Source organism: Arachis ipaensis, chromosome B10, assembly GCF_059453495.1.
Source record: "Arachis ipaensis isolate K30076 ecotype BB chromosome B10, ASM5945349v1, whole genome shotgun sequence".
Lineage (NCBI taxonomy): Eukaryota > Viridiplantae > Streptophyta > Magnoliopsida > Fabales > Fabaceae > Arachis > Arachis ipaensis.
The window spans coordinates 114,662,647-114,734,735 of NC_142435.1; the positions used below are offsets into that span (position 1 = coordinate 114,662,647).

Sequence of the window (72,089 nt, forward strand, 5' to 3'; positions counted from 1 at the left end):
AATAAGCAAAAACACAAAAGAGAAATTGACCACTACCCAGCTCAGCTCGGAGAAGAGAGGGATTTCCTAGGAATTTCTTTGTATCAAGATAGGGATGCTGCCCCTAGTTTTCTTCCAACACAATCACAAAGGCTTGCTCAGCCTCATCTAACATCTCCCACGTATATTTAGACACCATTACATTCTTTTGCCATTCTAAAGGAAAGGCAGGTTCGTCATTTTCATCCAGAAAAAAGGGCCGAGCTCCCTCAACAGCTCGGACCCTGAAAAAGTAATTCTTAAAGTCACGAAAAGATTCATCAAACATGGAAAAAACCTTCTTCCCCTGGGAAGCTCAGAAAGAAACCTAGGCGGCTTTCTTCTTAACCACCCCAGGCTTTGTCAAAACAAAGAGATAAAAGAAGAGGGACTGTGAAGCAGGGATACCTAGTTCGTGACACAGCAATTGAAAGATTTTTATAAAATCCCAGGAGTTGGGGTGAAGCTGAGATGGAGCTACGTTAGAAGACCACAGTAGGTTGGTCTCAAAGGGGGTAAAAGGAAGAGTAATATTCATTTGACTAAAAAAGAAGTCGTATGCATAGAAAAAGTGACGTTCTCCAACAACTCGGGTAGAAAAACAAACCCTTTCTTCAGAGTTAGGGGATACAAGCTCATAATTCTTTTCATCACTACCATTACTACAAATCCTATAAAATTGCGTAAGCTGCTGACAAAACTCGGAGTCAACCAAAGAAACACACAGAAGAACCATAGAATCCACCCAATCGGCCATGCCCTCAGGGACTTGGGAAGATGTCTCAACAATATTTTTGCGAGAAGACATGAGGTCAACTAGTCCTACAGTAAGAAAGAAGAAAATAGTTTACCAACCAAAAACATCTCGGGCAAAAGTCAAAATCAACTCATAAGCAGAGCATGACTCAAGCATACAAACAAGTAAAAGGAAAATCCCAAGACATGGTCCAGGAACATCCTTTGGAGGCAGTGACAGAGTAAGGACTCAGAAAAAATCTACGAGACTAACATTCCAACAAAACTCTCAGCAAAGAAAAGCCCTTTTTCAATCAAAAAGTAAACAACAAATACCAAACAGGAGGACATCGAAGACGCAACCTTTTTCAAAAGAATCAAACGAAGCCATTATTCCGGAAAGCTACAAAATCAAATAAAAAGGCAGCAAAACATGCAAAGCCCTAAAAAACCTAAATCATCAGGAGAAATGCTAGAAACACGCATCACAGCAACAATCGGGCATAACGACGCGAAAAGGTTCAAACTTTCCAGCATGCGTTCAAAACGAAAAATCAAAGCTTTACCAAAGAACCGAAGGCAAAGCGACGAAAGAAGTAAAGAAGCAGAAAGTAAAACCAACCTGGAAAAAGGAGAGAGCTTCAAAGAAGTTGAAGATGGAAGATAGAATCTGGAATCGCCTTTAAAAGAGAGCACTAACAATCGCTAAGCAACATCGCTGGAAGAAACGTGAAAATGCAAAAACAGAAAGTGAGAAAGAAAAGGGGGAAGTTACAAGTAAAACAGAGAAGAGAAACCGTTTTCTGTGTGTAAAGTTCAAAATAAAAGAGCTAAGGGAAACGGGGCATTAAAAATCAATTAATGAAGGTATTAAACCCTCGCACATTCCCAAGACCAGAGCGCTAATGCAAAAGTGCGCGCTTAAGAAAACGTTCCGCATTAAAAAAAAGATTCTACAGAGAGGAAGTCGACAGATGCTCGAGTTCGGCTTCACCAGAGAAGGATCGAAGTCCCAAAACTAAGACTCGACCTCAAAAGAAAAACCGAGCTCGAGCAAGGGCACTGTTCAAACCCTGGGACGAACTATCCGATTCGGGATGTTTAGTGGTATGCGAAATTGTTACTCTGAGGTTGTAAAATTTGTTGTTCGTTCTCTCCCTGGTAATGGCGCCAACAAATTGGTGCACAATACCATGGTCCAAGCAGAACTTCACAACTTCGCACAACTAACCAGCAAGTGCACTGGGTCGTCCAAGTAATAAAACCTTACGTGAGTAAGGGTCGATCCCACGGAGATTGTCAGCTTGAAGCAAGCTATGGTCACCTTGTAAATCTCAATCAAGCAGATATCAAATAGTTATGGAGTTTTTGAATATTAATAATAAATAAACAGAAAATAAAGATAGAAATACTTATGTAATTCATTGGTGGGAGTTTCAGATAAGCATATAGAGGTGCGTTCGTTCCTCTGAACCTCTGCTTTCCTGCTGTCTTCATCCAATCAATCCTACTCCTTTCCATGGCTGGCTTTATGTAAGGGCATCACCGTTGTCAATGGCTACTTTTCATCCTCTCTGTGAAAATGGTCCGATGCGCTGTCATTGCATGGCTAATCATCTGGAGGCATCACCGTTGTCAATGGCTGCATCCCATCCTCTCTATGAAAATGGTTCAATGCGCTGTCACTGCATGGCTAATCATCTAGAGGTTCTCGATCATACTGGAATAGGATTTACTATCCTTTTGCGTCTGTCACTACGCCCAGCACTCGCGAGTTTGAAGCTCGTCACAGTCATTCAATCCCTGAGTCCTACTCGGAATACCACAGACAAGGTTTAGACTTTCCGGACTCTTATGAATGCCGCCATCAATCTAGCTTATACCACGAAGATTCTGAATAAGAGATCCAAGAGATACTCATCCAATCTAAGGTGGAACGGAAGTGGTTGTCAGGCACGCGTTCGTGGGGGAATGATGATGATTGTCACGTTCATCACATTCATATTGAAGTGCGAATGAATATCTTAGAAGCGGAATAAGTTGAATTGAATAGAAAAACAGTAGTACTTTGCATTAATTCATGAGGAACAGCAGAGCTCCACACCTTAATCTATGGAGTGTAGAAACTCTACCGTTGAAAATACATAAGTGATGAAGGTTCAGGCATGGCCAAATGACCAGCCCCCAAACGTGATCAATATGATCCTAAGATGAACTAAAAATCATAAGATGATCCGAAGATGTCTAATACAATAGTAAAAAGTCCTATTTATACTAAACTAGTTACTAGGGTTTACAGAAGTAAGTAATTGATGCATAAATCCACTTCTGGGGCCCACTTGGTGTGTGCTTGGGCTGAGCTTGAAGTTTACACGTGGAGAGGTCATTCTTGGAGTTGAACGCCAGTTTGTAACGTGTTTCTGGCATTCAACTTTGGCTTGTGACGTGTTTCTGGTGTTTAACTCCAGACTGCAGCGTAGAACTGGCGTTCAACGCCCTTTTGCGTCGTCTAAACTCAGCCAAAGTATGAACTATTATATATTGCTAGAAAGCCCTGGATGTCTACTTTCTAACACAATTGGAAGCGCGCCATTTTGAGTTTTGTAGCTTCAGAAAATCCACTTTGAGTGCAGGGAGGTCAGAATCCAACAGCATCAGCAGTCCTTCTTCTACCTCTGAATCTGATTTTTGCTCAAGTCCCTCAATTTCAGCCAGAAAATACCTGAAATCACAGAAAAACACCCAAACTCATAGTGAAGTCCAGAAATGTGAATTTAACATAAAAACTAATAAAAACATCCCTAAAAGTAACTAGATCCTACTAAAAACATACTAAAAACAATGCCAAAAAGCGTATAAATTATCCGCTCATCACAACACCAAACTTAAATTGTTGCTTGTCTCCAAGCAACTGAAAATCACATAGGATAAAAAGAAGAGAATATACTATAAATTTCAAACTATCAATGAAACATAGCTCTAATCAGATGAGCGGGACTTGTAGCTTTTTGCCTCTTGAATAGTTTTGGCATCTCACTTTATCCATTGAGGTTCAGAATGATTGGCATCTATAGGAACTCAGAGTTCAGATAGTGTTATTGATTCTCCTAGTTCAGTATGTTGATTCTTGAACACAACTACTTTATGAGTCTTGGCCGTGGCCCTTAGCACTTTGTTTTCCAGTATTACCACCGGATACATAAATGCCACAGACACATAATTGGGTGAACCTTTTCAGATTGTGACTCAGCTTTGCTAAAGTCCCCAATTAGAGGTGTCCAGGGTTCTTAAGCACACTCTTCTTTTGCTTTGGACCTTGACTTTAACCGCTCAGTCTCAAGTTTTCACTTGACACCTTCACACCACAAGCACATGGTTAGGGACAGCTTGGTTTAACCGCTTAGGCCAGGATTTTATTCCCTTAGGCCCTCCTATCCACTGATGCTCAAAGCCTTGGGATCCTTTTTATTTACCCTTGCCTTTTGGTTTTAAGGGTTATTGGCTTTTTTCTCTTGCCTTTTGGTTTTAAGAGCTTTTGGCTTTTTCTGCTTGCTTTTTCTTTTTCTATTTTTTTTTCCTTTTTTTTGCCATTTTTTTCCTTTTTTTTTTCTGCAAGCTTTTTGTATTCACTGCTTTTTCTTGCTTCAAAAATCATTTTTATGATTTTTCAGATTATCAAGTAACATGTCTCCTGTTCATCATTCTTTCAAGAGCCAACATATTTAACATTCTAAAACACCAACTTCAAAAGACATATGCACTGTTCAAGCATTCATTCAGAAAACAAAAAGTATTGTCTCCACATCAAAATAATTAAACTAAGTTCAAGGATAAATTCGAAACTCATGTACTTCTTGTTCTTTTGAATTAAAAACATTTTTCATTTAAGAGAGGTGATGGATTCATATTCACTACTTTAAGGCATAGACACTTAGACACTAATGATCATGTAATAAAGACACAAACATAGATAAACATTTAACATAAGAAAACGAAAAATAGAAAATTTAAGAACAAGGAATGAGTCCACCTTAGTGATGGTGGTGTTTCCTTCTTGAGGAACCAAAGATGTCCTTGAGCTCTTCTATGTCTCTTCCTTGTCTTTGTTGCTCCTCCCTCATTGCTCTTTGATCTTTTATAATTTCATGAAGGATGATGGAGTGCTCTTGATGTTCCACCCTTAGTTGCTCCCAATAATTGTGTGGAGGAAGATGTATCCCCTGAGGTATCTCAGGGATCTCTTGATTTGCAGTCAAATGTTCTACCACAGAGCTATAGACCCTTGAGATGAATCTCTCCATCTCCTATGACTCGGAGGTGGAAGCTTTTGTCTTCCCTTTCCTCTTTCGAGAGGTTTCTCTGGCCTTAGGTGCCATCAATGGTTATGGAAAAACAAAAAAAACTATGCTTTTACCACACCAAACTTAGAATGTTGCTCGCCCTTGAGCAAAAGAAGAAAGAATAGTAGAAGAAGAAAAAGAAGAAGAGATGGAGGTGAGTTGATGGTTTTAGGGGAGTAATAGATGTGAGTGGTGAAGAGGTGATGGGGAAGAGAGATTGAGGTGATATAGGATTATGAGGAGGGAAGGTGAGTGGAGGTATATGGGGATCCTGTGGGGTCCACAGATCCTGAGGTGTCAAGAATTTGCATCCCTGCACCAATTAGGCATGTAAAATGCCTTTGCATACAATTCTGGCGTTTAAACGCTGAACTGATGCTTGTTCTGGGAATTCAGCGCCCAGATGCAGCATGTTTCTGGCGTTGAACGCCAGTTCTATGCTTGTTTCTGGCGTTCAGCGCCAGCTTTCCTCAGTGTGCATTCCTGGCGTCTGAACGCCAGGATGCTGCTTATTTTGGGCGTTCAACGCCAGATCCATGCTCTGTTCTGGCGTTGAACGCCAGCCAGATGCTCCTTACTGGCGTTTAAACGCCAGTAAGTCCTTCCTCCAGGGTGTGATTTTTCTTCTGCTATTTTTGATTTTTCTATTTATTTTGTGACTCCACATGATCATGAACCTAATAAAACATGAAAGAACAATAAAATAAAAACAAAATTAGATAAATAAAAATTGGGTTGCCTCCTAACAAGCGCTTCTTTAATGTCAATAGCTTGACAGTGGGCTCTCATGGAGGCTCACAGATGTTCAGAGCATTGTTGAGACTCCCCAACACCAAACTTAGAGTTTGGATATGGGAGTTCAACACCAAACTTAGAGTTTGGTTGTGGCCTCCCAACACCAAACTTAGAGTTTGACTGTGGGGGCTCTGGTTGACTCTGCAGTGAGAGAAGCTTACTGTGCCTCTTTTCCTTGTTTACAGAAGGGTAACCTTGAGTTTTAAACACAAGGGAGTCCTCATTTAATTGAAGGACTAGTTCACCTCTGTCAACATCAATCACAGCTCTTGCTGTGGCTAGGAAGGGTCTTCCAAGGATGATGGATTCATCCTCATCCTTCCCAGTGTCTAGGATTATGAAATCAACAGGGATGTAAAGGCCTTCAACCTTTACTAACACGTCCTTTACTTGACCATAAGCCTCTTTTCTTGAATTGTCTGCCATCTCTAATGAGATTCTAGCAGCTTGAACCTCAAAGATTCCCAGTTTCTCCATTACAGAGAGTGGCATGAGGTTTATTCCTGACCCAAGGTCACATAGAGCCTTCTCAAAGGTTATGGTGCCTATGGTACAAGGTATTAGGAACTTTCCAGGATCCTGTTTCTTCTGAGGCAATCTCAGTTGATCTAATGCATTTAGTTCATTGGTGAACAGGGGAGGTTCATCTCCCCAAGTCTCATTACCAAATAAATTGGCATTCAGCTTCATGATTGCACCAAGGTACTTGGCAACTTGCTCTTCAGTAACATCCTCATTCTCTTCAGAAAAAGAATACTCATCAGAGCTCATGAATGGCATAAGGAGGTTCAATGGAATCTCTATGGTCTTTAGATGAGTCTCAGATTCCTTTGGTTCCTCAGAGGGGAACTCCTTATTGATCACTGGACGTCCTAGGAGGTCTTCCTCCTTGGGATTCACGTCCTTAACCTCCCTTACAGGTTCGGCCATGGTAATTAATTCAATGGCCTTGCACTCTCCTTTTGGATTCTCTTCTGTATTGCTTGGGAGAGCACTAGGGGGGTTTCAGTGATTCTTTTACTCAGCCGGCCCACTTGTGCTTCCAAATTTCTAATGGAGGACCTTGTTTCATTCATGAAACTCACAGTGGCCTTAGATAGATCAGAGACTAAATTTGCTAAATTAGAGGTATTTTGTTCAGAGTTCTCTGTCTGTTGCTGAGTTGATGATGGAAAAGGCTTGCTATTGCTAAACCTGTTTCTTCTACCATTATTAAAGCCTTGTTGAGGCTTTTGATCCTTCCATGAGAGATTTGGATGATTTCTCCATGAGGGGTTATAGGTGTTTCCATAAGGTTCACCCATATAATTTACCTCTGGTATTGCAGGGTTTTCAGGATCATAAGCTTCTTCTTCAGAAGATGCCTCTTGAGTACTGTTGGATGCAGCTTGCATTCCATTCAGACTCTGAGAAATCATATTGACTTGCTGAGTCAATATTTTATTCTGAGCCAATATGGCATTCAGAGTATCAATTTCAAGAACTCCCTTCTTCTGTGGCGTCCCATTACTTACAGGATTCCTCTCAGAAGTGTACATGAACTGGTTATTAGCAACTATGTCAATGAGTTCTTGAGCTTCTGCAGGCATTTTCTTTAGGTGAATGGATCCACCTACAGAAGTATCCAATGACATCTTAGCTAATTCAGATAGACAATCATAGAATATATCCAGGATGGTCCATTCTGAAAGCATGTCAGAAGGACACTTTTTGGTCAGTTGCTTGTATCTCTCCCAAGCTTCATAGAGGGATTCACCTTCTTTCTGTCTGAAGGTTTGAACATCCACTCTAAGCTTACTCAGCTTTTGAGGAGGGAAGAACTTGGCTAAGAAAACCTTGACCAGCTTATCCCAAGAGTTCAGGCTATCCTTAGGTTGAGAGTCCAACCATATTCTAGCTCTGTCTCTCACAGCAAAAGGGAAAAGCATGAGCCTGTAGACTTCAGGATCTACTCCATTAGTCTTAACAGTATCACATATCTGTAAGAATTCAGTTAAGAACTGAAAAGGATCTTCAGATGGAAGTCCATGAAACTTGCAGTTTTGTTGCATCAGAGAAACTAATTGAGGTTTAAGCTCAAAATTGTTTGCTCCAATGGCAGGGATGGAGATGCTTCTTCCATGTAAATTAAAATTAGGTGCAGTGAAGTCACCAAGCATCCTCTTTGCATTATTATTGTTTTCGGCTGCCATCTCCTCTTCCTGTTCGAAAATTTCTATAAGGTTATCTCTAGATTGTTGTATTTTAGCTTCTCTTAGTTTCCTTTTCAGAGTCCTTTCAGGTTCAGGGTCTGCTTCAACAAGAATGTTCTTGTCTTTGCTCCTGCTCATATGAAAAAGAGGGAACAGAAGAATAATAATAATAGGGATCCTTTTTACCCAGGTATAGAGGTTCCCCTGTGTGAGTAGAAGAAGAAAAGAATGTAATGTAATGAAGGGAAGAAGAGAAAATTCAAACACAGATGGAAGAGGGGGTTCAAATTTGGGTGAGATGAAGTGTTAGTAGATGAATAAATAAATAGAAGGAGATGAGAGAGAAGGAGGATTTTCGAAAATAAAATTTTGAAAAGGGGTTAGTGATTTTCGAAAATTAGGAATGAAATCAAATTAAAATTAAAAATTGAAACAATTAGTTAATTGAAAAGAATTTTTGAAAAAGAGGGAAGAGATTTTCGAACTTTAAAGAGAGAGAGTTAGTTAGGTAGTTTTAAAAAAGATAAGAAACAAACAAAAAGTTAGTTAGTTAGTTGAAACAAATTTTGAAAATCAATTTTTGAAAAATAAGAAGATAAGAAGTTAGAAAAGATATTTTAAAATCGAATTTTTTTGAAAAAGATATGTTTTAAAAAAATATGATTAAAAAGATATGATTTTGAAAAAGATAAGATAAAAAGATATTTTTGAAAAGATATGATTGAAATTAGTTTTGAAAAAGATTTGATTTTTAAAATCACAATTAATGACTTGATTCACAAGAAATCACAAGATATGATTCTAGAACTTAAAGTTTGAATCTTTCTTGACAAGCAAGTAACAAACTTGAAATTTTTGAATCAAAACATTAATTGTTGAAGATATTTTCGAAAATTATGAGATAAAATTAAGAAAAATATTTTTGAAAAATATTTTTATAATTTTCGAAATAAAATAAAAAATTAAATAAAAAAATGAAAAAGATATGATTTTTGAAAAAGATTTTTTTTAAAAAAAAAAAGATAAGATTTTTAAATTGAAAATTTGATTTGACTTATAAGAAACAACTAAGTTTTTAAAAGTTTTGAAAAAGTCAACTCAAATTTTCGAAATTTATGAGTGAAAAAGGGAAAGATATTTTTTTATTTTTGAATTTTTAATGATGAAAGAGAAAAACATGAAAATGATGCAATGCATGAAAATTTTGGATCTAAACATGTGATGCATGCAAGAACACTATGAATGTCAAGATGAACACCAAGAACACTTTGAATGTCAAGATGAACATCAAGAACTTATATTTGAAAAATTTTCAAGAAAAGAAAACATGTAAGACACCAAACTTAGAAATTTTTCATGTATAGACACTATGAATGCAAGAATGCATATGAAAAACAAGAAAAGACACAAAACAAGAAAATATGAAGATCAAACAAGAAGATTTACCAAGAACAACTTGAAGATCATGAAGAACACCATGAATGCATGAATTTTCGAAAAATGCAAAATGAATATGCAATTGACACCAAACTTGAAATTGACTCAAGACTCAAACAAGAAACACAAAATATTTTTTATTTTTATGATTTTTTTTATTTTTTTTGGATTTTTATTTTATATTTTTTGAAAATCATTTGAAAAAGAAAAATAAGGATTTCAAAATTTTTAATATGAATTCCAGGAATCTTTCAATATTAGCCCAAAGCTCCAATCTGAGGGTTAGGCATGACTTAATAGCCAGCCAGCTTTAGGATATAAATCAGGCATGCAACATCTAATATTCAAATTAACTTGCCTCTATGCTGATGGTTGGAAGCCTCTATCCAAAAGAATTAGACATGGCTTTACAGCCAGCCAGGCTCCAACATTTTTTATGAAACTCTAGAATTCATTCTTAAAAATTCTGAAATAATTTTCGAAAACAGATGAGAAATTTTTTTGAAAGATTTTTGAAAATTTTTTTTTGAAAATAAAACAAAAGGAAAATTACCTAATCTGAGCAACGAGATGAACCGTCAGTTGTCCAAACTCGAACAATCCCCGGCAACGGCGCCAAAAACTTGGTATGCGAAATTGTTAGTCTGAGGTTGTAAAATTTGTTGTTCGTTCTCTCCCTGGTAATGGCGCCAACAAACTGGTGCACAATACCATGGTCCAAGCTTAACTTCACAACTTCGCACAACTAACCAGCAAGTGCACTGGGTCGTCCAAGTAATAAAACCTTACGTGAGTAAGGGTCGATCCCACAGAGATTGTCGGCTTGAAGCAAGCTATGGTCACCTTGTAAATCTCAGTCAGGCGGATATCAAATAATTATGGAGTTTTCGAATATTAATAATAAATAAACAAAAAATAAAGATAGAAATACTTATGTAATTCATTGGTGGGAGTTTCAGATAAGCATATAGAGGTGCGTTCGTTCCTCTGAACCTCTGCTTTTCTGCTGTCTTCATCCAATCAATCCTACTCCTTTCCATGGCTGGCTTTATGTAAGGGCATCACCGTTGTCAATGGCTACTTTTCATCCTCTCTGTGAAAATGGTCCGATGCGCTGTCACTGCATGGCTAATCATCTGGAGGCATCACCGTTGTCAATGGCTGCATCCCATCCTCTCTGTGAAAATGGTCCAATGCGCTGTCACTGCATGGCTAATCATCTAGAGGTTCTCAATCATACTGGAATAGGATTTACTATCCTTTTGCGTCTGTCACTACGCCCAGCACTCGCGAGTTTGAAGCTCGTCACAGTCATTCAATCTCTGAGTCCTACTCGGAATACCACAGACAAGGTTTAGACTTTCCGGACTCTCATGAATGCCGCCATCAATCTAGCTTATACCACGAAGATTCTGAATAAGAGATCCAAGATATACTCATCCAATCTAAGGTGGAACGGAAGTGGTTGTTAGGCACGCGTTCGTGGGGGAATGATGATGATTGTCACGTTCATCACATTCATATTGAAGTGCAAATGAATATCTTAGAAGCGGAATAAGTTGAATTGAATAGAAAAACAGTAGTACTTTGCATTAATTCATGATAAACAGCAGAGCTCCACACCTTAATCTGTGGAGTGTAGAAACTCTACCGTTGAAAATACATAAGTGATGAAGGTTCAGGCATGGCCGAATGGCCAGCCCCCAAACGTGATCAATATGATCCTAAGATGAACTAAAAATCATAAGATGATCCGAAGATGTCTAATACAATAGTAAAAAGTCCTATTTATACTAAACTAGTTACTAGGGTTTACAGAAGTAAGTAATTGATGCATAAATCCACTTCCGGGGCCCACTTGGTGTGTGCTTGGGCTGAGCTTGAAGTTTACACGTGAAAAGTAACTAGATCCTACTAAAAACATACGAAAAACAATGCCAAAAAGCGTATAAATTATCCACTCATCATTTAGCGACAAAGCGACCGACCTCTTCAGGTCAGACCATCCGACCTCTTCTCAAAGAGCTTGGCCAAATTGCCAGGAAAGCCCAATAAAGGGCCCAAATAGAGGAACACGACCCAAATCATAAGGCAGCCTAAGCCTATAGAGATAAGGGCAGTTCCCTTGAAGATAAGATGACCTCGCTCAAAAGATAAGATAAGATAAAGATAACTAACTTATCTTATCTAAAAAAGGTCACTTCTCACCATTATAAATATACTGGAGCACCCAGGTATAACTCATACTCTGATTCTACAAAAAACCTGCTTAATACCCTTGCTAACTTAAGCATCGGAGTCTCTTGCATGCACCACCACCCTCCGGTGACAAAGGATCAGCAGCATTACCAGTCCAATAAGTCGGACGCGACTGCTCCAGCCACCACCCACACGCCGGACACGTCATCACCGATCAGTACAGAAGATCTCATCCGAGATCAACCTACAGTTTCAGGTAACCCCCGGAACAAAATGTATGATTAAACAGTGCATATTTGAAGTTGAAATTTATGAATGTTGGCTCTTAAAAGAATAAGGAAAAAGGAAAAATATTATTGATAATCTGAAAAATCTAAAAATTTATTTTTGAAGTAAGAAAAAGCAGCAAAAAGCAAAAGAAAAAGCATGTTGTAAAAGAAAAAAATTTATTATGCATGCAAAAAAAAATTGGCGAAAAGAAAAAAATAAAAAGCAGAAAAATCCATTACTGCCCAAAAATGTAGGAAATGGAAGGCAGATTGGAAAAGCCAGTAACCCTTTAAACCAAAAGGCAAGGGTAAAAGGACCCAAGGCTTTGAGCATCAGTGGTTAGGAGGGTGCAAAGGAATAAAATCTTGGCCTAAGCAGCTAAACCAAGCTGTCCCTAACCATGTGCTTGTGGCGTGAAGGTGTCAAATGAAAAGCTTGAGACTGAGCGGTTAAAGTCATGGTCCAAAGAAAAAAGAGTATGCTTAAGAACTCTGGACACCTCTATCTGGGGACTCTAGCAAACCTGAGTCACAATCTAAAATGGTTCACCCAGTTAAAGTGTCTGTGGCATGAATGTATCTGATGGTAATACTGGAAAACAGAGTGCTTAGGGTCACGGCCAAGACTCAGAAAGCTGTTTTCAAGAATCAAAATAAGCTTAACTAGGAAAGTCAATAATATCATTTGGATTCTAAGTTCCTAATAATACCAACATCTCTGAGTTTCAATGGATACTGAGATGCCAAAACTATTCAGAAGCAAAAAGCTACTAAGTCCCGCTCATCTGATTTTTAACTAAGATTCATTTGAAACTTAGAAAGTTATTGTATCTTAATTTTCTTTTTATCCTACTGTGTTTTTAGTTGCATGGAGACAAGCAAAGGTTTAAGTTTGGTATTGTAATGAGCGAATATTTTATACGCTTTTTGGCATCATTTTCATATAATTTTTAGTAGCTTTTATTAAGTTTTTATAGGTTTTAGTGTTAAAATCATATTTTTGGATTCTACTATGAGTTTTTGTGTTTTTGGGCAATTTCATGTATTTTCTGGCTGAAATTGAGGAGCTGTAGCAGAAGTCTGATTCAGAGACAGAGGAAGTACTGCAGATGTTGTCCAAATCTGACCTGCTTGCATTCGGAAGAGCTTTTCTGGAGCTACAGAAGTGCAAATGGAGCGTTCTTAATGGATATGGAAAGCTGACTTCCAAATCTTTCAATCAACATATAATAGTGTATACCTTGCTTCAAATTTGAAGGCTCAAAACTGGCGTCCAACGCCAACTACCTACACTCTTCCAGACGTCCAGCGCCCAAAAAGCAGAGCCCAACATCCAAAGGCCCAGAAAGGACCCTTGGCTGGCATTCCACGCCTAAGAGTAGATCTCATCAAAGCTCACCCCAATCACTCACCAAGTGGGCCCCAGAAGTAGATTTTAGCACTAAATAGACTGTTTTATCCTTACTAGTCATTGGTTTAGTATTCAAAGGGGTTATGTTCATGTAGATCATCATCTTCGACCTTGGGTACCTTCGTCCTCCTCTGGGAGGGAGGTCTTCCATTTTTACGTTTTTATCTTTGTATTTTATTTTTAGTATGAGTTTCTAAACCTCCTAGGTTGAGGGGAGGAGCCCTGCTGAGTCCTATGAATTAATAAAAGTACTATTTCATCTTCTTCGATCCGTGTCTGATCTATCTCTAAGATGTATATCCCGATCTTCATTGTGATGAGCAGGACGATCTGACAAATTGGCTCTGTTCATCACATTAAGACAAACGTGCCTGATAAACACCCACATCTACTTGGGTTCGTGTGAATACTTGGCCGGAAAGCACGAATCAACAGCTATGGATTTACATCTCTCATATGGTTAATCCACAATTTCGTTGGGGACTTCTCGAGACATCAGTTCAGCCGATCTCCGGGGAGATTAAGGTCTCCGTGGTATAGGCTAGATCGAAGAAGCAGCGTTCTCTGATCCGAAAGATTCTACCTTGTCTATGGAGTTTTGTGTAAGATCGCCAAGAGAATGGATTGTTATGCGCTTCATCCTCCATTGGATTGAATACCAAGGGCCCTGGCGTTCATTCTGTAGCAGAGGAGATCAAAGACCATTGGCGTGGCTTTGATCACTTACAGCCTGCCATAGAAGAAGATCATTCACAAGCAAAGAAGACGGTAGTGCCAGAGTTACTTCAGAAAGACAAAGCAACTCCGACTCTCAACTCTATTCCATTCATATAATTCCTAATAGGTAACTTTTTAATAGCTAATTTACACCTCAAAAACCTTCTGATTCCGCCTGACTAAGACCTGCAAGACAACCATAAGCTTGCTTCAAGCCACAATCCTCATGGGATCAACCCTGACTCGCTCAGGTATTACTTGGACGACCCAGTTCACTTGCCTGGTACTGCTGCTGTTGTACGAAATAGTGTGAGTTTTGCGTACACGCGCACCACCAGCCTAACCACTATGCGATCCCATTGCCACCGCCTTCCGAACCTCCTCAATCCCAGTAGAAAACACAAATAGTACAATGCAAGGAAAGCACAAGTATAAGCATGTATATCAAGTAATTCAAATAGCAATTAATCATGTTATACAATTAGGCAACCAATTGCAAGTCAGCAAAGCAAACAAACAGATAGAAGATGCACACGATGAATGCCTGTCCTATTGGCTGTAATATCACATTGTCGGTTCAACTGCCAACCCGACACATCTCCATGGAGATGTCGCCCTTCGGCTCATAATGGGAACCCCCGAGATATCGTGCTCGGATCACGGTCCAGGATGTCAGTGCCTGCACACTATCGTGATTCTGAAGGGATGCGAGCGGGATACTCTTGCCACGGACCTCACATCTCAACGTAAGCGGGACTAACTGCCCTTACGCCACCGCCGCGACCTCGACAGGCGGGATTAACCAAACCGTCCATGCCAGGTGCATAGCGTCTCAACAAATCTCATTAAAAATATTACATCAGTGGTGTTCAAAATCATTTCATCCAGTACTTAATAGTTCACCACTTCCACAACTCATATAAATATTACATCAATGGTTTTCAAAATCATTCATTTCAGTACTCATTAGTTCACCACTTCCACAACTCGTATCATCAATCATCAACACCGTGCTTCGCCCTCTCACACAACCAATTCCGTCCTCAATACTCCAGAAACCTAAACCTCCATTTTCTAAACATTTTTGCAAGGAAATACCTAATTAGTTTCACCTAGATCCTTCTCTATGTTTTGACACTAAAAACAAGCTAAAGAGTCTTATACAAGTGTCACGAGAGTTTACAAGCTTGCCGAGAGTATAAAACAGTTAAAAACAATAAGTTTATTGAAAAATATGGCAGTGTGCGTATGCATAGGGTTGTGCGTACGCACGCACAAAAAAATTTTCAAGAAGTGTGCATATGCATAGAAATGTGCGTGTGCACAGAAGGTAAAATTTTCGTTTTAAACACACTCATAGATACGTGTGATCGCCCTGAACAGACTGCCACTCCCAGCATGTGCATGTGCACGAGGCCGTGCGTACGCACAACTTGCAAATCTCGCAGGGTGTGTGTGTGCACCAGAGTGTGCTAGTGCTCCCAACAGTAGACATCTCCCTGTGTGTGTGTGTGCGCGCACAAGAGTGTGCGTATACATGTTTTCAAAATTTCACAGGTTGTGCGTGTGCACAAGGCTGTGCATACGCACAAGTCAAAAATAGCCACTGATTAGGGCACGCGCACAGCTATGTGCGTGCGCACACAAACCAGAAATCATAAATTCTGCAACATCACATTCACATATCCTCCATTTCATTCCACAACCTAAAATTAACTTTTTCATCATCTCCATACCAAATCATCAATCAATTTATTAATCTCTCAAACAATACACATCAACAAGTCCTCATACACAAATCCATCACTTATCACCTATCATTATCATAATAGTCACCCAACACCAATTCTTAATAGGACATCCATAATTCATCATCATGCAACATAAACTCAAAGTCATCATACATCATAATCATCAAAATTCAATTTCAATCCTATCCTATGGTCCACTAGCTTAAGTGTCCAGAGATATTACATATTACATAGAGGAAATCGAAACCATACCTTGGCCGATTCCCAATATGCTCCAAACACCAAATTTTGACTTCAACCAAGCTTCCACAAGTTTCCAAGTTGAACACCAATAATTCCTCACTTTTAGTTGGCACCTAAACAACCAAATCACAAAAATCCACTCAAAACAAAAATCTAAATTTAGAAATTCTTAAGGGCTAAGAAATGGGCAGATATTTTCAAAAATCTTACCTCAATACCTTGTTAGAAATGACGGGCTCGGAGAGAGCTTTGCGTGGCTGCAAACGGCTCGTCAATCGGAGTACCGTAGCTCGAGTTATGATCAAAAGAATAATGAGATGAATAGTGTTTGCAAAACCCTCTCCCCTCTTCCTCTAACTTATGTTGCAGCTACTGTGTTGTATTGAAAGTGGCTGAAATTGCCACTTAATGGACTTATATAATGTTGGGTTTTGGACTAACTTGGATCTGGTCCAACCTGTTAGTGTTTTTGGCCCGTTTGGTCCAACTTTTGGCCAAACCTTTTAAATTTGCGCCCGGTTTTCAACTCTAAATATTTTTCTAAAGTTTTCTACTGTTTTTATTATTCTCGCACAGTACCAGAAAGACTTAAGCCGGTACTGCCGGTTAATTTACCGGTACACATTTTTATGCAATTTTCTGAAGAAAATTATATTTTTCAACTCAAAAAAATCTACTGAGTCCAAATATCATATTTATATTTCTAATTAATATTCTAAAATTTTGGACCTATTCCGGACAATTAAATTATTATTATTTTACGTTAATTAATCAGTTAATTAATTTGCGGTTCTTACAAATACAATCTAAAGGAAATTTGAAGAAGTTGTTAAAAAAGAACTACTTTTATTATTGTCATTAGCCAAATAAAATGTTGATTTAATTTGAGTACAAAATAATTAAGATACATTGACGCTTGTTTGACTAACAACTGCTCATATCACTAGTGGAACCATAGCAACTTAAAGACCAATGACTAGAATGAAAAGTACATGTTGTAGAAGGTAAAACCTTACAAGGATTGACTTTATCCAACAAACTTTCACTAGAAAGAAAATTACATATTGCAAAATATAAATATCTAATTTGATCGAATTCATTAGAGGAACCACTATTAGAATAAAAAAAAACATGTAGTAGACATTATTTACATAAGTTTTTAAAAAAATAAATAATTTGACACAACATCTTTTTTATTAGATATTTTTAAACTTTTTTCTCGAACTTTTTTGTTGTTGAGTTTTACTCCTAGCTAGTAGAAAAAAATCGAGTTTTGGGTGCCTAAGCTTCATCTTGAGTCCTTTATTAGTAAGAAAATATCCCTTTAAATTATGGTTGTTGAAGTATATTAAAAAACTAAAATATAATTAACCAGTTAAAAAATTATAACCACATTTTGGTTAACCAATTTAATAAAACAATTTTAAAAACCATATCAATATTTTTTTAAATTGGTTAACCAAAACCAAATTTAAAAAACTGATTTTTAATCGGTTAACCAAAACCAAAACAAAATTAAAAAAAAATCCTAATTTCAAATTTTTTAGATTAAAAATTCAATTTAAAAAAATAGTTTTTTCTGGTAGAAAATCATTTTTTTTTTCAAAAACTAAATTTTCTATCCAAAAACGAGTTATTTTTTCAAAATCGATTTTTATTTTTATAATCGGTTAAAAATAGGTTTCTAAATTTTCTAGCCAGTTAATAATCAGTTTCATAATATAAAACCAATTTGGTTAATTAACCATGATTAAATTTTTGTAACCATAATACAGGTTTGGTTTTTGGATTAACCAAATCATGTACAGCCCTACTTGTCGGCCTCAAGAGGCTTTATTTTTCATTGTAGACCTTGATGTCGACATGCATCTATTCAACATAAAGACTATCATCATCCCCAATGATTTCAGTCTCCCCTTCTTCATTCCAAAGTAGAAGACTTTGATGCACAATCGAAGCTATAGCTCCTACTCTAGGAATCCAATCTCGGCCAAGCAAAGAATTGTAGCTTGCTCTAGGGGAAACCACCACAAACATTGTCTTCTTGACAGATGAACCCACTTTAACCATCAATGTGACCAACCTTTTTGTTGGCATTGAAACTCCGGCTATAATCTGACACTGCTATATTAGTTGGATGGAAGTTATCGACATATTTACCAACCTTTATTAGCACTCTCTCCGAAAGGAGGTTAATAGTAGCACTTCCATTGACAACTACCCTATTTAGCATAGTACCATTCATGGTAGCCTTAATATGGAGATATCAAATGTGACATTTGTTTTTTAGTGGATTTATTAAAACAACCCACATAATTGCCATCATAAATGAAAATAAAAGTGTTTTCATCCTCAAAATCAGCATCATAGTCTCCAGTGAGACTATTTTTTCTTGGCCCACATACTCTACAAGCAAGATCGAGACTATACCAATCATCTCTTCATCCCTTTCCTCAAAGTAATCTTCACCGAGATCGAGGTCAGTATCATCCTTGGTAATTGCCTTGGTCTCAAAAGTCTCAAGAACCTTACCCTTTGTTTCAAAGACAATGGGCTTCTCACTTTTGCTGGAAAATAGCCTAGTCACAACCTCTATTGGAAAAACCACTCTGTCCAAAATGGAAGGTTTTCCCCTTTTATCCCCAGTTGTCGAAGGCATTAAAAGGTGTACCTTTTGAAAATGTCGACCGCCCTAATTACCACCATTCCTTCCTCAAGGGTAACTATTTCGACCTCGACCACAATAGCCTTATTGGGCTTGTTATTGCTGGTACTCTTTGTATTTCCTACTCTAAACTCATGACAAGTGTTGATCCATTCGACCCCAATAGCTTGTGATCGACAAAATGCAGGAGAATAGTTCTCTTAATGGTTTTTGGAATATTGACCCTTAATTTGTTGAGTTAGATGCCTTTGTCGATTTTGCTCTTCTTTATGAGCTAACTCTTTTCTCATCGTCTCTGTTTCAAATATTGTTGCTGCTCCATCATCAAACACAGCATTGCACCATGGACAGAGTAAGACATTTCTATCCTTTAGCTTCTGGTAAATAAAAAAGTCCAGTAAATATTCTCCAGATATTATCTTCGAAACCTCCCAAAGAAGTGTCAAATTCAAAGGAAGTGAACCCAGTCATGTTGATTCCCAAAAATTAAAGTTCATCAAAACTTGCATTCACCTCGAAGGGATTAGTGTCAACCTTTATTTCTTTTTTACTCTCGTCGAACTTTAACCTTTCTTTCACGATGGCTTCTTGAATGTAATGCTTGAAATAGACATAATTGTTAGTTGAATGACTAGATGCTTGATGAAATCTGCAATAAGATTTCCCTTTAAGTTTTTTAATCGAAGGTAAAGTTTTGCCTTCAGGTAAAACCGATTGCTTATATTTTAAAAGCACATCAAATATTTGTTTTAAGTTTATAATATCAAAAAATTATTTTTACCACTATTATATTTAGAATCACTAACTTTATCAATAGTAGCAATTTTTTTAAGTGAAGTACAAATATAAGGTGGACCTTTTTTCAATTTCACAATATAGACTTCAATAGTTCATGTTCAGACTCATCACTAGATGATCACATTTTAACATATGAAACTTTTTCTTTTTGAGCAAACGACTTATAACTTCTATATTTTTTTTCTCTTTTTTCAGTTCTTCTTTCTCTTTTTTGAGTAACTATTTGCTTAAATCTTTCAGCTAATTGGGCTAAATTAAGAATATATAAATTCACCAGTTTTTGACACATATTAAATCCTAGATCCATAGTAGCCATTTTAACAATTTCGCTCTCAAGAATCGATACATAACATTGATTACAAGGATTTTTGAATCAAATCATGTAGTCATCAATTGATTCGTTGTTTTTTCTCTTCAAAGCAAAAAATCTATCAAAGTGGCCTTAAACTCTCCTATATAAAATTGAAGATGAAAAGCACTTTCTAATTGTGCCGACGTCAAAATCAAATTAGGTCTTAAATTCAAAAATCAAGTAAAAGCATTTTTTTTAGAGAAGAGTAAAAGAACTTCATTTCAAATACTTTTTTTTGCTAAATTCCTTAATTTGACCAAATATTGAGCAATATGCTCGATAGTAGATTCACCAGCTTCCCATGAAAATTATCACAATTTTGGAGCTTTTAATACCCTGCCATTTGCACCACATCAGGAAAAAATGAAATAAAATATGGTTAATTAATGAATCCCATATTTATAATTATCCTGTTGAAGACATTTTAGATGACCAAGTCATCTGATATTTATCACCACGATGATGACCTCTTATCCTATTCAAAATGTTGTCAGCATTCTAGCCACATCGAACCATATGAGGTAGGACATCGTCTTCTAGGGGGTTACCAATTGGGATATCTTCATTGTTAGCCATATTATCATAGGTTATCTCTAAAATATTTGGATTACCGTTCTTTTTGTCATAATCAACAATCCTGGCAATTCTTTCAACTTGTCTGGCTAACTGATCATACTTAATATTAGTGTCAGCCATAATAGGGTTCAGGTTAGTAGTCATTTGTTGGGTTAACAAATTGACTAAATCATTATGACTTTCTTCCATCTGTTGTCAAAAAATAGACATCGACCTTGTTATGTTCAATAAAGATCCAACTAAAATATTTCGACTCATATCATGATAAATTGGCAGTTGGTTATTCATTATAACTGACACATTCTAAAACCTCATTGGAGGTACAAATCCATCACCGACTAAAGGCATCATGGTAATAGGTGGTGTATAACTGATGAGCGGATAATTTATACGCTTTTTGGCATTATTTTTAGTATGTTTTTAGTAGGATCTAGTTACTTTTAGGGATGTTTTTATTAGTTTTTATGTTAAATTCACATTTCTAGACTTTACTATGAGTTTGTGTGTTTTTCTGTGATTTCAGGTATTTTCTGGCTGAAATTGAGGGACTTAAGCAAAAATCAGATTCAGAGGTTGAAGAAGGACTGCTGATGCTGTTGGATTCTGACCTCTCTGCACTCAAAGTGGATTTTCTGGAGCTACAGAACTCCAAATGGTGCGCTCTCAACGGCTTTAGAAAGTAGACATCCAGGGCTTTCCAGAAATATATAATAATCCATACTTTGCTCGAGTTTAGATGACGCAAAAGGGCGTTGAACGCCAGTTCTACACTGCAGTCTGGAGTTAAACGCCAGAAACACGTCACGAACCAGAGTTGAACGCCAAAAACACGTTACAACTTGGCGTTCAACTCCAAAAGAAGCCTTTTCACGTGTAAACTTCAAGCTCAGCCCAAGCACACACCAAGTGGGCCCCGGAAGTGGATTTATGCATCAATTACTTACTTCTGTAAACCCTAGTAACTAGTTTAGTATAAATAGGATTTTTTACTATTGTATTAGACATCTTATGATCTTGAGTTTCATATTTTGATCTATTGATCACGTTGGGGGCTGGCCATTCGGCCATGCCTGGACCTTCATTACTTATATATTTTCAACGGTAGAGTTTCTGCACACCATAGATTAAGGTGTGGAGCTCTGCTGTTCCTCATGAATTAATACAAAGTACTATTGTTTTTCTATTCAATTCAACTTATTCCGCTTCTAAGATATCCATTCACACTTCAACATGAATGTGGTGATCGTGATAGTCATCATCATTCCCTATGAACATGTGCCTGACAACCACTTCCGTTCTACCTTAGATTGAATGAGTATCTCTTGGATTCCTTAATCAGAATCTTCGTGGTATAAGTTAGAACCCATGGATGGCCATTCCTGAGATCCAGAAAGTCTAAACCTTGTCTGTGGTATTCCGAGTAGGATTTGGGAAGGGATGGCTGTGACGAGCTTCAAACTCGCGAGTGCTGGGCGTAGTGACAGATGCAAAAGGATCAATGGATCCTATTCCAGTATGATCGAGAACCGATAGATGATTAGCCATGCAGTGACAGTGCATTGGACCATTTTCACTGAGAGGACAGGATGTAGCCATTGACAACGGTGATGCCTAACATACAGCTTGCCATGGAAAGGAGTAGGATTGATTAGATGAAGACAGCAGGAAAGTAGAGGTTCAGAGGGACGAAAGCATCTCTATACGCTTATCTGAAATTCTCACCAATGAATTACATAAGTATTTCTATCTTTATTTTCTATTTATTTACTATTATTATTCGAAAACTCCATAACAATTTGATATCCACCTGACTGAGATTTACAAGATGACCATAGCTTGCTTTATACCGACAATCTCCGTGGGATCGACCCTTACTCACGTAAGATTTTATTACTTGGACAACCCAGTGCACTTGCTGGTTAGTTGTATCGAAGTTGTGGCAAATTATTAATTAAGATTAGAGCACCAAGTTTTTGGAGCCATTACCAGGGATCACAATTTCGTGCACCAAGTTTTTGGCACCGTTGCCGGGGATTGTTCGAGTTTCTGGCAAGCTTTGGTCCGGTAACATCAGTGCCAAGTTGGTCCGGCAACAACACCAAGTTTTTGGCGTCGTTGCCGGGGATTGTTCGAGTTTGGACAACTGACGGTTCATCTTGTTGCTCAGATTAGGTAATTTTCTTTTTGTTTTATTTCCAAAAATTTTTCAAAAATCTTTCAAAAATTTCTCATCTGTTTTCGAAAATTATTCTAAATTTTTAAGAATAAATTCTAGTGTTTCGTGAAGCATGTTGAAGCCTGGCTGGCTGTAAAGCCATATCTAATTCTTTTGGACTGTGGCTTCCAACCATCAGCATAGAGGCAAGTTAATTGGAATATCAGCTGTCGTATGACTGATTTATATCCTAAAGCTGGCTGGCTATTAAGCCATGTCTAACCCTTGGATTGGAGCTTTAGGCTAACATTGAAAGATTCCTGGAATTCTTATTAAAAATTTTTGAATTTCTTATTTTCTTTTTCCTATATGTTTTTCGAAAAAAATATACAAAAATCCAAAAAAATTAATAAAATCATAAAATCAAAAATATTTTTTTGTTTCTTGTTTGAGTCTAGAGTCAATTTCTAAGTTTGGTGTCAATTGCATTTTTTCTAAAAATTTATACATTTTTCGAAAAAATTCATGCATTCATAGTGTTCTTCATGATCTTCAAGTTGTTCTTGGTAAGTCTTCTTGTTTGATCTTGATGTTTTCTTATTTTGTGTCTTTTGTTGTTTTTCATGTGCATTTTTGCATTCATGGTATCTAAGCATTAAAAATTTCTAAGTTTGGTGTCTTGCATGTTTTCTTTGCATAGAAAAATTTTCAAAAATATGTTCTTGATGTTCATCATGATCTTCAAAGTGTTCTTGGTGTTCATCTTGACATTCATAGTGTTCTTGCATGCATCACATGTTTTGATTCATAATTTTCATGTTGTGAGTCTTTTTCATGTTTTTCTCTTTCATCATTAAAAATTCAAAAATCAAAAAATAAAAAAAAATATCTTTCCCTTTTTCACTTATAAATTTTCGAAAATTTGAGTTAACTTTTTTCAAAACTTTTTAAAATTTAGTTATTTCTTATGAGTCAAATCAAATTTTCAATTTAAAAATCTTATCTTTTTCAAAATCTTTTTAAAAAATCAAATCTTTTTCATTTTTCTTATTTATTTTCGAAAATTTTAAAAATATTTTTTCAAAAATCTTTTTCTTAATTTTATATCATATTTTCGAAAATATCATCAACAATTAATGTTTTGATTCAAAAATTTCAAGTTTGTTACTTGTTAAGAAAGATTCAAACTTTAAGTTCTAGAATCATATCTTGTGATTTCTTGTGAATCAAGTCATTAATTGTGATTTTAAAAATCAAATCTTTTTCAAAACTAATTTCAATCATATCTTTTCAAAAATATCTTTTTATCTTATTTTTTTCAAAATCATATCTTTTTAATCATACGTTTTCATATCATATCTTTTTCAAATATCTTTTCTAACTTCTTATCTTCTTATCTTTTCAAAATTGATTTTCAAATCTTTCTCAACTAACTTATTGACTTTTTATTTGTTTCTTATCTTTTTCAAAACTACCTAACTAACTATCCCTCTCTAATTTTCGAAAATACCTTCCTCTTTTTCAAAAATTCTTTTTAATTAATTGTTTTAAATTTTAATTTTAATTTTATTTCCCTTTAATTTTCAAAAATCATCAACTCCTTTTCAAAAATTATTTTCGAAAACTTCTCTCTCTCATCTCCTTCTATTTATTTATTCATCTACTAACACTTCTCTTCACCCAAAAATTCGAACTCCTTCCTCTTCTCTGAGTTCGAATTATTCTCTTCTACATTCTTATTCTTCTTTTCTTCTACTCACACAAGGGAACCTTTATACTGTGGTAAAGAGGATCCCCGGTATCTTTAGTCCTCTTCTTTTTCACATGAGCAGGAGCAAGGACAAGAACATTCTTGTTGAAGCAGACCCTGAACCTGAAAGGACTCTGAAAAGGAAACTAAGAGAAGCTAAAATACAACAATCCAGAGACAACCTTACAGGAATTTTCGAACAAGAAGAGGAGATGGCAGCCGAAAATAATAATAATGCAAGGAGGATGCTTGGTGACTTTACTGCACCTAATTCCAATTTACATGGAAGAAGCATCTCCATTCCTGCCATTGGAGCAAACAATTTTGAGCTGAAACCTCAATTAGTTTCTCTGATGCAGCAGAACTGCAAGTTTCATGGACTTCCATCTGAAGATCCTTTTCAGTTCTTGACTGAATTCTTGCAGATATGTGATACTGTTAAGACTAATAGAGTAGATCCTGAAGTCTACAGGCTCATGCTTTTCCCTTTTGCTGTAAGAGACAGAGCTAGAGTATGGTTGGACTCTCAACCTAAGGATAGCCTGAACTCTTGGGATAAGCTGGTCACGGCTTTCTTAGCCAAGTTCTTCCCTCCTCAAAAGCTTAGTAAGCTTAGAGTGGATGTTCAAACCTTCAGACAGAAAGAAGGTGAATCCCTCTATGAAGCTTGGGAGAGGTACAAGTAACTGACCAAAAAGTGTCCTTCTGACATGCTTTCAGAATGGACCATCCTGGATATATTCTATGATGGTCTGTCTAAATTAGCTAAGATATCATTGGATACTTCTGCAGGTGGATCCATTCACCTAAAGAAAACGCCTGCAGAAGCTCAAGAACTTATTGACATGGTTGCTAACAACGATTTTATGTACACTTCTGAGAGGAATCCTGTGAGTAATGGGACGCCTCAGAAGAAGGGAGTTCTTGAAATTGATACTCTGAATGCCATATTAGCTCAGAACAAAATATTGACTCAGCAAGTCAATATGATTTCTCAGAGTCTGAATGGAATGCAAGTTGCATCCAACAGTACTCAAGAGGCATCTTCTAAGGAAGAAGCTTATGATTCTGAGAACCCTGCAATAGCAGAGGTGAATTACATGCGTGAACCTTATGGAAACACCTATAACCCCTCATGGAGAAATCACCCAAATTTCTCATGGAAGGATCAACAAAAGCCTCAACAAGGCTTTAATAATGGTGGAAGAAACAAGTTTAACAGTAGTAAACTTTTTCCATCATCCACTCAGCAACAGACAGAGAATTCTGAGCAGAATCCATCTAGCTTAGCAAATTTAGTCTCTGATCTATCCAAGGCCACTCTGAGTTTCATGAATGAAACAAGGTCATCCATTAGAAATTTGGAGGCACAAGTGGGTGATAAACCACTATTTTATGGTTTATATTGTGTTTAATTGTGTGGTTTTATCATGATCCTTACCCACTTATTCATTAAATTAGCATGAAATTATAATCCCTTCCTGAATTTATAACATGTTTGAAAACTGCTTCCTAGAGACTTTAATTATGTATTTTTAATTCCCCTTTATTCCATTCGATGCCGTGATCTGTGTGTTGAGTTTTTCAGAGTTCATAGGGCATGAATGAGTTGGAGATTGGAAAGGAAGCTAGCAAAAATGAAAGGAACACAAGAATTTGAGGAGATAACCAGCGAGAAGTGACGCAGTCGCATGGCTCACGCGACCGCGCGAAGGAGAGCGAATCGCAGTGACGCGGCCGTATGGCTCACGCGACCGCGCAGATTGGAAAAGCTCAAGCGACGCGGTAGCATGGACGACGCGAACGCGTGGCAAGGAAAAGCGCGAATGATGCGTCCGCATGGATGACGCGATCGCGTGACATGTGCGATCTGCATAATCTGCAGACTTCACTGGGGGTGATTTTGGACTTTATTTCGACCCAGTTTTTGGCCCAGAACAGGAGACTAGAGCCAGAGAATATGCAGAAACAAAAGACAGCATTCATTCTACACAGTTGACAGTTTTAGATCTAGTTTTTCCTCCTCTAGGTTTTTCTCTCTAGGTTTTTAGAAATTTAATTTTCAATTGATCTTAGCATTGGAACATTGAGAAGAGTTATTTTCCTCATCAAGACTTCGTCATTCTAGTTCGCTCTCTTAACTTGGTTTTATTCTTCCATGTTCTTTGCTTTGTTCAATTTTGTTATTTGAATATTTTCATGATTATTTCATACAAGGATTATTTCTTCCATTTTAATTTATTTTCCATTCCAATAATCATGTCTTCTTGTAATTCCCTTTTATGTGTTATGGATTTATTATTCACAATGAGTGAGTAGTTTCCCCACTTGATGGGGAGTTGATTGAAAGGAACTCTTGAGTTGGAAGGATTGAAAGAAAAATTGTAATTGGGTTAACTGTTGGATTGTTATCTAATCACTAACACCAATCCCTTTGAACTAAGTGGGTTGCAACTTGTGAATAGATCTAGCATTCCAACTTGTTTGACTTTCCTTTACCTAGTAAAGGATAACTAAACAGAACAACCATTAATTATAAATTAATCTTGAGATCATTCCATCAATAATAGAGATTCGAACTAATCAACTCCCAGTCAAGGCTTTTATTCATATTATTTGAATTTCTTAATTTAATTTTTCACCTACTTAGCTCAACTTCTTGGAACATCTGATTAATAAAATAGCACACTTTTTTGCAACTCATTGGGAGACGACCTGGGACTTAAACTCCCAGTAATTTTTAATTTAAACTCTCTGTGACATATTTCTAAATTGATAGGCAGACTTTCGGTGAGTTAAGAACTATACTTGCAACGTAACTATTTTAATAATTTTTAATTCACCAACTTCTGTGCCTCATCAATTTTTGGCGCCGTTGCTGGGGAGTTGCAATAGAGTGCTAAAGTTATTAATTAGAATTTATTTATTTGCATTTTATTTTATTTTGCTACTATGAGCTGCATGTTTCTTCCGTCAAATGACGCATTCACTTCCTGATCTGCGCTTGCTAATATTCGATCCTGAAATTGAAAGGACTATTTCACGAATAAGGCGAGAACAGCGTCGGTTAGTCCGCTCTGAGGGCGGATCTGAGAGTGAACTTGAGGAAAAAACCAACCCCCGTTCTACTGATTCGATTATTTTACGTGTAGAAGACATGGCAGCTAGGAGAGTTACCATCCAGGAAGAAGGAGCCCCTGATTTTACAATGCAACCGTTCCAAGCGCATCATCCAGCGGTAGCTACAGATTTTGAAATAAAGACCGCACTGCTAAATTTGATGCCCAAGTTTCATGGTCTACTTGCTCAAGAACCTATCAAGCACTTGAGAGATTTCCAGGCAGCCTGTTCTACTGTCAGGTGTGATGGTACTGATGAAACTTCAATTTTGCTTAAAGCTTTCCCGTTTTCTCTCGAGGGAAAAGCAAGAGAGTGGTACTACACTCAATCTCTGGCAAATGTATCCAACTGGGATACACTCAGAAAGGAGTTTTTGGAAAAATTCTTTTTCCATTTGAAGTTACTGATAAACTGAGGAAGGATATTTCCACAATTGTTTAGGATGACAATGAAACTCTCTTTGAATACTGGGAGCACTTCAATAATCTTCTGGAAGCATGCCCCCACCACAGGATTGACAAGATAGTGTTACTTAGCTATATCACACAGGGCATGAGGCCCCAAGATAAGACCACATTGGAAAGTGCTAGCAATGGGTCTATGAAGAAGTACAAGACCACTGATGAGGTGGTGCACGAAATTGTGATGTCCAGGCTCAAACAATCCCCGGCAACGTGAGCAACTTGGTGCTCTGATCTCAATACATAATTGTCACAACTTCGATACAACTAACCAGCAAGTGCACTGGGTCGTCCAAGTAATACCTTACGTGAGTAAGGGTCGAATCCCACGGAGATTGTTGGTATGAAGCAAGCTATGGTCACCTTGTAAATCTCAGTCAGGCGGATATAAAATAATCATGGAGTTTTCGAATAATAAATAGTAGAATAGGGATAGAGATACTTATGTAAATCATTGGTAGGAATTTCAGATAAGCGAATGGAGATGCTTTCGTTCCTCTGAACCTCTGCTTTCCTGCTATCTTCATCCAATCAGTCTTACTCCTTTCCATGGCTGGCTGTATGCAAGGGCATCACCGTTGTCAGTGGCTACATCCCCTCCTCTCAGTGAATAATATGCTCACGCACCCTGTCACGGCACGGCTATTCATCTGTCGGTTCTCGATCATGCTGGAATAGGATTCACCCTCCTTTTGCGTCTGTCACTAACGCCCAGCACTCGCGAGTTTGAAGCTCGTCACAGTCATTCAATCATTGAATCCTACTCAGAATACCACAGACAAGGTTTAGACCTTCCGGATTCTCTTGAATGCCGCCATCATTCTAGCTTACGCCACGAAGATTCTGGTTAGGAGATCTAAGAGATACTCATTCTAGCTTAATTCATGTAGAACAGAAGTGTTTGTCAGGCACGCGTTCATAAGGGAGAAGGATGATGAGCGTCACACAAAATCATCACCTTCATCACGTTCTTGGGTGCGAATGGATATCTTAGAAGCGAAATAAGAAGAATTGAATAGAAAACAGTAGTACTTTGCATTAATCTTTGAGGAACAGCAGAGCTCCACACCTTAATCTATGGAGTGTAAAAACTCTACCGTATGAAAATACATAAGTGAAGGTTCAGGCATGGCCGAGATGGCCAGCCCCCAAAACGTGATCAAAGGATCATAAGGTAATCCAAAGATGCCTAATACAATAGTAAGAGGTCCTATTTATAATAAACTAGCTACTAGGGTTTACATGAGTAAGTATTTGATGTATAAATCCACTTCCGGGGCCCACTTGGTGTGTGTTTGGGCTGAGCTTAAGTGTTGCACGTGCAGAGGCCATTTGTGGAGTTGAACGCCAGTTTTTGTGCCAGTTTGGGCGTTCAACTCTGGTTTTGGATCCTTTTCTGGCGCTGGACGCCAGATTTGGGTAGAAAGCTGGCGTTGAACGCCAGTTTACGTCGTCAATTCTTGGCCAAAGTATGGACTATTATATATTGCTGGAAAGCCCCGGATGTCTACTTTCCAACGCAATTGGAAGCGCGCCATTTCGAGTTCTGTAGCTCCAGAAAATCCACTTTGAGTGCAGGGAGGTCAGAATCCAACAGCATCAGCAGTCCTTTTTCAACCTCTGAATCTGATTTCTGCTCAAGTCCCTCAATTTCAGCCAGAAAATACCTGAAATCACAGAAAAACACACAAACTCATATTAAAGTCCAGAAATGTGAATTTAACACAAAATCTATTAAAAACATCCCTAAAAGTAACTAGATTCTACTAAAAATATACTAAAAACAATGCCAAAAAGCGTATAAATTATCCGCTCATCACAACACCAAACTTAAATTGTTGCTTGTCCCCAAGCAACTGAAAATCAAAATAGGATAAAAAGAATAGAATATACTATAAATTCTAAATTATCAATAAAACATAGCTGCAATCATATGAGCGGGACTTATAGCTTTTTGCCTATTGAATTGTTTTGGCATCTCACTTTATCCATTGAAGTTTAGAATGATTGGCATCTATAGGAACTTCAGATTTCGAATAGTGTTATTGACTCTCCTAGTTCAGTATGATGATTTTTGAACACAGCTTCTTTATGAGTCTTGGCCGTGGCCCTAAGCACTTTGTTTTCCAGTATTACCACCGGATACATAAATGCCACAGATACATAATTGGGTGAACCTTTTCAGATTGTGACTCAGCTTTGCTAAAGTCCCCAATTAGAGGTGTCCAGGGTTCTTAAGCACACTCTTTTTTTTGCTTTGGACCTTGACTTTAACTGCTCAGTCTCAAGTTTTCACTTGACACCTACACGCCACAAGCACATGGTTAGGGACAGCTTGGTTTAGCCGCTTAGACCAGGATTTTATTCCTTTAGGTCCTCCTATCCACTGATGCTCAAAGCCTTGGGATCCTTTTTATTTGCCCTTGCCTTTTGGTTTTAAGGGTTATTGGCTTTTTGCTCTTGCCTCTTGGTTTTAAGAGCTTTTGGCTTTTTCTGCTTGCTTTTTCTTTTTCTTTCTATTTTTTTTTTCGCCTAAATTTTTTTTTTCTTTTTTTTTTCTGCAAGCTTTGTTTTTTTTTGCTGCTTTTTCTTGCTTCAAGAATCATTTTTATGATTTTTCAGATTATCAAATAACATGTCTCCTAGTCATCATTCTTTCAAGAGCCAACATATTTAACATTCTTAAACAACAACTTCAAAAGACATATGCACTGTTCAAGCATACATTCAGAAAACAAGAAGCATTGTCACCACATCAATATAATTAAGCTAAGTTCAAGGATAAATTCGAAACTCATGTACTTCTTGTTCTTTTGAATTAAAACATTTTTCATTTAAGAGAGGTGATGGATTCATAGGACATTCATAGCTTTAAGACATAGTTATTACTACTAATGATCATGTAATGAAGACACAAACATAGATAAGCACATAACATAGAAAACGAAAAACAGAAGAAATAAGAACAAGGAATGAATCCACCTTAGTGATGTCCTTGAGCTCTTCTATGTCTCTTCCTTGTCTTTGCTGCTCCTCCTTCATTGCTTTTAGATCTTCTCTGATTTCATGAAGGATGATGGAGTGCTCTTGATGTTCCACCCTTAGTTGCTTCCAATAATTGTGTGGAAGAAAATGTATCCCCTGAGGTATCTCAGGGATCTCTTGATTTGCAGTCAAATGTTCTACCACTGAGCTATAGACCCTTGATGGAAGCTTTTGTCTTTCCTTTCCTCTTTCTAGAGGTTTCTCTGGCCTTAGGTGCCATCAATGGTTATGGAAAAAACAAAAAAGCTATGCTTTTTACCACACCAAACTTAGAATGTTGCTCGTCCTCGAGCAAAAGAAGAAAGAATAGAAGAATAAGAAGAAGATATGGAGGAGATGGAGGGAGATGTGTATTCGTCTATATGGGTGGGATTGGGTGGGAAAGAGATGTTGAATTTTGAAGGAAAGTGGGTGTTTGGATGTGAGTGGTAAAGGGTTAATTAGGGAAGAGTGTTTATTGGGAATAGAGGATGATTGAGAAGAGAGAAGAGAGTGAGTGGAGGTGGGTGGGGATCCTGTGGGGTCCACAGATCCTGAGGTGATCCTGTGAGGTCCACAGATCTTGAGGTGTCAAGGCATTTACATCCCTGCACCAATTTAGGCATGTAAAATGCCCTTGCACACAACTCTGGGCGTTCAGCGCCAGGTTGGTGCCCATTTTGGGCGTTCAACGCCCATTTGCTGCCATTTCTGGCGTTGAACGCCAGAACCATGCTTGTTCTGGGCGTTCAGCGCCAGAACTATGCTCTGTTCTGGCGTTTGAACGCCAGACAGATGCTCCTCCAGGGTGTGATTTTTCTTCTGCTGTTTTTGATTCCGTTTTTGAATTTTTTGTGTATTTTGTGACTCCACATGATCATGAACCTAAGAAAACATGAAAAACAATAAAAATAAGAATTAGATAAACATTGGGTTGCCTCCCAACAAGCGCTTCTTTAATGTCAATAGCTTGACAGTGGGCTCTCATGGAGCCTCACAGATGTGCAGAGCTTTGTTGAGACTCTCCAACACCAAACTTAGAGTTTGGATATGGAAGTTCAACACCAAACTTAGAGTTTGGTTGTGGCCTCCCAACACCAAACTTAGAGTTTGACTGTGGGGGCTCTGGTTGACTCTGCTTGGAGAGAAGCTTTTTCTGCTTCCTCTCCATGGTTGCAGAGGGAGATCCTTGAGTTTTGAATACAAGGGAGTTCTCATTCCATTGAAGGACTATTTCACCTCTGTCAACATCAATCACAGCTCTTGCTGTGGCCAGGAAAGGTCTTCCTAGGATGATGGATTCATCCTCTTTCTTTCCAGTATCCAGGACTATGAAATCAGTAGGTATGTAAAGGCCCTCAACCTTTACTAATACATCTTCTACTTGTCCATAAGCCTGTTTTCTTGAGCTGTCTGCCATCTCTAGTGAGATTTTAGCAGCTTGCACCCCATAGATTCCCAGTTTCTCTATTACAGAGAGGGGTATGAGGTTTATTCCTGAACCAAGGTCACACAGAGCCTTAAAGATCATGGTGCCTATGGTACAGGGTATTATGAACTTTTCAGGATCCTGTCTCTTCTGAGGCAATGTCAGTTGATCCAGATCACTTAGTTCATTGATGAACAAGGGAGGTTCAACTTCCCAAGCATCAATGCCAAACAATTTGGCATTCAGCTTCATGATTGCACCAAGAAACTTGGCAGTTTGCTCTTCAGTGACATCCTCATTCTCTTCAGAAGAGGAATACTCATCAGAGCTCATGAAGGGCATAAGGAGTTCAATGGGATCTCTATAGTCTCTAGATGAGCCTCAGAGTCCTTTGATTCCCCAGAGGGAAGCTCCTTATTGATCACTGGACGTCCCAGGAGGTCTTCCTCCTTGGGATTCATGTCCTCTCCTCTCCTTTCAGGTTCGGCCATGGCACTTATGTCAATGGCCTTGCACTCTCCTTTTGGGTTCTCTTCTGTATTGCTTGGGAGAGTACTAGGAGGGATTTCAGTGATCCTTTTACTCAGCTGGCCCACTTGTGCTTCCAGATTTCTAATGGAAGATCTTGTTTCATTCATGAAACTTACAGTGGCCTTGGATAGATCAGAGACTAGATTTGCTAAATTAGAAGCATTTTGTTCAGAGTTCTCTGTCTGTTGCTGAGTTGATGATGGAAAAGGCTTGCTATTGCTAAACCTGTTTCTTCCACCATTATTAAAGCCTTGTTGAGGCCTTTGATCCTTCCATGAGAAATTTGGATGATTTCTCCATGTTGAGTTATAGGTGTTTCCATAAGGTTCACCTAAGTAGTTCACCTCTGCTATTGCAGGGTTCTCAGGATCATAGGCTTCTTCTTCAGAAGATGCCTCTTGAGTACTGTTGGATGCAGCTTGCATTCCATGCAGACTCTGAGAAATCATATTGACTTGCTGAGTCAATATTTTGTTCTGAGCCAGTATGGCATTCAGAGTATCAACTTCAAGAACTCCCTTCTTCATAGGCGTCCCATTACTCACAGGATTCCTTTCAGAAGTGTACATGAACTGGTTATTAGCAACCATGTCAATGAGTTCTTGAGCTTCTGCAGGCGTTTTCTTTAGGTGAATGGATCCACCTGCAGAAGTGTCCAGTGACATCTTTGATAGCTCAGATAAACCATCATAGAATATATCCAGGATGGTCCATTTTGAAAGCATGTCAGAAGGACACTTTTTGGTCAACTGTTTGTATCTTTCCCAAGCTTCATAGAGGGATTCACCTTCTTTCTGTCTGAAGGTTTGAACATCAGCTCTAAGCTTGCTCAGCTTTTGAGGAGGAAAGTACTTGGCTAAGAAAGCCGTGACCAGCTTATCCCAAGAGTTTAGGCTGTCTTTGGGTTGAGAATCCAACCATAATCTAGCTCTGTCTCTTACAGCAAAGGGGAAAAGCATGAGCCTGTAGACTTCAGGATCTACTCCATTAGTCTTAACAGTATCACATATCTGCAAGAATTCAGTCAAGAACTGAAAAGGATCTTCAGATGGAAGTCCATGAAACTTGCAGTTCTGCTGCATCAGAGAAACTAATTGAGGTTTCAGCTCAAAGTTGTTTGCTCCAATGGCAGGAATGGAGATGCTTCTTCCATGTAAATTGGAATTAGGTGCAGTAAAGTCACCAAGCATCTTCCTTACATTATTATTATTTTCGGCTGCCATCTCCTCTGCCTGTTCGAAAATTTCTGAAAGGTTATCTCTGGATTGTTGTATTTTAGCTTCTCTTAATTTTCCCTTCAGAGTCCTTTCAGGTTCTGGATCTGCTTCCACAAGAATGTTCTTATCCTTGCTCCTGCTCATATGACAAAGAAGAAAGCACAGAAAAATAATAATAATAATGGAGATCCTTTATACCACAGTATAGGGATCCCTTTGTGAGTGGAAGAAAAGAGGGGGAGACAAAGAATGTGATGTAAAGGAAGAAACACAACTGTACTGATGGAAGAGATGTGAGATGAGATATTAGGATATGAATGAATAAATAGAATAAGATAGGGGAGGGATAATTTTCGAAAATTATTTTGAAAAAGAGTTAGTGATTTTTGAAAAATGGTTTTTGAAAAATGTGTTAGTAATTTTCGAAAATTAAGATTTAAAAATTAAAATAATTAATAAATTAAAAAGAAATTTTGAAAAAGAGGGGAGATATTTTCGAAAAATGAGAGAGAGAGAGTTAGTTAGGTGGTTTTGAAAAAGATAAGAAACAAACAAAAAGTTAGTTAGTTAGTTGAAACAACTTTTGAAAGGATAGGAAGTTAGGAAGTTAGATAAGATATTTTGAAATCATATTTTTGAAAAAGATAAGATAAGAAGATATTTTTGAAAAGATATGATTGAAATTAGTTTTGAAAAAGATTTGATTTTTAAAATCTCAATTAATGACTTGATTCATAAGAAATCACAAGATATGATTCTAGAACTTAAAGTTTGAATCTTTCTCAACAAGCAAGTAACAAACTTCAAATTTTTGAATCAAAACATTAATTGATTATGTTATTTTCGAAAATTTGGTATAAAAATAAGAAAAAGATTTTTGAAAAATTTTTTTGGAATTTTCGAAAATAACTAAGAAATTTGAAAAAGATTTGATTTTTGAAAAAGATTTTGAAAAAGATAAGATTTTCAAATTGAAAATTTGATTTGACTCATAAGAAACAATTTGATTTTAAAAATTTTTGAAAAAGTCAATCCAAATTTTCGAATTTGAGGGGAGAAAAAGGGAAAGATATTTTTTTGATTTTTGAAATTTTTATGAAAAACATGAAAATTATGCAATGCATGAAATTTTTAGATCAAAACATGTGATGCATGCAAGAATGCTATGAATGTCAAGATGAACACCAAGAACACTTTGAATGTCATGATGAACATCAAGAACATATTTTTGAAAAATTTTTAATGCAAAGAAAACATGCAAGACACCAAACTTAGAATTCTTTAATGCTTAGACACTAAGAATTCAAGAATGCATATGATAAACATGAAAAGACACAAAACAAAAAATCATCAAGATCAAACAAGAAGACTTACCAAGAACAACTTGAAGATCATGAAGAACACTATGAATGCATGACATTTTCGAAAAAAATGCAAGATGCATATGCAAGTGACACCAAACTTATGATATGACTCAAGACTCAAACAAGAAACATGAAATATTTTTTATTTTTATGAGTTTCTAATTTTTTTGTATTTTCTTTTAAATTTTTTTTTCGAAAATTATTGTGAAAATTAAAAAAATAAGGATTCCAAAATTTTTTATATGAATTCTAGGAATCTTGTCATGTTAGTCTTAAAGCTCCAATCAAAGGGTCAGGCATGGCTTAATAGCCAGCCAAGCTTCAACATATAATTACATGGACTGGAGTGATTAGTTGAATACCAATCCCAAAGCAGTTTGGGTATGGCTTTACAGCCAGATAGGATTCAACATGTTTCATAAAACACTAGAATTCATTCTTAAAAATCCTGAAGAAAAATATATTTTTTTGAAAACATTTTTTTTTTTCGAAAACAAAGGAGAAAATTTTGAAATATTTTTGAAAACAAAACAAAAAGAAAATTACCTAATCTGAGCAACAAGATGAACCGTCAGTTGTCCAAACTCGAACAATCCCCGGCAACGGCGCCAAAAACTTGGTGCTGTTGCCGGATCAAAAGGGAATCTGGCACTGATGTTACCGGACCAAAAGCTTGCCGAAGACTCAAACAATCCCCGGCAACGGCGCCAAAAACTTGGTGCACGAAATTGTGATGTCCAGGCTCAAACAATCCCCGGCAACGTGAGCAACTTGGTGCTCTGATCTCAATACATAATTGTCACAACTTCGATACAACTAACCAGCAAGTGCACTGGGTCGTCCAAGTAATACCTTACGTGAGTAAGGGTCGAATCCCACGGAGATTGTTGGTATGAAGCAAGCTATGGTCACGTTGTAAATCTCAGTCAGGCGGATATAAAATAATCATGGAGTTTTCGAATAATAAATAATAGAATAGGGACAGAGATACTTATGTAAATCATTGGTAGAAATTTCAGATAAGCGAATGGAGATGCTTTCGTTCCTCTGAACCTCTGCTTTCCTGCTATCTTCATCCAATCAGTCTTACTCCTTTCCATGGCTGGCTGTATGCAAGGGCATCACCGTTGTCAGTCGCTACATCCCCTCCTCTCAGTGAATAATATGCTCACACACCCTGTCACGGCACGGCTATTCATCTGTCGGTTCTCGATCATGCTGGAATAGGATTCACCCTCCTTTTGCGTCTGTCACTAACACCCAGCACTCGCGAGTTTGAAGCTCGTCACAGTCATTCAATCATTGAATCCTACTCAGAATACCACAGACAAGGTTTAGACCTTCCGGATTCTCTTGAATGCCGCCATCATTCTAGCTTACGCCACGAAGATTCTGGTTAGGAGATCTAAGAGATACTCATTCTAGCTTAATTCATGTAGAACAGAAGTGTTTGTCAGGCACGCGTTCATAAGGGAGAAGGATGATGAGCGTCACACATAATCATCACCTTCATCACGTTCTTGGGTGCGAATGGATATCTTAGAAGCGAAATAAGAAGAATTGAATAGAAAACAGTAGTACTTTGCATTAATCTTTGAGGAACAGCAGAGCTCCACACCTTAATCTATGGAGTGTAGAAACTCTACCGTATGAAAATACATAAGTGAAGGTTCAGGCATAGCCGAGATAGCCAGCCCCCAAAACGTGATCAAAGGATCATAAGGTAATCCAAAGATGCCTAATACAATAGTAAGAGGTCCTATTTATAATAAACTAGCTACTAGGGTTTACATGAGTAAGTATTTGATGTATAAATCCACTTCCGGGGCCCACTTGGTGTGTGTTTGGACTGAGCTTAAGTGTTACACGTGCAGAGGCTATTTGTGGAGTTGAACGCCAGTTTTTGTGCCAGTTTGGGCGTTCAACTCTGGTTTTGGATCTTTTTCTGGCGCTGGACGCCAGATTTGGGTAGAAAGCTGGCGTTGAACGCCAGTTTACGTCGTCAATTCTTGGCCAAAGTATGGACTATTATATATTTCTGGAAAGCCCTGGATGTCTACTTTCCAACGCAATTGAAAGAGCGCCATTTCGAGTTCTGTAGCTCCAGAAAATCCACTTTGAGTGCAGGGAGGTCAGAATCCAACAGCATCAGCAGTCCTTTTTCAACCTCTGAATCTGATTTCTGCTCAAGTCCCTCAATTTCAGCCAGAAAATACCTGAAATCACAGAAAAACACACAAACTCATAGTAAAGTCCAGAAATGTGAATTTAACACAAAATCTATTAAAAACATCCCTAAAAGTAACTAGATTCTACTAAAAATATACTAAAAACAATGCCAAAAAGCGTATAAATTATCCGCTCATCATGAGGCTTGGCAATTGATCAATGATTTAGCTGAATCTACTAGGAATCACAGGCAAAAGCAAGGCCATTCAAAAGCCATTGCAGAAGTAACATCTAACAGAGAGACTGCTGCTCTAGCTCAGAGTATATGTGAGATGACCAACTTGCTGAAGCAGATGCAATTGAATTAACAACAAGCTCAGCAAGCTCAACCTCCTCCACCACAGCAAAACCAACAATTAGTCCCGCAAAGAATTTGCGGAATTTGTGCTGATTACAGCCATTACACTGATGAATACCCGCAGCTCCAACAAGAAGACAACATGGTAGCATCCACTCATAACTTCTATGACCACCCCAACCAAGGGTACAATCAAAGTGGAAATAATAACCATGGATGGCAGGACAATTCTAACCAGAATTGGAGGGACAACAATAACAGAGGAGGCCGAGATAATCAGGGAAATCAGAGGTGGAATAATAACAACAGGCAGCAGAATCAACCTTACAGAGCACCTCACCTAAGGCAAAACCAAGGACCACAGAACAATCAACAGCAGACATCCCAATTTACTCATTCTTCTTTATCTCCTAATGAAGAGCTACTACAATCTTTTGAGCGAAGACAACAGACCATGGAAAATAACATGAATAATATTAACGCCAGTCTGAATGGTCTCACCTCTACTTTGCAAGCTCTTATGTCACAGCTTGGATCAACGCAGAATTCCAGTAACCAACCTTCAAGCTCCACTGAAATCCCCTCTCAACCATTACCCAATCCAAAGGGAGGCATTAATGCCATCACCCTAAGGTCGGGAACCACACTGCAGGAGAGGAGTCAGGAGGAACCAAGCCCACCAGAACACACCTCAGCTGAAGAGGTAGTAGAAATAGAAGATGTTGAAGAGGAAGAAGACATACAGGACATAGCTGAAGAAGACATAGCTCAACCACAGGAGGAAGCACCAAAAGGCGCAGACACCACAGAAGACACCACTCCTATTCCATTTCCACAACTTGCAAGGAAGCCTAGGAAGCAGCTGGAACCTGACCCCAAAATGGTAGAAATATTCAAAAAGGTTGAGGTAACTGTTCCTCTTTTTGATGTTATTCAGCAGGTACCTAAATATGCAAAGTTTCTAAAAGACTTATGTATCCATAAAGACAAAATTAATGAATTAGAAACTATTCCTTTAGGTAGTTCTATATCTGCTTTAATGGGAGGATTACCTGAAAAATGTAGTGATCCAGGTCCTTGTATAGTTAGCTGTACTATTGGTGGTGTAGTAATTTATGATTGCATGTGTGATTTAGGAGCATGTGTCAATATAATGTCTTTGTCTATATATGATATTTTGAGGCTCCTTCCCTTAAAAAGGTCGGCAGTTCGTTTTGTGTTAGCAGATAAAAGCATTATTACAGTGGCTGGAGTTGCTGAAGATGTTTTGGTGAACATTAAAGGACTTACATTTCCCACTGATTTTTATATCTTGGAGATGCCCCATAATGATTCAGATAAGCCATCATCAATTCTACTTGGAAGACCATTTCTGAAGACATCAAAATTCAAATTGGATGCCTTTTCAGGAACATACTCATTTGAAATAGATGGCCGCATAGTAATCTTCAATCTGAATGGAGTCATTGACAAACCCCCAGAAGATCGTTCCATCTTCCAGTGTGATGTCATAGATGAAAGTGTAGCTGAAGAGAGGCACACTGGACAAGGTCCAAGTGTGGGGACCCTCTTAACTGACAATGAGGGCACTTCGTCATTTTCACAAGCTCCAGATAATCCAGAGCCTGCCTATGATCAGAAGTTAGAATTGAAACCCCTCCCTCCACATCTCAAATATGCCTATCTCGAAGATGAGCAGAGGTTTCCAGTTATCTTTGTAAGGGAACTTACTTCTCAACAAGAAGAGCAGTTACTTGATGTGCTGAGAAAGCATAAGAAGGCAATTGGGTGGAGCTTGGCAGACATAGTAGGCATCAACCCTCAAGTATGTGAGCACAGAATATTCTTAGAAGAGGGAGCAAGACCTGTCCGTCAACCCCAAAGAAGATTGAATCCCACCATCTTGGAAGTTGTCAAAAAGGAAGTGACCAGACTATTGGAAGCAGGTATCATATATCCCATTTCAGACAGTGAATGGGTAAGCCCAGTACAAGTGGTGCCCAAGAAGTCTGGGGTCACTATAGTGAAGAATAAGCATGGAGAGCTCATAGCAACTAGAGTTCAGAATGCTTGGAGAGTCTGCATTGATTACAGGCGTCTCAACCAGGCTACCCGTAAGGATCACTACCCACTTCCATTCATTGATCAAATGTTGGATCGCCTGTCAGGTAAATCACATTATTGCTTTTTAGATGGTTACACAGGTTATTTCCAGATTCATATAGCTCCTGAGGATCAGGAGAAGACTACTTTTACATGTCCTTATGGGACTTATGCTTATAAGAGAATACCCTTTGGCTTGTGCAATGCACCAGCTACTTTCCAAAGGTGCATGATGAGTTTTTTCTCTTATCTTGTTGAGGACTGTATGGAAGTTTTTATGGATGATTTTAGCATTTATGGTGATTCTTTTAGCCTTTGCTTAGATGGATTATCTAGAGTATTAGATAGATGTGTTAATATAAACCTTGTATTAAATTTCGAAAAAAGTCACTTTATGGTAAAATAAGGAATTGTATTAGGACATGTGGTATCTAATAATGGCATTTCTGTAGACCCAGCAAAGGTGAATGTTATTTCTAGTTTACCTTACCCCTCTTCTGTGAGGGAAGTCCATTCGTTCCTTGGCCATGCAGGATTTTACAGGAGATTTATTAAGGACTTTAGTAAGGTCGCACTTCCCTTATCCAGATTACTGCAGAAGGATATTGAGTTCGAGTTCAGTGAGGATTGCAAACAAGCGTTTGATAAGCTGAAGACTGCTCTGACTCAAGCTCCAATTGTGAGAGGACCAGACTGGAACCAACCGTTTGAAATCATGTGCGATGCTTCCAACCATGCAGTAGGAGCAGCGCTGGCTCAGTGTGAAGGTAAGGATCCTTTTGTTATCGCTTATGCGTCTAAGACTTTAGACACTACCTAGTCCAACTATACTACTACTGAGAAAGAGCTTCTTGCTATTGTTTTTGCTCTGGATAAATTCCGAGCTTATTTACTTGGTACTAGAGTAGTAGTGTATTTGGACCATGCAGCTTTAAAGTATCTATTAGCTAAAAAGGAGTCCAAACCAAGACTTATACGTTGGATACTACTGATACAAGAATTTGATTTAGAAATAAAGGATAGGAGTGGTAATCAAAATTTAGTGGCAGACCACTTGAGTCGCCTTGAGCATATTAAGGATGATTCTACTCCTATAGATGATAATTTTCCTTTTGATAACCTGCAAGCAGTATCTGAGGTAGTTGATGCCAGGGCATTTTGGCTAGTTTCACTGACCTTTTCTTTACTGTTTTTAAGGTAGTTTCATGCATTTTCTTAGGAAATAAGCTAGTTTTGGGTGGATATTCACTTACATCTTGATTCAAGCATACATTGTGCATTTTACATGATTTCATCAGGATTTTGCATGAATTATATGATAAATTGGATGATGCATGATCCATGATTAAGAGCAAGACTTTGATGCACTTTGTTTGATTGATTTCAGGCCAAAAGAAGAAGAGAAGAGCCACGTTAGTGGCTACGTTAGTTACACTAACGTAGGCACTAACGTGGAAGGAAGGAAAGCCCCAACGTTAGTGGGAAAAGTTAGTGGCATTAACTTTGAAGAAAGGAAATGGAGCCAACGTTAGTGACACTTAACATTATCACTAACGTTGGACCAAGCTCATAAATGGGCACGTTAGTTGCCACGTTAACTTAGTTAACGTGGCCTCTAATGTTAAGAAGAAAGGGGGAAAGCCAACGTTAGTCACATTCAACATTGTCACTAACGTTGGCCCAAGTTACAACAAAGCCACGTTAACTCCCACGTTAACTTAGTTAACGTGGAAGCTAACATGGAGAAAGGTGGTGATCGACAACGTTAGTGACACCAAACATTCTCACTAACGTTGGAGTGAACTCACAAGCCCCCAATAAGCCACGTTAACTCCCACGTTAACTTAGTTAACGTGGTAGTTAACGTGGGCAAAAGTCCCACCTGGCAGCCTGACCATGCCTTCTTTAAACACGCATAACTTGAGCCACAAAGCTCCAAATGAGGTGATTCCAGTGGCATTGGAAAGTAGGATTCCAGAGCTTTCCAAGAATATATAGCACTACATGGTTGACACTAAATTTGAGGGAGAAAACCTGCCCCGAAAGTGCAATAATGAACATGGTATCAGCCTGTATTTAGGCCAACTGACCTCTTCACCTTCCAAGAAGTATAACTCGAGTTGTCGAGCTCCAAATGATGCGCTTCCAAAGGCATTGGAAAGTAGACATCCAGGGCTTTCCAACAATATATAATAGTATGGGGTGGACACTAAGTTTGAGCTTCAGAAACGGGAAATCGCTAGCGTTATTGGCAATCAACATTTCCAGTAACGTTGGCATATATGCCAGCGACTATGTCCACTTCAAAGGAGCATAACTTGAGCTACAGAGGTCCAATTGAGGTGATTTTAGTTGCATTAGAAAGCTGACATTCGGAGCTTTCCAACGATATATAATACTCTATAGTGGGCATAAAATTTGAGCATAAACAAGAGGCATCTTTTAAGCTCCAAAAACACCAACTGGGCAGCAAGTGCAACGTTAGCCACAATAATTTCAGCACTAACGCCACACTTGTAGCGTTAGTGTGGCTAACTTTAGCACTAACTTTAGCACCAGGACCTCAACTTAACTCACTTCTCTCTCAAGTCCACTTCCAAGCTCAAGCAAGCAGGCCCACAATTGTTAACCAATCAAGGCCACAAGAAGCATCTAGAATAGGAATTTTCATTTAATTGTAATTTGCTTTTCATTTCATTTTGTAATTTAGGAGAGCCTATATAAAGGCCTTAGTCTGTTAATTGAAAACATCCTGGAAATTGAAGAATCGGGGGGGAATCGAGGGATGGAAGAGGGGTATTCGGACTCCCTTCCCTCACACACTTTTCCTTTTCTTTCTTTGTACTTTTCATTTATGAATTTTGAAGTTTTATTTTCAGTTTTTATCTTCATCTTTACTTTTCTGCACTTTCTTTCTTTTCTATTTTTGTAGAGCAATGATCAACTAACTCTTTACATTGGGTTAGAGAGCTCTATTGTGATTCAATGGATTAAGTGTAGTTCTTATCTTTCTTCTTCTTTCTTTCCTCTTGATTTTACTAGAGAGCTTTCGATCTTTATCCAATTGGGTAGTTATCTTGGAAAAGAAACTATTCATACTTGGATCTCTTCTGAACCTTGAAAGAGGAATGAAGAGATCATGCTAGAAATGCTTTCTCATGCTGGACCAAATTGGGTGTGGATGGATATGTGACTATAATCCTTCCAACACTTGATTTGGGAAATGCATGTGGTATAATCAGTGACCATACTTCATCTCTTCTCATGAGCAATTGACCAAGGAATTGGCTATTGATCAAGATTTGAGAGATCGAATTACAAGAAATTGTAATTCGATCACTTAAGATTGCCAAGGAGATCAATGAATGCATTGATTGAGGAAGAGATGAGAATGAACTTGATCCGGAGGATTGCAATATCTCTTGATCCCAATGTTCATTTTATTTTTAGTTCTTACATTTACTTTTCTTGCCATTTTACTTTTCTGCACTTTATTGCTTTCTTTACTTTTCTGTCAATTTACAATTCCTTGTTGCTTATCACTCCAATCTGATTCGTCTAACTAGGATAATTAATCAACCATTGATTGCTTAATCCGTTAATCTCTGTGGGATTCGACCTCACTCTATTGTGAGTTTTACTTAACGACAATTCGGTACACTTGCCGAAGGGAGATTTATTGTGAGACAAGTTTTCCGTGCATCAGTAGTACCTTGGTATGCACCTGTTGCTAATTATTTAGTTAGCCGCACATTTCCTCCAAATTTTTCTAAGCATCAAAGAGATAAGCTGAAAAGCGAGTCTAAATATTATATATGGGATGACCCATATCTATGGAGATGTGGCGCTGATCAAGTAATTAGACGTTGTGTGCCTCAGTCAGAATTCCAGTCCATTCTAGAGGCCTGTCACTCATCTGAGAGTGGAGGACATTTTGGTCCTCAAAGGACAGCTAGAAAGATCTTAGACTGTGGATTCTGGTAGCCTACCCTTTTTAGAGACGCTGCTGAGTTTTGTAAATCTTGTCTCCCATGCCAGAAATTTGGTAATATATCCAGGAGGGATGAGATGCCTCAACAAGTTATGCTTTTCTGTGAAATTTTTGATGTTTGGGGCATTGACTTCATGGGTCCATTTCCAAATTCTAATGGATATTTTTATATATTGTTAGCTATGGATTATGTTTCCAAATGGGTGGAAGCAATTCCTACCCGCACTGATGATGTTAACACTGTTGTTTTCTTTGTGAGAAACCATATTATATGTCGCTTCGGATCACCACGAGCAATCGTGAGCGATCAAGGCACCCATTTTTGTAACAGGAGACTAACAAGATTAATGAGGAAGCATGGGATAATTCATAAAGTTGCAACAGCTTACCATCCCCAAACTAATGGGCAAGCCGAGGTGTCAAACAGAGAAATTAAGCGTATCTTGCAAAAGATGGTAAAGCCTCATAGAAAAGACTGGAGCACCAGGCTACAAGATGCACTCTGGGCATACAGAACAGCATACAAGACACCCATTGGGATGAGTCCTTTCCACTTGGTTTATGGAAAAGCTTGTCATCTCCCAGTTGAAGTAGAACACAGAGCCTTTTGGGCAGTTAAGGAGTGCAACATGGGAATTGAGAAAGCCGGAGCTGAAAGGAAGTTGCAACTGCAGGAACTGGAGAGCCTTCGCCTAGAGGCTTATGAAAACTCCAGAATATACAAGGAAAAGATGAAGGCTGTACATGATCAAAACATCAAGAAGAAAGAGTTCCAACCTGGGGATTTAGTCCTCCTTTACAAATCTCGACTAAGGCTCATGCCAGGCAAGTTGGGATCAAGATGGGAAGGTCCATACAGAGTAGAGAAGGCTGAACCATACGGAGTTTATCACCTAAGCCATCCTTCAAGCTCTGAACTCATTAAGGTTAATGGACAACGCCTTAAGCTATACCATGGCGAGAAGGTACAGAGAAACAAGGAGCTTGAGATCTTCCTCTTGGAAGATCCCCACATAGCAGAAGATTGAGCTAGTGGAGCGTCCAACTTACGGACGTTAAAGCAAAGTGCTAGATGGGAGACAACCCACCATGGTATGATCGTTCCTTTCTTTATTTTTAGTTTTTTTTCCTATTCAATAACTCTTCTCTTTCTTAGTACTTTCATGCATCTGCATTTACATGTTTTTACGTAATTTAATAAAAAAAATATTTTCACCTACGCGACGCGATCGCATCAGCGACGCGTCCGCGTCATAGGGAGAATAAAGAAAAATAAAAATGAACAGAAAGTCACGCTGGAGTGTGGCTGGAGGCGTGCCAATGGCACAAATCAACCCATGCGACCACGTCGCTGACGCGTTCATGTGGCATGGGAATCATGGCCTTCCACGCGACCGCGTGCCCCACGCGGCCGCGTGCCCTAAGTTTTCGACGTAAAAGGGTGCACAATGAAATATTGTGTGAGAGTGATGCTGGATTGGTGCTGGAAGCACAATCCTTATCACGCGACCGCGTCGCCGACGTGGTCGCGTCATCCATCTTCTGACGCACACTCACGCGATCGCGCCGTCCCAATTTTGGCAAACAATTTAATTTGAACAGAGAGTTGTGCTGGAGCGAGGCTGCACTCACGCCAGACGCATAATATGGGTCACGCAACCGTGTGACCGACGCGTTTGCGTCACCTTACTTGAAGCGCATTCACGCGAACGCGTGCCCCACGCGGCCGCGTCGCGTGCGCCGCACAGCTCAAACTAAATTGCCAAATTATCTTATCCTTCTCCCCTCCAAATCCTAGTTTTTCTTTCCCCCCCTTATTTCTTCCTTCCCCCTTCCCCCTTCTATCTCACCTTTCACTCTCTATCCCTCTCACGTCCATTAACAAGGTTTTACCTTCTTCTTCCCTCTTTCTTTTTTTCTATCATTCTTATTATTTTATATGTTATTTTCTTCTTCTTTTCTTTTTCCTCTCATTATTCATATTTTCCTTCTTCTTTCTTTCCTTTTTACATGGTGTTAGAAATTTTTTTGAGTCATTATCCCTCATTATATGCTTGTGGATTGTTACAAATTAATTGACAATTATTTTTATTCTATTTAAGGGATTGCTTGCATGTTCACCTTCATATTTTCTATATCTTATTTACCATGCATGCTATGTGTTTGTGAAAATGCTCAAATAGCATTATGTACTTCTCTATGTTGTTATACTATTCAATGCTTGCTTTTCACAACTTTCCTTTACTATTGTATTAATTGAATTTAATTGTCAATACAAACGTGATGGTTTGTTACAAAGTATTGCTTGGTCTATGCTACTCATGCCCTTTGCCGGCATGCCAATAAACACCTTGCAGTCACTTATCTTTCTATGCACTAGCTATTTTCCATTGTTGGCTTTTCACATGTACTCGAGAGCATGTGTTAATGTCATCTACATCCTAATGTGCATCTATCACCACTCTTCCGTTCTCTTCCTTGCTACATATCTATTTGAATTTAATTTACTTTCCCCTCTCTTTTTAGGATGGCCACCAAGAAAGGAAAGGAGAAAACGACTCCTAAACCCCCAGCAAGAAGAGGCACTAAAAGAGCATTAGTGGCAGAGCCTTCTTCAACTGCAGTCAAGCCCTCAACAAAAAGAGTTAAGAGGATAATAAAGGTTGATGAAAAGGAGAAAGCCTTTCCAGCAAAGGACACTACGCGATTTCCCAATCGCTACTGTGAGCAGATGTTCCCTATCCTAGCAGAAAGGAACTATAACAATGAATACCTTCTTATCCTCCCGTCCAATATTGCCACCTTTGTTGAGCCGCAAATTGAACGAAGACAATGGGGTTTCCTACGGAGACAGCCAAGGCAGGTCAATTTTTCTTGGGTAGTTGAGTTCTACTCTAACTTCTACATGCCAACCCTGCAGTCTGTTTATGTCCGATAGAAGCAAGTCCCCATCACAGAAGAGGCCATTCAACAAGCTCTGAGTCTTTCCCCTATTTCAGAAGGAATGGATGCCAGAGGTACCAATTTGACTGGGAATCCGTTCTCAGAGTTATCGCATTACCTGGCAGCCGTTGGATCTACGGATACCACCACACCCGCCCTAAGGGAATCTTGGCTTCAGCACTTACCTTGGAGGCTCGCGTATGGGCACAGATCATGTCCCATTACGTCTTTCCGAGCACTCATGAGTCCTCCTTCACTGCGGACATGGCCGTTCTACTATGGTGCATCCTTACAGACCAACCTCTGAATCTCTCAAGATATATCCGGAATGCTATGGGACACGTACAAATTGCAGGTAACTTACCTTTCCCCGCCTTGGTCTTAGATCTTGTCTCAGTAACCGGAGTCTCCTACAGAGCTGGGGACACCAAAGCCGTGCTTCCACAGGATGATCAGTATGTCCCTAACGGGAAATACCTCAGACTTCCAGCAGCCACTACAAGTCTTCCTACTACTCTAGTTGAAGATAATCCTTCTTCAACACTGGTGCGCAGAAATTGTGATTACACTTTAATTATGTAAAATTCATTGCTCTTTCTTTTCCTGGTGATGACGCCAAAAACACGATGCCAATACCATGGTTCACAACTTCGCACAACTAACCAGCAAGTGCACTGGGTCGTCCAAGTAATACCTTACGTGAGTAAGGGTCGAATCCCACGGAGATTGTTGGTATGAAGCAAGCTATGGTCACCTTGTAAATCTCAGTCAGGCGGATATAAAATAGTAATGGGGTTTTCGAAATTAATTAATAAAATAGGGATAGAAATACTTATGTAAATCATTGATGAGAATTTCAGATAAGCGAATAGAGATGCTTTCGTTCCTCTGAACCTCTGCTTTCCTGCTATCTTCATCCAATCAATCTTACTCCTTTCTATGGCTGGCTTTATGTAATGCATCACCATTGTCAATGGCTACTTTCGGTCATCTCTCGGGAAAATGATCCAAATGCCCTGTCACGGCATGGCTATTCGTCTGGAGGCATCACCCTTGTCAATGGTTACATCCTATCCTCTCAGTGAAAATGGTCAACGCACCCTGTCACGGCACGGCTATTCATCTGTCGGTTCTCGATCATGCTGGAATAGGATTTACTATCCTTTTGCGTCTATCACTACGCCCAGCAATCGCGAGTTTGAAGTTCGTCACAGTCATTCAATCCCAGAGTCCTACTCGGAATACCACAGACAAGGTTTAGACTTTCCGGACCCTCATGAATGCCGCCATCAATCTAGCTTATACCACGAAGATTCTGATTAAGAGATCTAAGAGATACTCATTCGATCTAATGTAGAACGGAAGTGGTTGTCAGGCACGCGTTCATAGGGAATGATGATGATTGTCACGTTCATCACATTCAGGTTGAAGTGCGAGTGAATATCTTAGAAGCGAAATAAGATGAATTGAATAGAAAACAGTAGTACTTTGCATTAATCTTTGAGGAACAGCAGAGCTCTACACCTTAATCTATGGAGTGTAGAAACTCTACCGTTGAAAATACATAAGTGAAAGGTCCAGGCATGGCCGAATGGCCAGCCCCTCTGATCTAAGAACCAGGCGTCCAAAGATATCAAATACAATAGTAAAATGTCCTATTTATAATAAACTAGCTTCTAGGGTTTACAGAAGTAAGTAATTGATGCATAAATCCACTTCCGGGGCCCACTTGGTGTGTGCTTGGGCTGAGCTTGAAGTCTACACATGGAGAGGTCATTCTTGGAGTTGAACGCCAGCTTTTGTGCCATTTTGGGCGTTGAACTCCACTTTGCAACTTGTTTCTGGCGCTGGACGCCAGAATTGGGCAGAGAGCTGGCGTTGAACGCCGGTTTGCGTCATCTAAACTTGGGAAAAGTATGGACTATTATATATTTCTGGAAAGCCCTGGATGTCTACTTTCCAACGCAATTGGAAGAGCGCCATTATGAGTTCTGTAGCTCCAGAAAATCCATTTTGAGTGCAGGGAGGTCAGAATCCAACAGCATCAACAGTCCTTCTTCAACCTCTGAATCTGATTTTTGCTCAAGTCCCTCAATTTCAGCCTGAAAATACCTGAAATTACAGAAAAATATACAAACTCATAGTAAAGTCCAGAAATGTGAATTTAACATAAAAACTAATGAAAACATCCCTAAAAGTAACTAGATCCTACTAAAAACATACTAAAAACAATGCCAAAAAGCGTATAAATTATCCGCTCATCACAACACCAAACTTAAATTGTTGCTTGTCCCCAAGCAACTGAAAATCAAATAGGATAAAAAGAAGAGAATATACTATAAATTCCAAACTATCAATAAAACATAGCTCCAATCAGATGAGCGGGACTTGTAGCTTTTTGCCTCTTGAATAGTTTTGGCATCTCACTTTATTCATTGGGGTTCAGAATGATTGGCATCTATAGGAACTCAGAGTTCAGATAGTGTTATTGATTCTCCTAGTTCAGTATGATGATTCTTGAACACAGCATTTTTATGAGTCTTGGCCGTGGCCCTAAGCACTTTGTTTTCCAGTACTACCACCGAATACATAAATGCCACAGACACATAATTGGGTGAACCTTTTCAGATTGTGACTCAGCTTTGCTAAAGTCCCCAATTAGAGGTGTCCAGGGTTCTTAAGCACACTCTTTTTTTGCTTTGGACCTTGACTTTAACCGCTCAGTCTCAAGTTTTCACTTGACACCTACACGCCACAAGCACATGGTTAGGGACAGCTTGGTTTAGCCGCTTAGGCCAGGATTTTATTCCTTTAGGCCCTCCTATCCACTGATGCTCAAAGCCTTGGGATCCTTTTTATTTACCCTTGCCTTTTGGTTTTAAGGGCTACTGGCTTTTTGCTTTTGCCTCTTGGTTTTAAGAGCTTTGGCTTTTTCTGCTTGCTTTTTCTTTTTTTTTTTCTTTCTATATTTTTTTTCGCTCTCTTTTTTTTTTTCTGCAAGCTTTGTTCTTTGCTGCTTTTTCTTGCTTCAAGAATCATTTTTATGATTTTTCAGATTATCAAATAACATGTCTCCTTCTCATCATTCTTTCAAGAGCCAACATGTTTAACATTCTTAAACAACAACTTCAAAATATATATGCACTGTTCAAGCATTCATTCAGAAAACAAGAAGCATTGTCACCACATCAATATAATTAAACTAAGTTCAAGGATAAATTTGAAACTCATGTACTTCTTGTTCTTTTGAATTAAAACATTTTTCATTCAAGAGAGGTGATGGATTCATAGGACATTCATAACTTTAAGACATAGTTACTAACTACTAATGATCATGTAATGAAGACACAAACATAGATAAGCACATAACATAGAAAACGAAAAACAAAAGAAATAAGAACAAGGAATGAATCCACCTTAGTGATGGTGGCGTTTCCTCCTTGAGGAACCAATGATGTCCTTGAGCTATTCTATGTCTCTTCCTTGTCTTTGTTGCTCCTCCCTCATTGCTTTTTGATCTTCTCTTATTTCATGAAGCATGATGGAGTGCTCTTGATGTTCCACCCTTAATTGTCCCATGTTGGCACTTAATTCTCCTAGGGAGGTGTTGATTTGCTCCCAATAGTTTTGTGGAGAAAATTGCATTTGAGGCATCTCCGGGATCTCATGGTGATGAGCTTCCTGCACCTCTTGAGCTCCATGAATGGGCTCTCTTGCTTGCTCCATCTTTTTCTTAGTGATGGGCTTTGGAGATGAACCTTTCCATGTCCCATGACTCGGAGGTGGAAGCTTTTGTCTTCCCTTTTCCATTTCTAGAGGATTCTCCGGTCTTAGGTGCCATCAATGGTAATGGAAAAACAAAAAGCTTATGCTTTTACCACACCAAACTTAGAATATTGCTCGCCCTCAAGCAAGAAAAGAAAGGATTAGAAGAAGAAGAAGAAGAAAATATGGAGAAGAGGGGTGAAGTGTATTTCGGCCAAGTAGAGAAAAGAAGGTTGTGTTGTGTGAAAATGAGGAAGAATGGAGGGCTATATATAGGGGAGGGAGGGGGTTAAGGTTCGGCCATTTAGGGTGGGTTTGGGTGGGAAATTGGTTTTGAATTTTGAAGGTAGGTGGAGTTTATGAGGTAGGTTTATGGGGAAGAGTGGATGGATGTGAGTAGTGAAAAGGTGATTGGGAAGAGAGATTGAGGTGATTGGTGAAGGATTTTGGGGAAGAGTGTTTATGGGATTGTGTGAAAGAGGGGTGAGAAGAAGTGAGTGGAGGTAGGTGGGGATCCTGTGGGGTCCACAGATCCTGAGGTGTTCAAGGATTTAAAACCTTGCACCAAATTAGGCATGTAAAATGCCCTTGCACACAACTCTGGGCGTTCAGCGCCAGGTTGGTGCCCATTTTGGGCGTTCAACGCCCATTTACTGGCCATTTCTGGTGTTGAATGCCAGAACCATGCTTGTTCTGGGCGTTCAGCGCCAGCTCCTCTCCAGGGTGCAATTCTGGCGTTCAGCGCCCAGATGATGCCCATTTTGGGCGTTCAGCGCCCAGATACTGCCCATTTTGGGCATTCAGCGCCAGAACCATGCTCTGTTCTGGCGTTGAACACCAGGCAGATGCTTCCTCCAGGGTGTGATTTTTCTTCTGCTGTTTTTGATTCCGTTTTCAATTTTTATATTTATTTTGTGACTCCTCATGATCATGAACCTATAAAGACATATAACTAAGAAAAATATAGTTAGATAAATAGAAATTGGGTTGCCTCCCAACAAGTGCTTCTTTAATGTCAATAGCTTGACAGTGGGCTCTCATGGAGCCTCACAGATGTTCAGAGCATTGTTGAGACTCCCCCAACACCAAACTTAGAGTTTGGATATGGGAGTTCAACACCAAACTTAGAGTTTGGTTGTGGCCTCCCAACACCAAACTTAGAGTCTGACTGTGGGGGCTTTGGTTAACTCTGCTTTGAGAGAAGCTTTTTTTGCTTCCTCTCCATGGATGTAGAGAGAGATCCTTGAGTTGTAAACACAAGGTTATCCTTATTTAATTGAAAGATCAATTCTCCTCTGTCCACATCAATCACAGCTCTTGCTGTGGCTAGGAAAGGTCTTCCTAGGATGATGGATTCATCCTCTTCCTTTCCAGTATCCAGGACTATGAAATCAGCAGGGATGTAAAGGCCTTCAACCTTTACTAACACGTCCTCTACTTGTCCATAAGCCTGTTTTCTTGAATTATCTGCCATCTCTAATGAGATTCTAGCAGCTTGCACCCCATAGATTCCCAGTTTCTCTATTACAGAGAGGGGCATGAGGTTTATTCCTGAACCAAGGTCACACAGAGCCTTAAAGATCATGGTGCCTATGGTACAAGGTATTATGAACTTTCCAGGATCCTGTCTCTTCTGAGGCAATGTCAGTTGATCCAGATCACTTAGTTCATTGGTGAACAAGGGAGGTTCATCTTCCCAAGTTTCAATACCAAATAATTTGGCATTTAGCTTCATGATTGCACCAAGAAACTTGGCAGTTTGCTCTTCAGTAACATCCTCATTCTCTTCAGAAGAGGAATACTCATCAGAGCTCATGAAGGGCATAAGGAGGTTTAATGGAATCTCTATGGTCTCTAGTTGAGCCTCAGATTCCTTTGGTTCCTCAGAGGGAAACTCCTTATTGATCACTGGATGTCCCAGGAGGTCTTCCCCCTTGGGATTCATGTCCTCTCCTTCCTCTACAGGTTCGGCCATGGTGCTTATGTCAATGGCCTTGCACTCTACTTTTGGCTTCTCTTCTGTATTGCTTGGGAGAGTACTAGGAGGGATTTCAGTGATCCTTTTACTCAGCTGGCCCACTTGTGCTTCCAAATTTCTAATGGAAGACCTTGTTTCATTCATGAAACTTACAGTGGCCTTGGATAGATCAGAAACTAAGTTTGCTAAATTAGAAGTATTTTGTTCAGAGTTCTCTGTCTGTTGCTGAGTGGATGATGGAAAAGGTTTATTATTGTTAAACCTGTTTCTTCCACCATTATTAAAGCCTTGTTGAGGCCTTTGATCCTTCCATGAGAGATTTGGATGATTTCTCCATGATGGGTTATAGGTGTTTCCATAAGGTTCACCTAAGTAATTCACCTCTGCTATTGCAGGGTTTTCAGGATCATAAGCTTCTTCTGCATAAGAAGCCTCTTGAGTACTGTTGGATGCAGCTTGCATTCCATTCAGACTCTGAGAAATCATATTGACTTGCTGAGTCAATATTTTGTTCTGAGCCAATATGGCATTCAGAGTATCAACTTCAAGAACTCCCTTCTTCATAGGCGTCCCATTACTCATAGGATTCCTCTCAGAAGTGTACATGAACTGGTTATTAGCAACCATGTCAATGAGTTCTTGAGCTTCTGCAGGCATTTTCTTTAGGTGAATGGATCCACCTGCGGAAGTATCCAATGACATCTTTGATAGCTCAGATAAACCATCATAGAATATATCCAGGATGGTCCATTCTGAAAGCATGTCAGAAGGACACTTCTTGGTCAGCTGCTTGTATCTTTCCCAAGCTTCATAGAGGGATTCACCTTCTTTCTGTCTGAAGGTTTGAACATCAGCTCTAAGCTTGCTCAGCTTTTGAGGAGGAAAGAACTTGGCTAAGAAAGCCGTGACCAGCTTATCCCAAGAGTTCAGGCTATCTTTGGGTTGAGAGTCCAACCACACTCTAGCTCTGTCTCTTACAGCAAAAGGGAAAAGCATGAGCCTATAGACTTCAGGATCTACTCCATTAGTCTTAACAGTATCACAGATCTGCAAGAATTCAGTTAAGAACTGAAAAGGATCTTCAGATGGAAGTCCATGAAACTTGCAGTTCTGCTGCATCAGAGAAACTAGCTGAGGTTTCAGCTCAAAATTGTTTGCTCCAATGGTAGGAATGGAGATGCTTCTTCCATGTAAATTAGAATTAGGTGCAGTAAAGTCACCAAGCATTCTCCTTGCATTATTGTTGTTGGGTTCGGCTGCCATCTCCTTTACTTGTTCGAAATTTTCAATAAGGTTGTCTCTGGATTGTTGTAATTTAGCTTCTCTTAGTTTTCTCTTCAGAGTCCTTTCAGGTTCTGGATCAGCTTCAACAAGAATGCCTTTTTCTCTGTCCCAGCTCATAAGAAAGAGAAGAGAAAAAGAAAAGAAGAGGAATCCTCTAATCTGAGCAACAAGATGAACCGTCAGTTGTCCAAACTCGAACAATCCCCGGCAACGGCGCCAAAAACTTGGTGCGCAGAAATTGTGATTACACTTTAATTATGTAAAATTCATTGCTCTTTCTTTCCCTGGTGATGACGCCAAAAACATGATGCCAATGCCATGGTTCACAACTTCGCACAACTAACCAGCAAGTGCACTGCGTCGTCCAAGTAATACCTCACGTGAGTAAGGGTCGAATCCCACGGAGATTGTTGGTATGAAGCAAGCTATGGTCACCTTGTAAATCTCAGTCAGGCGGATATAAAATAGTAATGGGGTTTTCGAAATTAATTAATAAAATAGGGATAGAAATACTTATGTAAATCATTGGTGAGAATTTCAGATAAGCGAATAGAGATGCTTTCGTTCCTCTGAACCTCTGCTTTCCTGCTATCTTCATCCAATCAATCTTACTCCTTTCTATGGCTGGCTTTATGTAATGCATCACCATTGTCAATGGCTACTTTCGGTCTTCTCTCGGGAAAATGATCCAAATGCCCTGTCACGGCACGGCTAATCGTCTGGAGGCATCACCCTTGTCAATGGTTACATCCTATCCTCTCAGTGAAAATGGTCAACGCACCCTATCACGGCACGGCTATTCATCTGTCGGTTCTCGATCATGCTGGAATAGGATTTACTATCCTTTTGCGTCTGTCACTACGCCCAGCAATCGCGAGTTTGAAGTTTGTCACAGTCATTCAATCCCAGAGTCCTACTCGGAATACCACGGACAAGGTTTAGACTTTCCGGACCCTCATGAATGCCGCCATCAATCTAGCTTATACCACGAAGATTCTGATTAAGAGATCTAAGAGATACTCATTCGATCTAATGTAGAACGGAAGTGGTTGTCAGGCACGTGTTCATAGGGAATAATGATGATTGTCACGTTCATCACATTCAGGTTGAAGTGCGAGTGAATATCTTAGAAGCGAAATAAGATGAATTGAATAGAAAACAGTAGTACTTTGCATTAATCTTTGAGGAACAGCAGAGCTCTACACCTTAATCTATGGAGTGTAGAAACTCTACCGTTGAAAATACATAAGTGAAAGGTCCAGGCATGGCTGAATGGCCAGCCCCTCTGACCTAAGAACCAGGCGTCCAAAGATATCAAATACAATAGTAAAATGTCCTATTTATAATAAACTAGCATCTAGGGTTTACAGAAGTAAGTAATTGATGCATAAATCCACTTCCGGGGCCCATTTGGTGTGTGCTTGGGCTGAGCTTGAAGTCTACACGTGGAGAGGTCATTCTTGGAGTTGAACGCCAGCTTTTGTGCCATTTTGGGCGTTGAACTCCACTTTGCAACTTGTTTTTGGCGCTGGACGCCAGAATTATTCAGAGAGCTGGCGTTGAACGCCAGTTTACGTCGTCTAAAATTGAGCAAAGTATGGACTATTATATATTTCTGGAAAGTCCTGGATGTCTACTTTCCAACGCAATTGGAAGCGCGCCATTCTGAGTTCTGTAGCTCCAGAAAATCCATTTTGAGTGCATGGAGGTCAGAATCCAACAGCATCAGCAGTCCTTCTTCAACCTCTGAATCTGATTTTTGCTCAAGTCCCTCAATTTCAGGCAGAAAATACCTGAAATTACAGAAAAACACACAAACTCATAGTAAAGTCCAAAAATGTGAATTTAACATAAAAACTAATGAAAACATCCATAAAAGTAACTAGATCCTACTAAAAACATACTAAAAACAATGCCAAAAAGCGTATAAATTATCCGCTCATCAAACACCACAAGCACCTACAACTGATGAATTGCTCCAGTAGATAATAGAAAGGTTGGATCGGCAAGAACAGAAAGCAAAGATGAGAGAGCGCCGTAACGAGCGCCGATTCAAACACCTCAAGGAGCTACTCAAGGGACACTTCAGGGACTCAGATATCCCGGACTCCACTTCTTTTACCAGCATAGGGAGCCATCATGGTCTCGACTGTGGAGATACTGCCACCAGCCCACCCCTGTTCCTGATAGACGGCACCGAGGACGGTGCAAAGCCTTAAGTGTGGGGAGGTCGGTCAGTACCTGACTTCTGGAGGTAATTTCTTTTCCCTAGCACCAATAATTAGGATATTTTAGTTAGATTTTCTTTCTTTTATAGAATAGAATAAATTGCATAGGTTAGAATAGTTGCATGCATGTTCGACTTGATTAAAAAGATAATAAGTTTCTTTTAAGACTCTATCTTTGGAACAAAATTTCACTAATTTTTCAAAATTTTTATGATAAATTTGTTTGAGTTGTATCTGGAACATGATTTTTGAGCTAAAGAACACACAACCTGTGAGAATTTAAGCCTTTATGCATGGTTACATTATTTAACCATAATTATTTCATTCTTGTGTGTTTAATTCTCTATGATTGTAATCTATATTTTGTTTTATCTTATATGTCCAATATTTATTATATTTTCATGCTTGCACATGATTGAGGCCATTATTTGTTTAAACTCACTTATTCAAATTAAGCCTACCCTTTTCAATTACCTTTGTTAACCACTTTGAGCCTTTAAATCCCATTTGTTCTATATTTTACCACATTACTAACCTTAAGCTGAAAAACAAATTGTATATCCCAAATTGAATCTTTGGTTAACTTAAGATAGAATTGTGTGTACTGGTTAAGTATGGGAAATTGTGGGAACAAAAGTTGTTAAAGGAATGTGTCATGAGAATTTAATGGGAATTTGGATACCTACTCATGTGAAACTATAAGAATTAAAAATCTATGTGCATTGATAAGCTATATTTATTTTAATGTCAAAAAAAATTTATATAAATAAATAAGGGGACAAAAATTACCCTAATATTAAATTCAGAATTCAAAGATCAATGCACATATGATAGAATCAAATATAAAGTTGATACATGAGTATGAATAGAAAAAGGAAATTCTGGGTAGCTAGGTATGAACTTTAAAATTACATTAAAAATATATAGGTTGGGTTGAATCTCGGGTTAATTAAAGATTCAATTTATTATCTCACTTGACCAAATGTTTATCCCTACCTGTACCTTAGCCCCATTACAACCTTGAAAAGACCTCATGATGTTTGCATTGGTATATTAACTGTTGTTGATTGGTTAGGAGAAGAACAAAAGTTAGAAAGCATGATTAGAGAAGGATAGAGTGATTACCTTATACACCAGAGATTAGAGCGTACATACATTATCAGTGAGGGTTCAATGCTTGAATTTCCATGTTCCCTGCTTTCATGAGCTATCTTCTTGCACTTTTATCTGTTTTATTGTATAATGATAGAATTAGTGGAATTTGATTTGTAATTGTTTTGAAGAACTTATTTACTTTTGATCAAGTGGGCAAGAATCATATAGTTGCATTTATTTATATATAGGCTTGCATTGCATTTCATGAGTTTCTACATGTTCATACTTATTTCCTTATCTCCTTCAATTAAGCATGAGGACATGCTAATGTTTAAGTGTGGGGAGGTTGATAAACCACTATTTTATGGTTTATATTGTGTTTAATTGTGTGGTTTTATCATGATCCTTACCCACTTATTCATTAAATTAGCATGAAATTATAATCCCTTCCTGAATTTATAACATGTTTGAAAATTGCTTCCTAGAGACTTTAATTATGTATTTTTAATTCCCCTTTATTTCATTCGATGCCGTGATCTGTGTGTTGAGTTTTTCAGACTTCATAGGGCATGAATGAGTTGGAGATTGGAAAGGAAGCTAGCAAAAATGGAAGGAACACAAGAATTTGAGGAGATAACCAGCGAGAAGTGACGCGGTCGCATGGCTCACGCGACCGCGCGAAGGAGAGCGAATCGCAGTGACGCGGCCGCATGGCTCACGCGGCCGCGCGGATTGGAAAAGCTCAGGCGACGCGGTAGCGTGGACGACGCGAACGCGTGGCAAGGAAAAGCGTGAATGACGCGTCCGCATGGATGACGCGATCGCGTGACATGTGCGATCTGCATAATCTGCAGACTTCGCTGAGGTCGATTTTGGACCTTATTTCGACCCAGTTTTTGGCCCGGAACAGGAGACTAGAGCCAGAGAATATGCAGAAACAAAAGACAGCATTCATTCTACACAGTTGACAGTTTTAGATCTAGATTTTCCTTCTCTAGGTTTTTCTCTCTAGGTTTTTTGAAATTTAATTTTCAATTGATCTTAGCATTGGAACATTGAGAAGAGTTATTTTCCTCATCAAGACTTCGTCATTCTAGTTTGCTCTCTTAACTTGGTTTTATTCTTCCATGTTCTTTGCTTTGTTCAATTTTGTTATTTGAATATTTTTATGATTATTTCATACAAGGATTATTTCTTCCATTTTAATTTATTTTCCATTCCAATAATCATGTCTTCTTTTAATTCCCTTTTATGTGTTATGGATTTATTATTCACAATGAGTGAGTAGTTTCCCCACTTGATGGGGAGTTGATTGAAAGGAACTCTTGAGTTGGAAGGATTGAAAGAAAAATTGTAATTGGATTAACTGTTGGATTGTTATCTAATCACTAACACCAATTCCTTTGAACTAAGTGGGTTGCAACTCGTGAATAGATCTAGCATTCCAACTTGTTTGACTTTCCTTTACGTAGTAAAGGATAATTAAACAGAACAACCATTAATTATAAATTAATCTTGAGATCATTCTATCAATAATAGAGATTCCAACTAATTAACTCCCAGTCAAGGCTTTTATTCATATTATTTGAATTTCTCAATTTAATTTTCCACCTACTTAGCTCAACTTCTTGGAACATCTGATTAATAAAATAGCACACTTTTCTGCAACTCATTGGGAGACGACCTGGGACTTAAACTCCCAGTAATTTTTAATTTAAACTCTCTGTGACATATTTCTAAATTGATAGGCAGATTTTCGGTGAGTTAAGAACTATACTTGCAACGTAACTATTTTAATAATTTTTAATTCACCAACTTCTGTGCCTCATCAGTGGGCCAGCTGAGTAAGAAGATCACTGAAACCCCTCCTAGTGCTCTCCCAAGCAATACAGAAGAAAATCCAAAAGGAGAGTGCAAGTCCATTGATATAATCATCATGGCCGAATCCAAGGAGGAAGGGGAGGACGTGAATCCCAAGGAGGAAGACCTCCTGGGACGTCCAGTGATCAATAAGGAGTTTCCCTCTGAGGAACCAAAGGAATCTGAGACTCATCTGGAGACCATAGAGATTCCATTAAACCTCCTTATGCCATTCATGAGCTCTGATGAGTATTCTTCTGAAGAGAATGAGGATGTTACTGAAGAGCAAGTTGCCAAGTTCCTTGGTGCAATCATGAAGCTGAATGCCAATTTATTTGGTAAAGAGACTTGGGGAGATGAACCTCCCCTGTTCACCAATGAACTAAATGCATTGGATCAACTGAGATTGCCTCAGAAGAAACAGGATCCTGGAAAGTTCCTAATACCCTGTACCATAGGCACCATGACCGTTGAGAAGGCTCTATGTGACCTTGGGTCAGCAATAAACCTCATGCCACTCTCTGTAATGGAGAAACTTAGAATCTTTGAGGTGCAAGCTGCCAGAATCTCATTAGAAATGGCAGACAATTCTAGAAAACAGGCTTATGGACAAGCAGAGGACGTGTTAGTAAAGGTTAAAGGCCTTTACATCCCTGCTGATTTCATAATCCTAGATACTGGGAAGGATGAGGATGAATCCATCATCCTTGGAAGACCCTTCCTAGCCACAGCAAGAGCTGTGATTGATGTTGACAGAGGTAAACTAGTCCTTCAATTGAATGAGGACTCCCTTGTGTTTAAAACTCAAGTTCACCCTTCTGTAAACATGGAAAAGAGGCACAGTAAGCTTCTCTCAAAACAGAGTCAACCAGAGCCCCCACAGTCAAACTCTAAGTTTGGTGTTGGGAGGCCACAACCAAACTCTAAGTTTGGTGTTGAACTCCCATATCCAAACTCTAAGTTTGGTGTTGAGAAGTCTCAACAATGCTCTGAACATCTGTGAGGCTCCATGAGAGCCCACTGTCAAGCTATTGACATTAAAGAAGCGCTTGTTGGGAGGCAACTCAATCTTTATTTATCTAATTTTATTTTTATTTTTTTTGTTCTTTCATGTTTTATTAGGTTCATGATCATGTGGAGTCACAAAATAAATAGAAAAATCAAAAACAGAATCAAAAATAGCAGAAGAAAAATCACACCCTGGAGGAAGGGCTTACTGGCGTTTAAACGCCAGTAAAGAGCATCTGGCTGGCGTTCAACGCCAGAACAGAGCATGGATCTGGCGTTGAACGCCCAAAACAAGAAGCATCCTGGCGTTCAGACGCCAGGAATGCACACTGAGGAAAGCTGGTGCTGAACGCCAGAAACAAGCATAGAACTAGCGTTCAACGCCAGAAACATGCTGCATCTGGGCGCTGAACGCCCAGAACAAGCATCAATTCGGCGTTTAAAAGCCAGAATTGCATGCAAAGGCATTTTACATGCCTAATTGGTGCAGGGATGCAAATCCTTGACACCTCAGGATCTGTGGACCCCACAGGATCCCCACATACCTCCACTCACCTTCCCTCCTCATAATCCTATATCACCCCCTCTCTCTCCATTCACCACTCACATCCATACACCCCACCTACCTTCAAAATTCAAAATCTCTTTCCCACCCAAGCCCGCCCATATAGCCAAATACACACATCACTTCATCTCCTCCATATCTTCTTCTTCTACTACTATTCTTTCTTCTTTTGCTCGAGGGCGAGCAACATTCTAAGTTTGGTGTGGTAAAAGCATAGCTTTTTTTTGTTTTTCCATAACCATTGACGGAACCTAAGGCCAGAGAAACCTCTAGAAAGAGGAAAGAGAAGACAAAAGCTTCCACCTCCGAGTCATAGGAGATGGAGAGATTCATCTCAAGGGTCTATAGCTCAGTGGTAGAACATTTGACTGCAAATTAAGAGATCCCTGAGATACCTCAGGGGATACATTTTCCTCCACACAATTATTGGGGACAATTAAGGGTGGAACATCAAGAGCACTCAATCATCCTCCATGAAATTAGAGAAGATCAAAGAGCTATGAGGGAGGAGCAACAAAGACAAGGAAGAGACATAGAAGAGCTCAAGGACATCATTCAGTCCTCAAGAAGGAAATGCCACCATCACTAAGGTGGACTCATTCCTTGTTCTTAAGTTTTACTGTTTTTCGATTTTTAAGCTTTATGTTTATTTATGTTTGTGTCTTATTACATGATCATTAGTATTTAAATGTCTATACCTTAAAGTAGTGAATATGAATCCATCACCTCTCTTGAATGAAAAATATTTTAAAAACAAAAGAACAAGAAGTACATGAGTTTTGAATTTATCCTTGAACTTAGTTTAATTATATTGATGTGGTGACAATACTTTTTGTTTTCTGAATGAATGCTTGAACAGTGCATATGTCTTTTGAAGTTATTGTTTAAGAATGTTAAATATGTTGGCTCTTGAAAGAATGATGACAAGGAGACATGTTATTTGATAATCTGAAAAATCATAAAAATGATTCTTGAAGCAAGAAAAAGCAGTGAATACAAAGAGCTTGCAGAAAAAAAAAAGAAAAAAATAGCAAAAAAAAATAGAAATAGAAAACACAAGTAGAAAAAGCCAAAAGCTCTTAAAACCAAAAGGCAAGAGCAAAAAGCCAATAACCCTTAAAACCAAAAGGCAAGGGTAATAAAAAGGATCCCAAGGCTTTGAGCATCAGTGGATAGGAAGGCCTAAAGGAATAAAATCCTGGCCTAAGCGGCTAAACTAAGCTGTCCCTAACCATGTGCTTGTGGCGTGAAGGTGTCAAGTGAAAACTTGAGACTGAGCGGTTAAAGTCAAGGTCCAAAGCAAAAGAAGAGTGTGCTTAAGAACCCTGGACACCTCTAATTGGGGACTTTAGCAAAGTTGAGTCACAATCTGAAAAGGTTCACCCAATTATGTGTCTGTGGCATTTATGTATCCGGTGGTAATACTGGAAAACAAAGTGCTTAGGGCCACGGCCAAGACTCATAAAGTAGCTGTGTTCAAGAATCAACATACTGAACTAGGAGAATCAATAACACTATCTGAACTCTGAGTTCCTATAGATGCCAATCATTCTGAACCTCAATGGATAAAGTGAGATGCCAAAACTATTCAAGAGGCAAAAAGCTACAAGTCCCGCTCATCTGATTGGAGCTATGTTTCATTGATAGTTTGGAATTTATAGTATATTCTCTTCTTTTTTATCCTATTTGATTTTCAGTTGCTTGGGGACAAGCAACAATTTAAGTTTGGTGTTATGATGAGCGGATAATTTATACGCTTTTTCGCATTGTTTTTAGTAGGATCTAGTTACTTTTAGGGATGTTTTTATTAGTTTTTATGTTAAATTCACATTTCTGGACTTTACTATGAGTTTGTGTGTTTTTCTGTGATTTCAGGTATTTTCTGGCTGAAATTGAGGGACTTGAGCAAAAATCAGATTCAGAGGTTGAAGAAGGACTGCTGATGCTGTTGGATTCTAACCTCCCTGCACTCAAAGTGGATTTTCTAGAGCTACAGAACTCCAAATGGTGCGCTCTTAACGGCGTTGGAAAGTAGACATCCAGGGCTTTCTAGAAATATATAATAGTCCATACTTTTCCTGAGTTTACATGACGCAAAAGGGCGTTGAACGCCAGTTCTACGCTGCAGTCTGGAGTTAAACGCCAGAAACACGTCACGAACCAGAGTTAAACGCCAGAAACACGTTACAACTTGGCGTTCAACTCCAAAAGAAGCCTCTGCACGTGTAAACTTCAAGCTCAGCCCAAGCACACACCGAGTGGGCCCCGGAAGTGGATTTATGCATCAATTACTTACTTCTGTAAACCCTAGTAACTAGTTTAGTATAAATAGGACTTTTTACTATTGTATTAGACATCTTATGATCTTGAGTTTCATCTTTTGATCTATTGATCACGTTGGGGGCTGGCCATTCGACCATGTCTGGACCTTCATTACTTATGTATTTTCAACGGTAGAGTTTCTGCACACCATAAATTAAGGTGTGGAGCTCTGCTGTTCCTCATGAATTAATACAAAGTACTACTATTTTTCTATTCAATTCAACTTATTCCGCTTCTAAGATATCCATTCGCACTTCATCATGAATGTGGTGATCGTGACAGTCATCATCATTCCCTATGAACACGTGCCTGACAACCACTTCCGTTCTACCTTAGATTGAATGAGTATCTCTTGGATTCCTTAATCAGAATCTTCGTGGTATAAGTTAGAACCCATGGATGGCCATTCCTGAGATCTGGAAAGTATAAACCTTGTCTGTGGTATTCTGAGTAGGATCTGGGAAGGGATGGCTGTGACGAGCTTCAAATTCGTGAGTGCTGGGCGTAGTGACAGACGCAAAAGGATCAATGGATCCTATTCCAGTATGATCGAGAACCGACAGATGATTAGTCATGCAGTGACAATGCATTGGACCATTTTCACTGAGAGGACAGGATGTAGCCATTGACAACGGTGATGCCTAACATACAGCTTGCCATGGAAAGGAGTAGGATTAATTGGATGAAGACAGCAGGAAAGCAGAGGTTCAGAGGGACGAAAGCATCTCTATACGCTTATCTGAAATTCTCACCAATGAATTACATAAGTATTTCTATCTTTATTTTTTGTTTATTTACTATTATTATTCGAAAACTCCATAACCATTTGATATCCACCTGACTGAGATTTACAAGATGACCATAGCTTGCTTCATACCGACAATCTCCGTGGGATCGACCCTTACTCACGTAAGGTTTTATTACTTGGACGACCCAGTGCACTTGCTGGTTAGTTGTATCGAAGTTGTGACAAATTATGAATTAAGATTAGAGCACCAAGTTTTTGGAGCCATTACCAGGGATCACAATTTTGTGCACCAATAACCATGAGGAAGACCAAATGGAGGCCAGCCAACAGTTATTTGCAATTGAGTTTATGGTTGGAAAAATATTAGGAGTGGGTTCCTCTCCTTACCTCCAAAACTTGTGCCAGCATTTGCATCATTTTTTCCACAATTATTTTTAGAGTTTTGGGTACTACATTTTGCATGTAACCATGTACTTTCAGAGGTTTGTGCACTAGATACAAGCATATTAGTTTCTACATTTCTAACAGGAATTTCTTTAGATATATTTATAAATTTATCAATTCTTAAAAGTATGCACCATTAATAGATGAAAACATACTTGTAATTTGTAGTAACAACACACACAATTGGATACAAATCGATAAAACTATCCTACTAGGCATGCCAATTTGTTATACAGATATTTACCAATCGAAATCTACAGGATAGATTTGACAAATGTAAATATCCAAAATGGTTTAAGATCTAAATTCTAGGAACAAAATAAAATTCGTTTTGCGAGTACCAATTTTACATGCATCAAATCTTTACTTTGACAATAAAGAAAAAGTTTTCAGAATCATAAGCATGACCCAAGTTTGATTATAAAAATAAAATTTAAACGCACTTTACAGAATTTCAAAGTTTTTACAGATAGAAGAAAACTCCACAGAAATTCAGAGTAGAGATTACAAGTTATAAAGATTTAATGAAACTAAAAGAAACAACTTTGCAAGAAACATAAACTTTGCATGAATGTAAAGTACAAGAATTGAAAATATGAAAATTAACTGAGAAAATACTCAAGAATTCGTTGGGATGTGAGTAAGTGAAGTGTCTTTTTTGGTGAGAAATTTCAACCTTTTGCTTCTCATTTTATTTTATATCATATTTATAGACATTTGATGAACCACTATTTTATGACTTATTTTGGATCGAATCGAGTGGATTTTATCAACTTTACTCACACTTATCCATATAATTTGCATGTTTTTAAGTTTACTTCCAAATTTTGTGCTATGATTGAAAACATGCTTCCTAAGCCTTTAAATTACTAATTTTTAATCCTCTCATATTATCATTCAATATCATGATACATTTGTTGAGTGATCTCAGGGTTATAGGGCTGGAATGGCTTAGAGGATGGAAAAGAAGCATGCAAAAGTGGAAGAAACACAAGAAATTGAAGGTTTGAGAAGCTGGAACTGACGCGCGCGCGTGGCTGAAGCGCACGCATGATCACGCCATCCTCCAACCGACACGTACACGTGACTGATGCGTACGCGTGACCAGGAGCTTCCTCCAAGCGATGCGTACGCGTGGCTGACGCGTACGCATAACGAGTGTCACGTACTGCAATACAGGGAATACACTAGGGGCGATTTTTGGGCTGCTTTTGGCCTAGTTTCAAGCTAAAAAATGAAGACAAAAAGTTGGGGATGGAGTTGGGACAGAAACTTTACACTTTTCATTTTAGTTTTAGTTTTAGATAGATGTAGAATTCTAGAGAGAGAGGCTCTCTCCTCTCTCTAGGTTTTAGGGTTTCTTCTTTTATTTTCAGTTTCATCTAGGTTTAGGTTTTACTTCTCATCTTGATTCAAGTTCTTTTTTTAATTCTTTGTTATTACCTCTTTGATTTCTTAGTTTTATATGTTGTTTCTTTTACCTTGTTGCTTTATTGTTCATGACTCCTTGTTGATTCCAATTTCCTTTTAATGCACTTTGAGGTATTTTATGTTTATTGTCGCTTTCTTTAATTTGTTGTTATTGTTTGCTTGTAATTGTTAGTCTTAGATTTTACTATTTCTTGTTAATTTTCTATTTTTTATTTTATGCCTTCCAAGTATTTGATAAAATGTTTGGTTGGATTTTAAAATAGATTTTTGTGTTCTTGGCTTGGATTGAGTAATTTGGAGACTCTTGAATTGTCAAAGTGTGTGTTTGCATTAGAGTTTGCAAATGAGATTTTGTATAAAATTGATTTTACAAACTTGATTTTGATAAAAAGTGAGTTGGTGTTAACGTGATTTATGTTTGGTAAGTTTGTATCAAAATGGATTATAATAAAACAAATGTTGCTTGGATTACATTATTCAAAATTACATTTAGACAAAAATTACTAAAAAAGACATGAATTTATATCATTCAAATCTATATTATTTTAACACTTTTTTACTATAATTACTTTTGAAAAGAATTTAAATTTATGTATTGAAAATTAGTACTCTTTTGTTATAATTTGTTAGTACTCTTCTTTCTTACTCTTTTTGTATTTAATTATATTTTTTAATAAAATTTTTATTATAAAAATTAATAATAATAAATAAAATATATACTAATTTAAGAATATATAGTAAAAAATATACAAAGTCAAATAAAAAAATAAAATTCTATAAAAAAAAATACGTATTAATAAATTTAATTAAAAAAAGACATATGAATAATGAATATTAAAAATTCTATTAAAAGAATACAATGATATTCATAAGTGAACATAAAAAAATTCTAAACAAAAATATCCATATTATTAATAAAAAAATAAATAAATAATTGATAAAAATTAAAACTTAACAAAGATTACTAATAATAATATTAAAAAATATTTGTTTGTGAAGGATAGCTATGAAAAAAATTCAAGAACTCTGATGATTATTTTTGGTATTTTTTTATTGTAGATGAGATTGAATGGCAAAATTGGTAGAATGCCAATTAATTTTTTAATTTATGAAGTGAACGTAGAAGCTAAACGCAAAAGCTACAATTTGTTGCTTCTGGTGAACGGGAGTTCAAACCCAGAATCATGTTCGCGTTCAGAAGAAAAAAATTAGCCAAACAAAAATTACAGCGTTAAAAAAGATTGAATGTAACACCCTAACTACCAAAGCTCACGCTTCCGGCTGCGCGACTCTGATAGCTCGAACATTATGATGACACTTATACTATTTAATACTAAAATATGAGCCTGTTTAAAACTTTAAACCGCAATACCGCTCCCAAAGATACTTTCGTTCGATGACGTACATCCATAAATACCATTCAACTTACAACAACTCATAAAGAGTACATCCATATATATACATAAATATATATAAATAATATTACAAACATAATTCAATACAATTCCTATCCCTCTTACAGATTATATCAAGATAAAGGCGAGGGTACGGTAAACCATAACTAAAACAATACAAAGCATCACAACAACAATTAAATAAGCTCTTCGTAACTTCTGCACCCATATCCTGAAAGGGGAAAAATGTAGGGGGGTGAGAACATCATCCTCGAAAGGGTTCTCAGTAGAGGGTTTTTGGGAATTACTGTAATAGGATACGTGAAGATAAACCGTACCAGTGATTAATAACCGTCTTATGCCTCTTTTCAAAAACAACAGTTTACAATAAAAGTAAAGTCGGAAATCTTTTCTGGAAAAGGAACCATTAAATTCTCAAAAAATCAAAAGCCCTTCAAAACGGTTTATCTATGCTGAACCAAAACAGCCTTTCATATTTTATTCCAAACCAGAAACACAAAACCGAAATCAACCATCGATTCATCTCATTTCAACCACGGCCCTAGGCCAAAACAATCCAACCATCAACCAATCACCACAGTCCAACAGAGTCCCAGTAGCAAACACAAATAGTGGAAGTGCAACATTCACATTTATCAATGATTCAGCATAAACATGCATTCAATCTCATCCATGGATCAACATCCATCTTAGCCATCCGGCTCACGGTTCATTCCAGAACCAGCCAATATTCATATCATACACAGCCATTCCGGCTCACGGTTCAATCCAGAACCAATCAATATGTATAATCATACACAGCCATTCCGGCTCTCAACAAAACAGCACTTCCACATTCAAAATCATCAAATTCATGAAATCGGCATTTAAGCCATAAATCATTTACTCAATTCATTTCACTTTGAAATCAAGTTTCAACTCTTTTCTGCCTTGGCTTTAAAGATCTCATTTCTCAAATTATCTCAGGCTCATAAGCCACTTTTATTCAAGGAAAATTCCCTTTTTAAAACAAGCCACTCTCGGCTTCCTCTTTCCAAAACTTCCAAAACCATGGAAAGTTAAAGATTCATTTTGAAACATTCAAAATCATCCATCCAACAATAGGATTTTATAACAAAGTTTCTCGGCAAGGTCCCAAGTCCTTAGGGGAGAATAGCATAACTCATTTCGCCAAATTCATTTAAAATCATTAAAACCTTGGCTTTCCGATTTGAGTAATAAAATAGGATCTAAGCCAAACCGAGTCACGTAATTATTTACTTTTTTCAAAGCCGTTTCCTTTACTTAGGCAAAACCAGCTTTAACCCCCATGATAAATTCTAAAGCGTTTCAACTGTTCAAAATTGTTTTAGTCTTGCAAAAATTCATAATTCAAAGAGTACTTAAAACCCTTCTCAAAACATTTCAAAATGAAACTTGTCAATAGACATTCAGGTTCTTTCAAAGTCATTGAAACTTCTTTAATTGAAACCCCCAAGTCAAATTCAAAGGCATAAACCCTTTTCACATTCAAACAGCTTTAAAACACAAGTTTCATCTAAATAACTTTCTCCTGAAAGAGATACAATGCCTTTCTTAAGAAGCAAGACTAAATCACAATTTCTTCTTTACTAATTCATTTCGAAAGCATGAACCATCCTTTTCTCGATAATTCAAATAAGATAGTAGAAGTCTTTAACTCATCACTTTCCAGACAACATTTTAATAAAGACTTAGATTTTATAGAAATTTTGGCAGCACCTCCCCTAAAACTTGGACTTTGCCACCCGGTTCGGGTCCCAACTAAACCGTTCCAAAATCCTTTTCAACAGCCCAAAATCCAAAATCAGTTCAAGGCAAGTCAAATCCGACAGTCATCTTAATTCCATATTCCAGGAAAACCGTTTCAAAAATCAAATCATTATCAGCCGAACAAACTCATTTCTAAAGTTTCAAAGAAACGGTTCAGTAACAATCATTCATCAAAAACCAGATCATTTAAAGCAAGCCAGGCTGAATTCAAGAGTGTATTCTATTTTTCACATCATCAAAATAATTGACTCAATTCAAACCAATCCTCAACGGATTAAACTCAGATTTCAAATCTTTTAAAGAATCAACTTCAAAACATTACATTTCACAAGGCCGCACAACAATTCAACCAAACCAACATCCATAATCACTCGAGTCAATCAAATGACACATAAGGCAGATACAATCACCAAATACACAATATCTCACAACAGTATCCATATGTAATAATTCAAATATATAAGAATCTAGTTTTTGGAAAGCGTCCCTACCTCAAAATGCAATTCCATAACCCAAACGCCTCATCAAGTCCTTTCCGCCTCAACCCGAACTGACGGCAACCAAAACCTCAGCTCCAAGCCACTTTCGCAATAGTCTCAACAACTCGAATCGCAATATACAACAACCGAAACTCAATCCTATAGCAATTAACGCCATAAACCTCAGCGTATGATAACAGAACGCTAACTAAAAGGCTTTCAAATCTAAACGCTTACCGAACCAAAGAAGGAACGGCCGAACCGAAGCAGCGGCGGTCTCCGAACCGGTTTGGCGGCAGCCCGACAGCCACCTCAAGCGGCAGCGATGACCTGAACCATATGCAGTGACAGTGAGGTTTCCAGAAACACAACGGAAAGGGGAACCAACTTAAGACCCTTACCGATAGACTTTTCCAGCGATGGCAAGGGCAGCCAGAAGCTCCGGCGGTGGTCCCTAACGTCACAGAACCACTTCTGGCGGTCGGAATCACAGAGATGCAGCTCCCTTCTCCGGCAGCGACACCTGCGGTGGCCTAAACCCCTTTTTGCCGGTGGCAGCGGCGTCTTGGTCAGATTCCAGAACCCAGAAGTGGGAGCAGATTTGGCGGCGGGAAGAGGCACGAACGACGGCGGGGCTCAAGAGCTCCGGCGAGGACGCGTTCTGCCTCATCGCTCCTCTTCCTCTCACGTGCAGTAGAAGAATCTTCTACCAGGGTTTGGTGGTGGCGACACCCTCAGCCGCGGTGACACGCGTCGACAATGGCATCTCGGCGGCAGTGGGAAGGAGCGGCGAGTCCCTCTCCACGCGACGCTGACTCCACGCTTTCTGTCTCTCGGTCTCGCGCTCCCCTCTGGTCGCGATGAGGATGAGCAACAACTGACGGCGAGGCACGGCGGTTGGACAGCGGCACGAAGCTTCAGTGACAGCGACGCAGATGGCATCTCGCAGTGCTGACGGCGACGACGCGACGGCGGCGGTGGAGCCCAGCACACCGGCGCGAATCTCCTTCCTCTCCTACCGTAGCTCCCTGCCTCTCTTTTTCTCTATTGTTACTGCGTATGGATTTGGAAAAGAAGGGGGAAAGCATGCATGTTACAGGTTTGCTGAGGGGAGAATAAGGGTGGCAGCTGCTGGGCATAGGATTAGGGTTTCCTTTTTGAAACTTAGGGTTAGGGGTAATTTGGTAATTTCAAATAAAATTGGGAATAATATAATAATTGAAACCCATAATTAAATCCAACACTAATTATATATAGAAAATACTATTTGCTCATCAATTTCACAAATTATTGTCCATAAAATGCCCAAATCAAAATAATTAGAAATAATATAATTAAACCCCTTTATTTTTCCAAAGTAGCAGTATTAATATTTAAAATATTACTTATCTATTCCAAATCATATAAAATCCTTATTATTTCATAACTACCAGCCTTATACCTTAAATATAGAAAATAATCCAATAATTATAAAATTGGATAATAATCATAACCTATCTCAAGTTCAATAAATCAAAACTTGCCTTAATTATCTTTAATAAAATAATCTCTGGAATTAAGGCTATAAATAACTATATGATTTGAGACTTGATCATAATAAGAATTTTCAAAAGTTCTGGGTCTTACATCCTACCCACCTTATAAAAAATTTTGCCCTCGAAAATTGATACAAAATGAAAGAAATTCCATAACAGTTCACCCTTGAACACATTTAAGGAAGAAGCAAAAATATCTCAAAATATAATCATATATACAATTTTCAAATACTTTGACTGTCATAAGCATACGGATGTAAAGGTAGGAGTGTGATTGCAAAGCAAACGTTACAAGGTAGGCTCAAAGCAAAAGTTAACATGGGTCAATCATATGATAGTAGGGCAAAGCATCAAAGGCTATGAAACATGATGGGGTTAAAACGACGTGCTCAGCATTCGCACACTAATCTCATATCAACCTCAAAGCTTCAACTTCCCAACTCCATCAAGCACTTTACAATCCCCATATCCGGTCATAAGCCTAACGACCTGCAAACCCGTTCGCAAGGAACAAAACACCCACAACTCTTAACGTTGCACACCTACCACTTCAACTTTCGTATGCACACATCACGTCTTAAAGAACTAACGCATCGCGTTACTATATCTATAGTTCGCACGTGATATCAAAACAATTCTCGAGTCTACTCAGAAGAATACGAGATCTTAGAAAGGGGAGACAATTGTCAAAGACGATACTCATAGATTTGAAAGAATATATCCAATTCCAGATAAATAAGGATGTTCAAGCAATGAAGTTTGCTAGACACAATTCAATTGACAACTTCAAAGATAACCCTTAGATCAAAGAAGTTCAATAGGATCAATAAGAAGAAAACCAGCGCATCAGTTTGAAACAAACTCAAGCTAAGTCGAGGAAGCATGAGGTTTACAGAAGAGAATATTTCAAACCCAAGACAAAGCTCACAGAACTCAAGAGCAAGATTAAAAGTACTTCCGAATACATTGTTCATAAAGGAACCGAAACTTGCAAAAAAACCACTTCGCAGTCTAAAAGAAAAGTTATG

General features: G+C 38.4%; 4 non-coding genes across 4 annotated transcripts; 3 read left to right on the top strand and 1 right to left on the bottom strand.

Annotated features, from left to right (window-relative positions):
- Positions 1 to 7,576: 7,576 nt before the first annotated feature.
- Positions 7,577 to 7,684, top strand: LOC148581378 (small nucleolar RNA R71). Its single transcript, XR_015895741.1, has one exon. It is a non-coding gene; the product is annotated as a small nucleolar RNA R71 (small nucleolar RNA).
- A 17,327-nt stretch (positions 7,685 to 25,011) lies between these two features.
- Positions 25,012 to 25,119, bottom strand: LOC148581379 (small nucleolar RNA R71). The gene has a single exon (XR_015895545.1). It is a non-coding gene; the product is annotated as a small nucleolar RNA R71 (small nucleolar RNA).
- An 8,568-nt stretch (positions 25,120 to 33,687) lies between these two features.
- On the top strand, positions 33,688 to 33,795 carry LOC148581380 (small nucleolar RNA R71). Its single transcript, XR_015895872.1, has one exon. It is a non-coding gene; the product is annotated as a small nucleolar RNA R71 (small nucleolar RNA).
- A 19,817-nt stretch (positions 33,796 to 53,612) lies between these two features.
- On the top strand, positions 53,613 to 53,720 carry LOC148581381 (small nucleolar RNA R71). Its single transcript, XR_015896815.1, has one exon. It is a non-coding gene; the product is annotated as a small nucleolar RNA R71 (small nucleolar RNA).
- Positions 53,721 to 72,089: the final 18,369 nt, after the last annotated feature.